This window comes from Trachurus japonicus, chromosome 4 (assembly GCF_045865225.1).
Source record: "Trachurus japonicus isolate A0001 chromosome 4, Traja_1.0".
Lineage (NCBI taxonomy): Eukaryota > Metazoa > Chordata > Actinopteri > Carangiformes > Carangidae > Trachurus > Trachurus japonicus.
This window is the reverse complement of record NC_140910.1, coordinates 30,933,674-31,003,946: the sequence shown is the minus strand read 5'-3', so window position 1 is coordinate 31,003,946 and position 70,273 is coordinate 30,933,674. Positions and strand designations below refer to the sequence as shown.

General features: G+C 43.9%; 6 protein-coding genes across 6 annotated transcripts in view; 2 read left to right on the top strand and 4 right to left on the bottom strand.

Moving 5' to 3' along the window:
- Positions 1-4,573, bottom strand: part of LOC146989194 (GTPase IMAP family member 8-like) — a 4,591-nt gene extending 18 nt beyond the window's left edge. Inside the window, exons 1-3 of the mRNA XM_085775176.1 lie at positions 3,958-4,573; positions 928-1,452; positions 1-838 (exon numbers count right to left, since the gene is read on the bottom strand). The exon at positions 1-838 is cut by the window's left edge and continues 18 nt beyond it. Of these exons, the coding sequence (XP_085631302.1) occupies positions 102-838; positions 928-1,452; positions 3,958-4,555 (1,860 nt within the window). The 5' untranslated portion in view covers positions 4,556-4,573 and the 3' untranslated portion in view covers positions 1-101. The remainder of the gene's footprint in view (positions 839-927; positions 1,453-3,957) is intronic.
- Positions 4,574-5,144: 571 nt separating this feature from the next.
- On the top strand, positions 5,145-5,655 carry LOC146989193 (GTPase IMAP family member 7-like). Its single transcript, XM_085775346.1, has 3 exons — positions 5,145-5,186; positions 5,238-5,363; positions 5,419-5,655. The coding sequence occupies exons 1-3, from the start codon at positions 5,145-5,147 to the stop codon at positions 5,653-5,655; spliced, it is 405 nt and encodes a 134-aa protein (XP_085631472.1).
- Positions 5,656-7,823: 2,168 nt separating this feature from the next.
- LOC146989192 (GTPase IMAP family member 8-like) lies at positions 7,824-13,207 on the bottom strand. Its single transcript, XM_085775177.1, has 2 exons — positions 12,612-13,207; positions 7,824-8,784 (listed from the first exon to the last, which is right to left on the bottom strand). Exons 1-2 carry the CDS (start codon positions 13,153-13,155, stop codon positions 7,982-7,984), a joined length of 1,347 nt encoding a protein of 448 aa, XP_085631303.1. The 5' UTR covers positions 13,156-13,207; the 3' UTR covers positions 7,824-7,981.
- Positions 13,208-20,573: 7,366 nt separating this feature from the next.
- LOC146989191 (GTP-binding protein Di-Ras2-like) lies at positions 20,574-31,573 on the bottom strand. Its single transcript, XM_085775458.1, has 4 exons — positions 31,452-31,573; positions 25,642-25,826; positions 23,856-24,026; positions 20,574-20,895 (listed from the first exon to the last, which is right to left on the bottom strand). Exons 2-4 carry the CDS (start codon positions 25,777-25,779, stop codon positions 20,605-20,607), a joined length of 600 nt encoding a protein of 199 aa, XP_085631584.1. The 5' UTR covers positions 25,780-25,826; positions 31,452-31,573; the 3' UTR covers positions 20,574-20,604.
- A 3,339-nt stretch (positions 31,574-34,912) lies between these two features.
- On the top strand, positions 34,913-68,772 carry apc2 (APC regulator of WNT signaling pathway 2). The gene is made up of 14 exons (XM_085775174.1): positions 34,913-34,962; positions 42,967-43,125; positions 44,910-45,000; positions 46,094-46,430; positions 47,604-47,712; positions 47,815-47,928; positions 48,594-48,668; positions 56,707-56,802; positions 58,384-58,801; positions 60,133-60,231; positions 60,330-60,469; positions 61,319-61,513; positions 61,942-62,156; positions 62,468-68,772. Exons 2-14 carry the CDS (start codon positions 42,988-42,990, stop codon positions 68,025-68,027), a joined length of 7,587 nt encoding a protein of 2,528 aa, XP_085631300.1. The 5' UTR covers positions 34,913-34,962; positions 42,967-42,987; the 3' UTR covers positions 68,028-68,772.
- Positions 49,130-53,075, bottom strand: LOC146989190 (uncharacterized). The gene is made up of 4 exons (XM_085775293.1): positions 51,461-53,075; positions 50,608-50,719; positions 50,482-50,519; positions 49,130-49,734 (listed from the first exon to the last, which is right to left on the bottom strand). The coding sequence occupies exons 1-4, from the start codon at positions 53,073-53,075 to the stop codon at positions 49,175-49,177; spliced, it is 2,325 nt and encodes a 774-aa protein (XP_085631419.1). The 3' UTR covers positions 49,130-49,174.
- Positions 68,773-70,273: the final 1,501 nt, after the last annotated feature.

Genomic DNA, 70,273 nt, shown 5'->3' with positions numbered 1-70,273 from the left:
TTTACTGAACAAACAGAAGGAGAACATCCTGACAGGAAACAGGTTTAAATAAAGTTTCAGTGTCTTCAGGTCCTGTTCACATGTCTGACTCTGACCAGAGGTCACTTCTCCAGCTGCTTATAGAGCTCATCAAGACGATGACAAACAGAACGGAGGTGGTGAAAAGATAAAACATATAAGGAGAACATCTTGTTCAACATGATGGAAAAGGGCCTGTCTGCTGCTTCTTCTGCTGCTTCTGCTGCTGCTGTTTCTGCTACTTCTGCTGCTGCGACCATCTGGTCCACTTGATCCAGCAGCTGTCTGACCTGCTGCCTGTTTCCTCTCTGAGTGTTGTCTAACACACAGTATCTACCTCCACACCTGGAGACCAGCTCAGATACCTGTATGTTCGACCTGATCAGCTGTTCGATGGTTTGACCTCTGAGCTGGTCTCCATGAGTGAACAGGACCACAGATCTGTGAAGAAGTATACGGTGCCACCCTCTCGTCAGAGCCCGGAGCAGGATGGACTCTTCTCTGGACATCCGTCCAATTCTGACCACAAACATGAAGATGTGTTTTGGATCACCACCATCTCTAAAACTCTCTAACTCATCAGTCATCTGATCAGGATTTCCTACAGTGAGTCCAGGAGTGTCTCTCACGGTGACCCAGCGACCCTCCACTGCTGCTGATTCACACACAGTCTCTGTACTGAGGGAATCGAACCCACTGTGTGAGGGGAACCGGTATGAGTCCAGGATGGCGTTGGCTGCTGAACTCCTCCCTCCTCCAGGTAGACCCACCAGAGTGATCTTCCTGTTCACCAGCTTCAGAGATTCCTCCAGACCAGCAGCTGCAGAGAGAACACACAGCCACATCAAAGGTCAAAGGTCAAACAGCTGCAACACTGTCAGGCCAAAGGTCATCATCATCAAAGGTTACCTGACTTGTGCAGCAGATCCCAGACCTGCTCCTGTCCTCTCTTTTCATTGTTGAACAGATGATACCGGTCTGAGAACCTCCTGACCACACCAGACAGTGAAGTGTCTTCTCCCTCAGACAGGAAGTACTGCAGAGACACGTCCTTCAAGGTGTCTCCACCTGTGAACAGCAGGTAACAGGTTTTAAACCGTCGAGGTCCGAGGACTTTGATGGCGGCCTCCACGGCCTCCTGGTCCGTGGTGGAGAACCGTCCGACTCGGACCACCACCAGGAACAGACAGGCAGTGGAGAAGCTCAGCTGGTCCAGACACCTTGTTCTGATCTGCTGCTCCGATCCAGGTCCTAGGATTCCTGGAGTGTCCACCACTGAGATCTGTTTCCCAAAAACTCGTCCTCTTTCCTGTTTGATCTTTGTGGTCACACGTCTGAGACACACTCTGGACTCAAATGCTGCTCGTCCCAAAATACTGTTTCCTGTCGCACTTTTACCGACTCCTGTGTTTCCCAGAAGGACGATGGTGAGATCTGGATCACATTGGAAAAAGAAAAGGAAAAAAAAGACTGTAAACCTCTGATTTTATTCAATATGACAAAATAGTTGGTACCCTTCTGTTCCCACAACTATCACTGAAATAACTTGAAACTGACCAAAACAGAATTATTTAAAAGACCAAACTAATGACTACTGACCTAGACAAAAATGATGGTAAATATGGAGGTACAAATGTGTCTTTATTATTCAATCAAACGAAAAGTTGATTGAAACAAAAAAAGACAGTTGTTTTAGAGGTAAATGCAGAGACTGCTTGCTGAAAAACTGTCCCTGAAGGCAACGCGCATCAATTTGCATGAATTTACATGAATTTACCTCTAAAACAACTGTCTGGTAACGTTCTCTTATTATCTCATAGCATGGTGAATGTGCAGGTCACAACTTGTCCACCAGAGCGTTGTGGAGTTGTTGGATTGTGTATTTGATGAATTTGATGAGGGAAACCAAGAAATCCCATGAGCCTCTGTAGCGTAGCCCTGAGCAGCTCACGACTCTGCTCCGCCGTTCTTAAAATAGCTTGCACCGACAATTAAAGGTAACAAACCTACTGCTATTATGACTTTGCTGACAACCTAGCTCTCCTATCAACCAATCACAACAACATGCAGGCCAAAACTGATAGACTCAACCACTTTGCCAAACAGGTTGGACTCAACATTAACATCTCCAAAACTCAAGTTATCTGTGCAAACCCCCCCACCCCCACAAGACCCATCCTTGTGAATGCTGAACCACTTGAGTATGTTGAAGACTTCACCTATCTGGGCAGTCTTATCAGTAAGGACAGTGGGACATCAAAAGACATAAAATCAAGGCTGGGAAAGGCTCAGGGTGCCTTCTCCCAACTCAGTTCCATCTGGAAGTCTAAACAGTACAGCCTGAAAACCAAGATGCTTATAACAGCAATGTCAAATCTGTCCTGCTATATGGTTCAGAGAGCTGGTGAGTGGTCAAAACAGACACTAGGAGACTGGAAGTGTTCCACAACACATGCCTCAGATGAATATGCCAGATATTTTGGCCCAACAAAATCTCCAATAACAAACTATATAAGAAAACAAGGAGCCGGAGCATCACTAAGGAGATTACACAAAGACGTCTGAGATGGCTAGGACTGCTGAGAATGGAGCAGGACCGCATCACAAAGATAGCCCTAAAATGGACCCCACCAGGCAAAAGAAAACCCGAGAGGCCCTAACTACATGGCGCAGAACTGTGACACAAGAGTTGGAACAGATGAGGTTGTCATGGGGAGAGGCCCAACATACTGCCAAAGACCGTAAGCAGTGGAGAGAGCTCAAAAGCCTTAATGTCCCATCGGGGACGAAGAGGAGTAAGTAAGTAAAGGCGGGTACACACATAAAGATTTTATAAATCTCAACCGATTTTTTATCTCTGAGAGACCCCACACATGAAGATAAAAAATCTGTGATTGAACAGTTTTGATCGTATTGTGTGTGGTGTGCTGCGATATTCCAAACACAGCAGACCACACACATTAAGATTTTTCAGAATCTTGACCCTCCGGTCAGAAAACATCACCAGCGATACCAGGGGTGTCGTTGTAGCTACTCTTTCGGGTAAGAAAGAGCGACGTAATTTTTTTTTTAATGAAAGCAGCACACTTCAGCCTTTACAACGATCCCGTCTGTGTGTGTCTGTGTGTCTGTGGCTCTGGACGCTGAGCAGTCAAGCGGCTGTCCAATAGGGAAACGTGTGCTGTCACATGACGGGCTGTGAGCGGCGGTCACATGATCGTTTAAACATGGCTGCTCTATTGCTGGCTGTGGCCGGCTATGAGCGCTACCGTCTTTGCTAACGGCTATCAGGAAATCTCCCGTGTATGTGTGAATGTCTGTGAACCTCATGTAATGCCAGGGCTGCACCGTGGCTCTCTGTGAGGTTGCCGGTGTTGTGTCGAGAAGTGGCTTGCCACGAGCAGCATGCAGAGCTCGGCAAGCAGGCACTTCTTCGCACAACACCGGCTTTCCACACACAAGATGACTTTTGATTGAAACGGCCACGGTTGTCGGCCCCGATAATCGTAAATATTGAACATGTTTAATACTTAGATTATCTGCGCCTAACGTTTTCCGAGCCGATTGTCGGGGGAATTTTGACACACCACACACTACAAGAGAATCTTATAAGATAATCATATGAGCTTAAGATAATCGGGCGATGTCTGTCCGTGGTCAGAAGGGGGAAAATCGGGGCAAAATCAGCCCGATTATCTTAATGTGTGTGGCAGGCTTAAGTAATGTCAATGTTTAATCCCAGCAGTGGTTTTTATAATCTTCCTATAAAATCAGATGTGGTTCAGGTGATCACCTCAGCAGTGCCCCATTAAGTAGAATGTGTTGTGTTTGTATTGGTATTTAAAAGAAAAAAAACTGGAATGGAATGCTTTTTAAGAAACATTTGTGAAAGTGGAAAGTGGTATCTATACTGTATGTGCGTGTCTGTGTGTGTGGTACCCTTTGGTCCTGGCAGCACCCAGCTCCTGAGCTTCTCTCCCTGCTGCAGCAGCTGTTGGACCTGCTCCTGTCTACTCTTGTCTTCTGTCTTGTTGTTGAACAGGAGACATCGGCCCTCAAACTTCTTAACCACGTCTCTCAGGGAGCTTCTATCGGATTTGATGTAGTCCTGCAGAGACTCGTTTAGGTCGTCTCCACCTGTGAAGAGCAGGAAGCTGTTCTTCAGTCCGATGTCTCCGAGAAGGCTGATGGACAAATTCACGGCCTTCTCCTCCTCCTCAGTGAACTGTCTGACCCGGACCACAACCAGGAACATACAGGGAGTGGAGGAGCTCAGCTGGTTCTGACACCTTGTTCTGATCTTCTGCTCTGATCCAGATCCTAAGATTCCTGGAGTGTCCACCACTGAGATCTGTTTCCTGCACACTTGTCCTCTTTTCTCTCTGATCTCTGTGGTCACAGGTTTTAAGGACTGTCTGGACTCAAAGGCCACTCGTCCTAAAATACTGTTTCCTGTTGCACTTTTACCGACTCCTGTGTTTCCCAGAAGGATGATGGAGAGATCTGGATCTGGACCTGGACTTGGAACTGGATCCATATCTGAGGATCATGAGACCTGCTGGACACAACAATGAGAGAGACAAGCATCTGATGCAAACACATATAACAGCCATACAAACATGTGTGAGTGTGTGTGTTACATATTGATACCAGAGTCTGTTTACAGTTATTTGACACGTGTTAAATTCATTATAAAAACTCAATTTATAAATGCTATGGAGACCTCGGCAGGAGTTGTTCATATTGTTGTTTATGTCCATTTGTGCAGAGCTCAGTGTTTTATTACCTGTCATTACTAATGCCTTGTTTAGCCCACCAGTAATCTACGTCACACAGAGAGCTCCCTTCCATCCACTTAAGTGTGGAGTTGGAGGGTAGAACTGTTTTTGAGGACAAGGATTTCTCTGTTATTTTGGGCAGGACTAAATAGGGAACCGAATGATGTAGTTTCACTTTACACAGACATTACCAGTTGAACAGTGTGAAAGTGTCAATGCTGTTGAATGGGAGGCACTTGGAGCAGGTACACAACTTTCTCTCACTGAGTTCACCTGTACACAGGTATCCTGCTTTTATACCTGAGCCTGGTTCAGAATCAGGTGTGAGAAACCTCCAAGTGCATCAACATGTCGGCCCCGGGGCCCCGCGCCATCCTGCTGGTCGTCAGGGTGGGGTGCTTTACAGCAGAAGACTGAAAAGCTGTTCAGAAGGTGGAGCAGGTGTTTGGGAAAGACGTCTGGAGATACACCATCGTCCTCTTCACTCATGGAGACGAAGTCCAGGGAGACTTTGATGAGATGCTGAAGAAGGAATCTGGAGCTGAGCTGAAGGAGATCCTGAAGAAGGTCGACAACAGGTATCCACCTCTTCAACAACCACAAAGCCAATGACCGAAAGCAGGTCCTGGATGTGCTCAAGAAGGTGGAGAAGATGATAGATGCCAACAAAGGAAAGTTTTACTCCAACCCCACCTACTTGGAGGTGGTGGAGATGCTGAACCAGAGGGAGGAGAAGCTCAGAAAGTTCTACCAGAAGAAACTGGACGAGGAGGTGAAAGCGGTGGAGTCAGAGTACCAGGCTGCGTTCCAAAAACAGGTTGAGTTTCCCTCGCTCACTTGCCCTCAACCCTTGCTATGACGTCACACGGAGGCCACTTGGAGAGCGGAGGGAAAGTGGGCGGGGGAGGAGTAGAAGAGGTAAACGGAACGCACCTGCCCTCGTTCACTAACAGCTGGGACAATCACTAGTTGGCCACATGTCTTAGGTGTAGCGCTGTACTGGGGGGGGGGGATTGGCCGGTTTACGGTGAAAATTCAATAGGCTACTCTATACAGTAATATCAATATATACTACTCTTTCTCTCTGTCTGTCACTGATGATGAGCTCTGCTTCATCAGACCAACCCTGATTAAAATGCCTTATTAAACTACACATCAACTCAGGCACAGCAACTATGTGAATATGAAACGTCAGATTAAGGCTCTTTAGACACGTTTTTTTTTGTGACAAATAAGTTTGCCTATTATATATCTCTACTAGCCTACCACTTGTAAATTGTTTGTTCTGACATGTCACTGCTAAACTAGTTTATTGAATTGAATATTTACTGACCCCTTTCATTTATTTTCTTCTTTGGTGGTAAACACACAACTGGTGCTTGAGGTTCATTATCGCCACCGCATGGATGTATTTTTCGTGCACCACTGCAATGCATTGTGGGTGATATACAGCTCTGGAGTGACCATCAATGTTGACTTGATCACTCAAGGGTCGATCTCACCAAGTTCTCTTAAGCTGTTTAGAGAAATGGAACAGCCCTTATGATGGCGGAGGGCCCGGGCGGGGATTGAACCCACACCTCCCGGGTAAGAGTCACGTGCGCTTGCCAGTCACCCAAAGGGACATCCCCTTGGCCAAGTAGCCAGGGCACATGATCAATTGGAGGCATAGTGACAGGAACCTCAACTGTCACATCTCTCCCCCTCTTTTCACAAGCACGTCCTCGTGCTTCCGCACAGGCTGCCACACATTAGGAATCCATGGACCCACCCCTAGTGCTACATGGATCCTGCCAACAACGCCAGAATGTGGCAAGGTGAAGAGGGCCCGGGCGGGGATTGAACCCACACCTCCCGGGTAAGAGTCACGTGCGCTTGCCAGTCACCCAAAGGGACATCCCCTTGGCCAAGTAGCCAGGGCACATGATCAATTGGAGGCATAGTGACAGGAACCTCAACTGTCACACATACAAATAACCAAATCCAGTTGCTTTTGATTTAAATTTCCATTTCCGTCATAGTTATGTCAAGGAAATTTTAAATCGAAAGCAACTGGACTTGGTTATTTGTATAACCAAGTACAGTTGCTTGGATTTAAATTTCCTTGACATAACTATGACCTGGAAAAATGAGAATATTCACAGGCTTACTGACATCATGTATCATATCTTTATCTCCTGTAGCATGAGCACTTCAAACTGATCCAGCTGTAAATATAGAGGCACCAGGCTTCATTGTTTGCAGGAAATGTCCTGATGTTATGGAGTGTTGTTTGCGCAGGTGTTATTACAGCAACAGGTCAGCAGGTGTCAGTAAACCCACTCAGCTTGTCTTTCCTGATGCTGGCTTGGAGCCATGAATTTCACAGATCAGGAACCAAACTTACTTACTACAGTACATGAACTCACTGCCATTGCTTATACAGTATAATGAAGCAATGGCTAATGGGGATCCTAATAAACAGTAAATTACATTGTCACAACCTTCTTTAAATAAGGCAAGGCAAAATTGGAGAAACCTCAGGGTGAGCAACAGAGGAGGGATCCCTCACCCAGGACGGGCAGACGTGCAATAGATGTTGTTACATGTACAGGTTATAGGCTAGTTCATGACACAGAATGTGGGAAACATGGCAATGTTAACAAGAGTTGATGAACAGGAACAGGAACAGTTCTGTAATATTATTTGTTTATTGTGTAAAGAGATTTTACAAAAAAACCCAACTTTTCCAAAGCACAACAAAATAAACTTCATTTAACATGAAACCTTTTGATAAATGAGTCATTCAAGTAAATCAGGTGCAGTGTGTCCAGAGTGTAACAGATAAGATCAAGGTTATACACAGTCGTCATGATAACTTTGCAACGTTAATATGTGTAGTGGCCTTTCTGTCCTCCAAACATACAGCCATAAAGAAAGTCACTACTACGGTAGCTTATACACAATGTTGACGCGTGCATATGCTCGCACAGCATGTTACGGTAAAAGAAACGTGTGCTTCATCAGCCACACTTTGTGGCTTGTTCACCCTTATCAAATAATCCTTCGTGACCTGGAGTGCCTTGCGTCACTTCCTTTTCCCCAGGAAGTGACCAAACATAAACCACCAAAATAAAACACAAACTAAACATCAAATTAAAGGGCAAAATGGCTCTTATGGTATGATTTCTAATTAATATTAAATATCATAGGACACATGCCTTCTGTTTGACCACCTGAGCTACAGCCATCACTGTGACTCCCAGCGCAACTCCTGCTACAACTCCTTTGAGACAAACAGCACACAGTTTCCATGGACACCAGCAGTTTTCTTCTGCCTTTCTCTGAAGACGTCCTCCTGTCTCTTCCTTCATGGTTCTTTCAGCTTCTTGCAACCTTTCATTGGTGTAGTAGCTTCGTCCATTTCTCTGAACCATTGCATTGATCTTCTCCAGCAGCTCACGGACCTGAGACAGACCATCATCTCTGTTGTTGAAGACGTGGTGTCCTCCATGGCACTGCCTGAGGAAGTCCCTGAGGGTCTCGTTTTGACCAATGAACTCTTCTATGGAGACCCCATCCGCCTGTAGATCATCTCCATGGGTGAACAGGACCATAGTGAAACCTTCTGCTGCTTTTCCAAACACATTCTGGATGATTTTCACTGCCTGTCGTTCGTCTTCTGTGAATCTGTTCGGCTGGATCACGACCAGGAACACATGAGGACCTGGAGCAGCCAATGAGATGGATGTCACAAAGTCTTTCTTCAGCTCCTCTTGAGGTCTACCAGTGTCACACAGACCTGGAGTATCAACAACCGTCAGTGTCTGACCATCAAACTTAGACGTTTCCTTCTGACACTGTGATGTCAGTAAGGAAGACAATGTTTTAAACTGAAAAACTTTCTTCCTTAAGATGGTGTTTCCTGACAAACTTTTTCCAGCTCCAGTTTTCCCAACAAGCACGATCCTGAGCTCTGGTTCCTCCGGTTCCTCGAGTTCCTCTGGTTCTGTTGGTCAATTCCACAAACGCTTTATAGATTAACATACTATAAAGAAAAAACACACAAAAATCAGATTTAACACTCTCTACTAGGGGTGTAACGGTATGTATTCGTCCCGTGCCGTCACAGGACGGGGGTCACGTTTCGGTGCACACAGTCACACGATTAATACGTCTGAATGAATATTAAAAAAAAAAAAAAAAAAAAAAAGTTGAGTCCTCACTCCAATCTAGGTGGCGGTAATGAGCCTTGAAGCTGCAACTGACTGTCATAACAGACGAATAAGAGAAGTGATGCGAGTGAAGTTAGAGGAGCTGCTGCTTCATTTATGTCCCCGTGTGGCTTCTCAATGAAACACAACCGTGACGGCGGTGGCGAAAGCTCGCGACCATAGAAAGCAGCTCGCGACTTGTCCGCCGGACAAAGTCCGTCGGCGATGTTTCACGGATGTGCGCTGCGTCGCTAGAAACGCATCAAACACGTAGCACATGTTCACCCGCCTCCCCTCTCTCCCTCCCTCCCACATGTCAATCACTGGTGCAAGGAAAAAGACAACTTGTGTGCAACAACTTATCCAGCTGCTTCTAAGCCTCCTGACATGAACACAGACAGGACCAGAAACATCACCAAAGCAACTGGCATCTAGTCTAAATTAACTGTGTAAACCAACATTGATGTTAGTTTCTTGTTTTGTTTTGTTTGTAATAGTTGTCAGTTGTCAAGTGCAAGTTTCTTTCCCTCTGGAATTAATGAATGGCATGATAACACTCCTAATGCACTTGTTTACTTTTATATTCTTTTTTTTTTTTACTTTTATAACACAAGACAGATTTTAGTTATACATTCAATAGTGTCTGTTGTACCGAAACGGTACCGAACCGTGACCCCTAAAACGAGGTATGTACCGAACCATGACTTTTGTGTACCGTTACACCCCTACTCTCTACACACTCTAACTCTAAATTCAGTTCTGTTACACCTGTGGCCTCTGGTTGACTTTAAACCTCCTGCTGAGGAAGCTCAACTTTGACTGAACTTGAGTTCCTGAGAGAAACTGACGCTGTGTCTCAGCAATTTGAATACTTCCATACTTACACTAACTACTCGTTCGTCGTTCACACTGACAAGTATGTCAAAATGCAGAGTACTGTAAATACCTCGATCAGTGTTTCCCCCAGAAAAATTGTTAGTTAAGGTGGTGTCTGGGGGGGGGGGGGGTGCGTGCGGATCTGTCGAGGGGGGGGGGGGCGGGTGGGTGGCGGAGCGGATCGATCGACGGGGGTGGGGGGGACGCGCCGTGCCGTGCCGTAGGCTATTAAGTTTCGCTTCCAACACGCGCTGCTGTTATGCATGCGCGCTTCTCTGTGGTGTGTGTGTGAGAGGATGCGGCCATCGTCCGACGGGGGGGGGGGGGGTAGGGGCGAATATCGCTTTTGAAACGTTAGTTTAGCCGGCAGCTCTTTGTTGTTAAGGCGGCCGCCTTAACAGGAAAGCGCTGCGGGAAACCCTGCTCGATGGTGCACTCATAACAGTCAAAAAGTTGCATGTTGACCGATGGACATTTCCCTCCGTCAGTCATCACCGTCTTGGCTACATAGAAGAATATAATATGTAAAATCAAATACTGGTAGGCCGATGTTTTCTGGCAGTAAGATACGTCGACGCAATGGCCACCTATTATTGTTGTTTATTAGATGGATCCCCATTAGCTGCCGCCTTGGCGACCACTAATCTTCCTGGGGTCCATAGGGTACATAAACACAAAGTACAAGTAAGGGTGTTCATTATTGCTAATTGAGATTACAAACAAAACAAGCCGGTAGATGTGTTGATGGGCGACACTAGCGCCCAAAAAAGAAGACGTTGGCAACCGTTGTGACTGATGTTGGCAACCGTTGTGACTGATGTTGGCAACCGTTGTGACTGTTGAAATTCATTCACTACAGAAGTAAGTAGTATAGGTGACATTGTACTCATGGAAGTATTCGAATTGAGACACAGCTTGAGAATCAAACACTGAGTATTAGTCCAGATCCTGGTTAACACAGGAAATTGGACAGAGACAGAAACACAAATAAGAAGACTGCAATGTTTCAGCTAGTTTGAAACAACTTAAATAAATATCAATTGATCTAACTTTCCTTTTGATAGTGACACTTGTCCCTATTGATTAAACTCAGTCTGATTAGATCTGATTCAAGATCAAATTGACCCTTGTTGGTTCAGTTCGGCCTCAGAACCAGAGGTTTGGTCCAGTGGTGAATAGACATGAATAAACCTCTGTAACGACTCAGGGCCCTAGTTTCGTCGACCAGGTGAAGTCTATCATCAGCGCAGCTTCGCCACGCCAACGGGGTGGGGCCCAGGTCCATTTCGCAAGTTTGCTGGACAGTGCAGTCAGACTTAGACCAGCGCAATCCCTCCCCTCGTCCCTCCCACCGGCGCAAACGGCAAAGAGGGAGGAGAGAGGGCGGGAGGGAGACAGGAGGAGGAGAGAAAGGCGTGGAGTGGGTTTGACACAGCCGAGTCAGATCTTCACCAATCAAAGGAGCTCCTCTCCTCACCTTTAACTGCGCGGCGGGTGATGCGCGCTGCAAGTTTGTCATTTTATACTTGGACATGGACGGAGGAAACAGCGACGCCAGAGGCCGAACCTCTCCCAGGAGGAAACAGCTGTTTTGGTCCGGAGGTCCGAGCTCAGAGTGACCAATAATGAGTTTACAAATACACTTAACCAGGATTGATCTGATACACTGAGAACCCCTGCCCAATCTAAGAAACAACAACTAATAAACTAATAAAGAAACTCACATTTATTCAAACTCTGTGTATAAGATGAGAGGTGTAGGCTACACTAATCACAACATAAACAAACACCATGTGGATGAGATTAAATCAGCGTAAAGGACTAGCGCTCTCTCTCTCCCTCTCTCTCTCTCTCTCTCTCTGTCCGTCTCTTTTTTTCTCTTTTTTTTTCTGTGATAGAGATGCTGAGTATACTGTAGGCTTTATACTGACTATCTGACACCGTGGCTGTTGTGGTGGACTAAGAGAGATGAAGATTTGTGTTTTGTTTTTCATTACGGCTGCCTGATGCGGTCGCTCGCGCTCTAATGAATTAATAAGTAAATAAATAAATAAATAAAGCGATCATCACAACGGCAGTGCGTAGTCTCAACACGGCAGCGACATGCAGTCATCCACCCTCAGTCCTGCTTTTGGGACATCCACAGCTCCTTTTCAGTGCCAGTTCGTCCCTGCTGTGTTAATTCAGGTGGAGTTTCCTTTACGCGCCGACAGCCTTTGATCTCTGCTTTGATCTGACGTCAGATGTGACGGGACAATCTATATAGATATAAATTCACGTGTTGATTCCATTAGTTGCATTAAATAGTGGTTATTGTGGATATTTATTGCATTGAAATGTGTCTGGAACTGTGGAGATCTGCCTGTGAGGTCTTGGTGACGTGTGTGCACTGCAGGTCAGTCAGCCAAACTTCCACTGCACCTGCTGCGCTTCGCCCTGCGCTGAGAATAGACCTGGTTGGAGGTGGCGAGCTTTCAGCGCAACCTCGGCGGGACATTTTCCCAGGAAACTTCCACTGCACCAAGCTGAATCTGTGACGCCTCCCCCTGCTGCGCGGCCACGCCTATCTCAGCGCAGCGCGATCTACGAATCTTCCAATCTGACTTTGCGCTAGGCTGCGCTGGTCGAAACTTGCATTAGACCGGCTGCGCTACCTTGCGCCACCTGCGCTGCGCCACCAAACTAGGGCCCTCAGTCTTCATTTAAACAACATTCTTAGGGGAGCTGAACACAACGCCTGACTCACCTGCTCTGAGGAGTCCCGACTTCAGCAGCAGCTTTCTGACCTGTTGCTGGTCTTTGTGTTCATTGTTGAAGAGGTGATACGGCTTCTTAAACTTCAAAACAACGCCTGGGAGTGGACTACGTTCCTGTCCAAAGATGAACTCCTTCAGTGTCATGTCCTTCAAGGCGTCTCCACCGGTGAACAGCAGGTAGCTCTTCTCGATCCCCTGATGACCGAGGATGTTGATCGCTGCCTCCACGGCGTCCTGCTCCTCGGTGGTGAAGCGTCCGATCCTGATGACCACCAGGAACAGAACGGGTCTGCAGGACTTGAGGAGGTTCTGACAGAGGGTTCTGATCTGCTGCTCCGAGGCTAATATTCCTGGAGTGTCCGTCACGCTGATCTGTCTCTCGAACACTCGTCCTGTCGCCTCGCAGATCTCTGTGGTGACGGGTCTGAAGGACACTTTGGACACAAACGCTGCTCGTCCTAATATGGTGTTTCCTGAGGAACTTTTACCAGCTCCTGAGTTACCAAGGAGGACGATGCTGAGATCTGGATCCATGTTTTTGGGTCCATGCAAAAGTCAAACGGTCTTTTCAACCAGGTCAGAGTATAAATTCTCTCTTCATGGACGATGCTCCAAAACCAGGGTTGCATAAATCAAGGGAGAAATGGAAGTCCAACTTGGAAGTCCAATGGGTACCAAGCTCCGGTCTGAACTGTGTAAAAAAATGTCTAACTGCCACTATAACGGGGACGTATTATGGAAATATCACTTTTTGAAGGCTCTTTAACATATGTTTGGGTGTTTGTCTTGCCTTCTGGCCCCCAAAATGTGAGAATTGACACAAAAAAAGGAAATTTGCAGGCTTCCTAAGTTGAAATCCATGTGGTTTTACAAGCTGTTCCCTTGGTTGACATGTCTTTAAGACACCTGGGAACAATATTAATTTGTGGAAAAGGGGTATAATAAGTCTCCTTTAACTCCACATAAGGGCTGACCTATTATAACTTTCCTCACCAAACCTAAATTACAATAAACTAAACTAAAACTAAACTAAACTAAACTAAACTAAACTCAATACCTTCTGGATTTTCTGACATCATGACAAAACGTTTAGGACTGCATCTCCCACTAGATCCTCAAATCTGTTTGTCAGAATACACTACAAATATTGATACACAATTACGTCTTGATCTCAGTGGATCTTTTATCTGGTTAAATAAAGGTTAATTAAAAATAAAATTACAAAGTGCATAGCCATCACGTGGAAGTCTGACTCCCAACTCCCTATAGGACGATGGGTTTAGGAAATGAAAAGCTGTGTTCCACTTGAAAAAATTACATTAACTTACACTCAGAAATGAGTGACTATAACACTTTTACCGAGATGTGACAGCCTTATTTGGCACCTTACAAACTTCTATAGTGGACAGGTTATAGAAAAGTTATTGAATTTACAACCCATTTGTCATCAGTACTAAGAACTGTCTGTCTCACCTTTTTTTTCTGTCTTTTCCTCGCTCTCTGTTTGTTGTCGGGTGGATTAGGGAAGGGGTTTGCAGCTTTGTCTCTGTATATAGCGTGTTCAATTGAAAACTGAAAGTAAAATGTTCTAAAAGAAAAAAGAACAGGCCAGAGTCCAAATCAGCCACGGACTGAACTGGGGACAGAAGACCACCTCAACATCAGCAGCACTTTGTCTTCATGACGTCTTGTTTCTGGGTGGACCCTCCAACACTAGGAACCAGCGGCAGAACAACGTCCTCCTGATGATCTGATAATCCTGGTATCGATCACTCTTTTCACTTTTATTGACTCCCTTGTTTGGACCTCAAAACCCTGCTGGACATGAGAGACAAGAGGAGACACATTAGTTTCTCCACAGATGTGTAGGTGCGGAGGAGCTGTTTTCCAGCTGTTTTCTGTCAGAAGGACAAGGAGACATTTGGCTGAGACAGACGTTCCAGATGTTACTGTACATCACAGCTAACATAATATACATTTTTATCAGTATGTGTAACCCTCTTGTTCGGTACGGGTCCACAGAGTAGACAGCACACAGATACAGTCAGGTTCACGGTGTTTATTTCTGACAAACAGATTTTAAAAAGTTGATGGTCACTTGATGGAGACGCAAAGCACAGCTCTTGCCCCTATACACACTGCAAAAAATCAAAATATTACCAAGAATATTTGCCTTATTTCTAGTCAAAATGTCATTTCTAGTCAAAACAAATCTAATTCTACTTAAGATAAGACTCATCACATAAAAAGTAGCTTGTTTTTAGACACTTTTTACTTTAGATTTTGAGTTTTTGCAGTGCATGACATAAAACATTTTTTCTTCTTCTTTCTTTCTTTACACGCCGGAAGTCCAATAGGGATCAAAGGTGGACATCTTTTGCTTCCACTGACATTGTAAACACAAACAGGAACCTGTGCAGGTACAAATGTGGATGAGTTTGGTATTGTTGAGTCTGTATTGTTGTATTGTTGTGGATGAGTTTTTTATTGTTCTTGGTGGACTGCCGAACAGAATTGCCCTCCGGGATTAATAAAGTTGATCAAATAAAATAAAATACAATAAATAAACCTAATAAGACTATATAGGACAGTAACGGCTAAAATGATAAACACAGCTTAAACACACGAAATTAAAGATGACAACATTACAAAACATGACAAAATCACACACGAAACGCTATATATTTAAGTCCTTTCTAAAATTTAGGTTAAAAAATGATCATTCATGAAAAACACACGGAGCTGTTTACAGCACACACACTGCTATGCGAACAAGCACAGAAATCTATGGAAGGGGACGAGCTGAGGCTTTACCGTTGCTAAGTAACCACCAGCGGTCAAAAATAAACAACATAAAAACAAAAAGCCTCGCATGGAAATAAAATAAAAGCCAGCAGCACAATAACTTGCTGAATTAATTAATTTTGACGAACTTCATATTCTATTTACAACCCTGTTAGCCTATATCCTACACACAACCACCCACACACCTGTCTGTCTGTCTGTCTGTCTGTCTGTCTGTCTGTCTGTCTCTCTGATTATTCCATACAGTCTATGGATTATTCATGTGCCCATTGACAGGAAAGTTGTGCGATGAACAAAATGTCTTGTCACACACACACATAGCTACACACAGTCTTGGAGGTAAACTCGTAACGTGGTAAAGTTCACCGAGCAGAGACTCACCTGTCCAGGTGAAGCGTTCAGGACAACACGGAGACGTCGACGCCAGAAAACGGCGCAAGTTTCTCCGTCTTTTCTCTCGACTCGGACTTTGTGGAGCTCTGTTTACTTTCGGTTTGAAGCATGGATGTGTTGTGGTTTGAAGGCGCTTCTTCTTCCTTGTCTCCTCCTTCTCCTTCCTCCAGAGGACATAGGCCGAATGGAGACGCCGCCCCCTGCTGGACGTGTGAAGAGTCGCCGTGTGCTGGTCCTGTCAGTTCGGTTTCATCTGTTCCTGCTTCTCTCCATCAAAGATATTCATTATAAACCGTCTTTGTCTCCATCACAGCTCTCTGAACTTTCTGATGTGACAGCTCGGGTAAATAAATTACAACAGAAGCAAACTCAACTGATTTTTTTGTATCATCAACATGTCCTGAGTGATTGAAAAAAAAAGCCCTGAAGAAAGTTTAGAAAAAGACCCAAATATATCCCATTTATACGGCTATTAGCCTAATTATTTTTCTCATGTGAAAAGGGGGGATTTTTTTTTACCTTTAGATATCTCCATGAAAATTACTGAGTTGATTACATTAAGACAAACAAAAAATGTATTACAAATTTTTTGAATTTTTTTGTTGTGCTGTGGTGGTACCAGCATGAAAACTGGAATGAGTTGACTCCATCGGTCAACCGACAAGAAATCACTTTAAATTTCAAGACGACTGCATTTTTTTCAAGATAGCCACATCCTTAGTAGAGCAGGTATGACATGAGCAAACAGTGCACAATCCAAGTATGTATGGCTAATTTGCATACATACCAACACCTGATCTAAACATTGGGTATAGCAGGTGAAAATGTCTTGTTCAGTCTTGTTAACATATTACAGTTAAAAACTTAATATTTGTTAAGGTCTGAATGGAACCCATTTAGGCTATCAGGTGTTCACAAACTGATAACTATGGCTGTTCATTGAACCTTACACTTTACCCTAATGGGATTCTTTGGGGCTTTTTTTCCCTCACTCGGGACATGTTGAGGATACAAAATCTGTTTGCTTCTGTTGCAATTTGTTCAACGTTGACCCCTTTATTGGCCTAAAATTACTGGACTAACATGGTTTGTGTTGAAGAAGAGGAGAACAGAATGTGCTGGGTTCACAATCCAGAAGACATAGAACAGAAATCAAAGTCCAGGCACCCAGGTTGGTTTAGAAAAATTAAAAAGCCTTTATTTTAATGGGCAAGGAGATTCATTCCTCGTTGTGTTTGTCTTGTCCGTCTGTGTTGTTTCTTGTTCTTTTTCTGCTTTTACTTCATGCTGCTACAGACACAGACTAGTGTTGACACCTCAGATCAGTCGGTAGGGGGCAGCAGTGCTGTTTGTGGCATTTTGCCCCTAAAGACACTGCAAGTAAAAATGTAATTTACTTGCTAATGTGCAACCAGTACATTTGGAAGATAGATAGATAGATAGATAGATAGATAGATAGATAGATAGATAGATAGATAGATAGATAGATAGATAGATAGATAGATAGATAGATAGATAGATAGATAGATAGATAGATAGATAGATGGTGAAAACACTGGTGAAATGTGGATCTATTGTGTACAGTAGCCTATTTAAGCAATATATCACGACAGGCCGAACAACGCCCCTTAGCCGTGGTATAATGAGCATATACCACGGACTGGAGTGATATATTGCTTTTATAAAACGGTTACCAATAAAGGCAATATGAAAGAGGGATACGCAATCAATTTCATGTAGTTTTATTCAACCAGAAATACATATTATCCAATAAAATAGCCTCACTGTGAAAAAAATAGTCCCACCTCTCCAGACGTTAGCTCCTAGTTAGCTCTGCATCTCGTCTTTTCCTCCGCTTTTTTTCAGATGAAAGTCACTGCTCAATCCCCTCTACCATTGTTAACCCTCCCCGGAGGTGAAAGTTAACCTTAAACATGTGGATTCAACTACTTTTGTCCGTTTTTTAACATCGTAAAAACATCAGCTGTCTTGGGCTACGGACTGCAACAGTCCGTTGTCATGGATACATGACAACAACTTCCATTCATACCAGTCATACGTGCCTGACGCGGAGTGATAGCTTACGCTGTGATAAGGCTTTAGAATAGTAGCCGTGGTATATGCTCAATATACCACGGTTAACAGCCAATCAGATTGCGGGATTTCACCTTTCCGTTTTATAAACAGTAGTATACAGTATAGTATGAGAAAGGTTGAGTATGTTTCAATCACTACAAAGTTTCACTGTGAAGTATTTCATTGTTCAATCACAAGAACGAGTCTCTTCACTGTTTGTGTCTCAAACTTAGAGTATGTGTTCATGCTCACACTCTGGTTTCCAGCTCTCCCATTGGTTCCTACCTGTGTTGATGACCTCATGCGTCTCACCTGTTTCTCCGTCTCAGTTCTGTTCACTGACACGTTCAGTTTGACTCTGATGTTTTTACAGATTTTTCATTTGATTGAGATAAAAACTTTAAAGGGATAGTTCACCCAAAATTCAAATTTCACTCATTATCTACTCACCCTCATGTCGACTAAGGGCTGGGAGAAGTTTCAGAGTCCTCCGTGCCTTCTCTGTGTTACGGGGGGCTCCATGCAGCAGTATTTGTCCATAATGGAGCTCACTTTTCTTCGTCCAAAAAGACACACCAAAAAACATCCAAATACCTCCATAGTGCTCGTCTGTATGTCCCTCTTGTATTGAAGCCCCGACATGAGAAATTGTTCCGCCGGTTGGAAGAGCAGTGAACTGAAACACTGGGAGCTTCCGCTACAAACAAGCTTAAAATATAGACTTATTTAATTTTTTTCGGAACAATTTCTGATGTCGAGGCTTCAATACAAGAGGGACATTACAGAGAGTCGACATGAGGGTGAGTAGATAATGAGTGAAATTTGAATTTTGGGTGAACTATCCCTTTAAATCAGAGACATGATGAAGCTATAAGCTCCAGTCTCAGTCTCTGCATGGCCAGATGTGTGTGTGTCAGCTGGTCCAGATGTTTCAGGTGGATGGTAGACATCAGTGGAGACAGTGCTGCAGTCTGCCAGCAGGGGGCAGCTGCTCTCAGATCCAGATGTTGCTGCAGGATCTTCATTAAACAAACACACTGTTACAGACAGAGACGTTATTTAATTGTTGTTTATTGGTTGTTGTTTGTCACATGATGAACGTTCACTGACACTGCGTCACTGTTATTTATTTACTTTTTAAACATAATTTTTTGGGGCATTTTTGCCTTTAATTGACAGGAAAGTGGAGAGAGACTGGGGGGGAATGACACTCAGCACAGATTGTTGGTGCAGTCGGGAACCGATCCGGCGATCACTGCATCGGGCCCTGCCAACATGGGACGTGTTTTTTAAGACTTTATTAAAGAACTGTTTCTTATCAACAGATTTTATTATTAACGTTTCTGACCACATGTTGCTGTAGTCGTGGAAACCAAAGATCACTATAGCAACAACTTGAGGAGACGTCACTGCTGTAACAATAATAATAATAATAATAATAATATTAATAATAATATTAAACCAGTGTGACCTCAGAAGCTCCTCCTTCAACATTTCCAATGATTCAAAGTCATACGTAGTTCAACTGTCGGTGTTTGTCACGGTTGCTATAGGTAACGGTGGGGGCGGGAACAGCTGCAGACCTTCAGAGCGGAGCTTTGACCTTTGACCTGAGGACTCAACCTTTGACTTCAGAGACGATTATAGTTTGACGTCAGAGTTTTCAACAACTGTAACGTAAAGTACAATTATCCAACGACTCTTGAACGCATCATCGCGGCCTGTTGTTAAAGGTACATTGTGTAAGAATTACTCCCATCTAGTGGTGCGGTTGTAGATCGCAAGCAACTCAGTCGTATTTTTCATGCTGCATTCACGTGAAATCGGGCTTAAGGCAGACGGACGACAGCCGCTGCACGTAACGGCATAAACAAGCCTCTATGTAAACAAGTGGTCCGTCAGCACGAGGCAAAACAATACACGTGACGTGACAATACGTTGTCATGGCGATGTTGTATTGTTTACCTGACCCACGTTTTACCGGCTTTCTCTGGACTTCTGTGACTAAAATGACATCTGGTTTGTTACCGACGGCCGTCTGCCCGACTGCAGGTGAATGCAGCATCAGTGTAACGCTCCGTTCCTCCTCACTGCGTTACCACGGTGACTTTTCACAGACGCCACCTCGACCTGAGCCGACAGCTCCGGTGTCTCCGCTGAGTTTCCGTGGTTTCCTACCGTCACGCTGCCACTGAACGTAAAAACATGGCGACACCTCATGGCAGCCAGCACCGAGCTTACCCGCTCCATGGAGATATGAATGATATGAACGGATAATTCAGAGCTGAAAGGAACACTTCAGTTTGTTGATGGGGGGGATTACTGGTTAATGAAAAACATACTTTTGAACCAAATAATTGATTTTCGTGAATAGATAACAGAAGAAGTTACACAATGTCCCTTTAAAGACTTTGTTGGCAGGAAGTGTCGTCGTCACTGTCGCTGAAAGATCAGTCGCTGCTTCTGATTGGTCAGGATACAAGACATTAACAAACCAGAGCCACGTTCACCACAGTCAGTGTTGTTACAGGTGAGGGGGGCGGAGCCAGAGCGTCCGGGTGAGGCCCCGCCCCCCTCTGTGTAAATGTTTCTGTCATCAGTCACATGTCGTTTGTTCCTCAGGCTCCAGAACAAGAAGAACAAGAAGAACAACAAGAAAAGGCGGGGGGAGGAGGCGGAGCCAGCGAGATGCCCCGCCCCCCCTCTCCCTTACATGACGCTGCACTTCCCCTTCAGTTTGTCGGCTCGCCGCTGTTTGCCCGAGCGCTTGCCGTCGATGCTCAGGCTCATGTCTCGCCTCTTCTCCAGCGACAGCAGCTCCTGGAACAGCTCCTTCACGTTGGAGTTGGTCTTGGCCGACGTCTCCATGAAGGCGCACTTCCACACCGCCGCCTGCGCCTCACCCTCCTTCGCCTCCAGCTCGCGCTGAGACGTCTCGTCGCTCTTGTTGCCCACGAGCATGATGGGAATGGACTCCACGCTGCCTTTGATGGCCAGAACCTGTGGAGACACGATCAAACGACAGCATTGATCCAAAATGAAAAACAATCAGACAGTGACACACATACAGACAGGCAGATACGTTGGCACAGCAGAAGACGATAGAATTTGTGATTAATGTGACATCCAAGAGGTGGCGAATGAAATTCATTTTGTGTTCTACTGTCCTTTTTATGACTCTATAAGACAAAAATTGTTTAGTAAAGTAGATCCAAATAACGAATTTGTGTGGTTAGACGATGCTGAGAAGCTAAAATTTATAATTTTCTTTATTTCTTGAAAAGGCATGGGCAATGAGACGAAGAGCAATATATAGTTGAGTACTGAAAGTAATCTTAAATTGTTTATTTATGTCACACCTGTGTGGCAGACTGTGTGGCAGTCCTTCCTGCCAAAACAGGAAGGACTGTTTAGTCTTTTTTTTGTATTTGTTATTAAATGTGTCTTGTAATCTCATGTGGGATGGACCATTCATACAGTATCATCATTTGTAAGGCGCGCTTTTATTTTGAAATTCCTCTGGCACCTCTGAGTGTTTAGTCATATTTCAAGATAATTACTAAGATCTGAGATCATAGAAAACTGTAAAGATCAATAAATGAGAATGTACTTGTACAGTTTTATAGTGATCAGGAATGTTTTTTATTTATTGAGCTCAGAAATAAAAATGTCTGTTTTTATTTCTCTTCTGTTCAGATGTTACAAACGTTAGTAGGGCCCTATGATTTCCACGATAATGGAATTGGCTAATTAAAGGGACAACGAGGAGTTTCTATTTGGTTATAAAAAAGTCTCACGTTAATGTGGATGAATCTACGTTACCCACACTTGTTAATGGGCCCATTTTCGATAAATATATCGTTTTGTCTCTATCGTTATTTTGTTATTATTAGTGGTGGCAGAAATGCTGGTTGAGCCGACCAGCGTTTCTTTACTTTCGGTTTCGCGGTGAGTCATGAGAATAACGCAGCTGAATCGCTGTTTATGGTCGGAACTACGACGGTATGTGATCGTCTTCGAACCTCTGACTTTAATTCTTGATGAATGAAAACATGAGTCTGTCTTGCGCCGGTCAAAGAATTTTACGGTGCGCGCGGAGGTTCATAAATGTAGTGTGAAAACACTTCGCTTTTCCAAAACTCCTCGTTGTCCCTTTAAACTAAGAAACTCAACACTTTTACGTTTAAAATGTTTTTTGGGTTTTTGTTTCATGACAAAGTCGACATAAATTTCATAACTCAGAAAGAACTTGCTGCATTTTGCCTTGTTTTTGATGCACTTTAATGTACTGTATATGGAAAAGATGATTCTTATAAGTGCATTGTTATGTATAACAAAGTTATGATTTTTATTTTTTAAATTAACATAATTTATTTAGCTGAAACAGTGTAAAGCTTAAAAGCATTAATATTTTGTTGGTACTTTAAGTATTATATTATAGTATTTATAGTGCAGTGTTATGTTCATAGGCGGCGCTATCAATAGGCTAAGGGAAGCTTAGCTTCCCCTAGATTGTCACAGAAAATGAATCATCACAAATAATAAAATGAAAAAATAAAATAATGTTTTTTTTTTCGTTGTTGTTTTTAAATTATATTTTAGAAAGAGGTGGGAAATACATTAAAACACACATTTTTAAAGTATTATCTATGTCGATGGTTTATTTATTTTTTATTTCAGTGGTATATGACTGGTTACCTGCGTCATTAAGTACACACGGCGTAGCTACAACGCGCAGCGTAGAAGCTTACCCCTTTGCCTCGCTATGCTACTGTAGTCACTGACAGTCCAGCGAAATTAAAAGAAAAAAGCCCGGTAAAACGGACATTAGAAGGTTTTTGAATATCAAAATTGACGAGTCCGAGAGTCCCATGAAGCAGCAGCAATGAAGCCGACCACGATGCTTCCACGACCGGCTGCCGCCTTCTCTCCTGCCACTGGCCTCCATGATGACACCGGCTGTCCCCCCCCGGATACCGGCCACTGCCCGCGAGTCACCGGTCTACCTCCGGACAGCCGCGCCCCCCCGAACACCTGCGCACACCCTCCTCCAGTCACTGGCCTAAGTTACGTCCAGACAGCAGCCCCGACCGCCCGGACACCTGCTGCCTCCCTCCTCCAGTCACCGGCCTACCTCTGGACACCTGTGTGAGCGCACATTCTCACAGGAGTTGCGCAACTGGATGAGGACAATGGCACAGCAGATACTGTCAACTCTGTTGCTTCTGTACATCGAGAGCGACAACTAAGAGGATTTAAACCTGAAGAAATAGTTGAAAAATATGACACAAACGCCCCGTGGCGTGCTGCTTAGGGTAAGAACATTGATTAGGTTAATTATGGGCCACTACAAAAGCAAAAAAAAAACAACAAAAAAAAAACAAGTAGAGAATGAAAGGAATCATTCTGCTGCATCTCAGTTTGATGAACATCAAAACTATATAGGCTACAGTATATCTGCCTGGGTAAAGACTTTTTTTTCTTTTTCTTTTTTTTTTTTGTCCCGTAGCTTCCCCATTCCTTCTGCCCTAGCGCCGCCTATGGTTATGTTGCATCATGCAGAATTGAAGAAAAGTGTTTGTTTGTTACCTCAATACATTTAAGGTATTTTCCATTTAATTTGTACATTTTAGTCATTAACATTAAAAACCCAATCTTTTTGGAAGTAAAATAAGAGTAAAAGGTAAAAAATGGAATTCCCAAAAAATAAAATGGAAAAAAGCGTAATTTGGGAAAAATATAAAACAGATTCCATCATTGGTGGTGACGCTGCGTTCATGGTCCCTCAGCCCCGTGGGAGAGGACAGAGTTTGTCTTATATAAACCTCTCAGACTGAACCGACTCAACGGTTCAGAACAAAGAAGCTTCACTTTGCCTCAAACTGTTTCCTGCTCTACAAACTCTCTCTCTGGTTCCCATTGGTCGGCTGTCGGGACGAGGTCGCCCGTCTGCCTCTCACCTGTTGGTAGATGGGTTTGAGCTCCTCCAGCGACTGGCGGCTGGTGATGGAGTAGACCAGGATGAAGGCGTGGCCTTTGGAGATGGACAGACGCTGCATGGCGGGAAACTGGTGACTTCCTGTCGTGTCGGTGATCTGCAGCGTGCACACGCTCTTATCACAGCTGATCACCTGCAGAGAGACAACAGGTGCTCATCAATAAGCCAACACCTACCAGCCGACCTAAGGCACGGACAACGCTTAGGAGTATGTGTACATCAGTTAAAGCAGAAGTAAGCAGAATATGTGTGTTAATATAAGTCTTAAATAGTTATGTCTTCCGACAGCAATCACTTATATAGAGTGTTTGGTCTGAAACACGGGTCTGTCAGTCACTCTGCTCTGCTGTAAGCCGAGGAGAAAACTTTCCTTGTATCCTACAACCTTTATCCAATGAGGAGAGAGAACGGCATAAAGGGGCGGTCCTCTCTGTGTGTGCAGCCAAGGGATGCGCGTGAATGTGGTGACGTAGGGACGAGGGCGGGGACTGCTAACTCCATCGGCTGACAGGAAGTTAGCCAAAACCACCGGATCGCTTACTTCTGCTTTAAGGGAGTGAAACTATGGAATGGATTACCAGATGAGATTAAAATAAGTAAGAATATTCATCATTTCAAAAAAATGTTCATAAAATCTAAACTCGAAGGGTATGGACAAATCTTGGATGCATAGGGGCAGGCTAAGGGTCTGAATGACCTATGAAGGTTTTTGTATTTCTGAGTATGAAGGTTTTGATGTAATCACGTGGCTTTAAGGCTTTGTGTGTTTTTATTTGAACATGCTCGCGTGAAGGCGAATGTTTTCATGTAAACTTACTGTATTCTCAGTTATTATAGTCATTGGTGAAATTAAGTTATTAATAATTTCTCGCTCTTCATTGTTTTCTTTGTTTCTGAAATTGCTTTAATAAGCTATAGTAAGATATTCCTCATTTCTCATGAATTGCGAGGTATGAATGATGTATGAATTCTGCAAGAGCATCCAATTTTCACCGTCTGATTTGCTTACTTAATCATGTTTGCTTACTTAATCATGTTTGCTTACTTAATCATGTTACTTAATCATGTTTCAAATTTGTCTCTGTATTATATGCAAGTAGCCTAATGATCTTGTCTCTACACCAGGGTTGATTGTAAATAGGGATGTCACGATTACAAATTTTCTTGGTACGATTATTGTCAAAGAAATAACCACGGTATTACGATTATCACGATTAGTATGCATTAATTAATTTCACAACACTATGAATGTGTAAAATCAAGTATAGTCAAAATATAACTACATTACACATTGTTTACACAAAATATTTCAAGTATCTATTAATATATGGCCAATTATTAATCCCCCAGGGGAAGTGTTTGAAATATTCAGGTCATAAATTGTCATCTATACCAAATGTTTACGTTTATTTTAATCATTTTTTGTTTTGTTTTGCTTTTTTTTTTTAAATTAAAAATGACACGCTAACATTTAAATTCCTACCAATTCAATGTTACAGTACGTTAGTTAAATGGACCAGTATCTGTGCATTTACCTTTATTTTTGCGCACATCTGCCAATAAGGTTCCAACATTGGGAAAGTAACGGTATTTAGGAATCTTTACGATTAAATAATTGTGGCGTTTAATACCACGATTAATTGTGAAAACAAGTAATCGTTCATACGAAAAATAAAACAATCAATGAACCAACACCTAACACCCCCCACCCCCACCTGTCTGTAGCCTGTAGCTCCTCCCCCTCTTACCTGTCTGTAGGTGTCCTCCACCGTCGGGATGTACGTGTCCCTGAACGTCCCTTTAACGAAGCGAAGCACCAACGAGCTCTTCCCGACCCCCCCAGCTCCAAACACCACCACCCGGTAGTCGTTGCTCTGCTCGGGCATTCTGGGAGTTGGAGTTCACCTGCTGCTCTGGATCAATCACCTGTAACCTGAAGGAGAAGAAGAAGAGGCAGGAAGTCAGACGACAGGAAGTTCAGGTCGTTACCACAAGAAACACATGAGGAGAAGAGGAGTTAACGATCTGAGACTCTGGTTTTGGTTCTGGAGTCTCCGTGGTGCTTCCTGGTGAACCAAAGTGCTTTTTAAGTGCTTTTTTGCTGTTGCAGTAATGCTTCGTCTGTTTTTTTATGTTTATTAATTATCTGGTCTGGCGTTGGAGCCCAGCCTCTGTCGTCTCTTCCCAGAATTCAAATATAAGAATTATTTTACTTAAAGGGACAACGAGGAGTTTCTATTTGGTTATTTAAAAGTCTCACGTTAATGTGGATGAATCTCCGCTACCCACACTTGTTAATGGGCCTATTTTCGATAAATATATCGTTTTGTCTCTATCGTTATTTTGTTATTATTAGTGGTGGTGGAAATGCTGGTCGAGCCAACCAGCGTTTCTTTACTTTCGGTTTTGCAGCGAGTCACGAGAATAACGCCACCGTATCGCCGTTTATGGTCGGAACTACGACGGTATGTGATCGTCTTCGAACCTCTGACTTTAATTCTTGATGAATGAAAACATGAGTCTGTCTTGCGCCGGTCAAAGAAGTTCACGGTGAGCGGAGGCTCATAAATGTAGCGTGAAAACACTTCGCTTTTCCAAAACTCCTCGTTGTCCCTTTAACTAAGCCCCAAAGACAAATTCATACAACTTGTTCTGCTTTCTAGCTTTTCTTGAAATTCTGTATTCGCCCAAATCAGCAACAAACATTTTGTTTCGTTAGCGGACCACGACTAGTTATTTTTCTCCAGGTTGTCTGAATATAACACGCCCACCGATGACATCATGGTTTGCTGGGAAAAACAAAGTATTTCAGAGGTTAGCATTACTGCACAATTGTTCATCCTGCACTAACTAAATTACTGTAAATATGCCTCATGTCTCTTTATAATTTTATATCTTCATAACCCTTAATATTATTGCTATACAGTAGCCAAAGTTATTTTATTCCCCTATTTTTTTTAATTCTATGCTATTGGAGCTGCTGTGACACAATAATTTCCTGCAAAGGGTTAATAAAGTTCTATTCGCTGGTCTCTAGCTAGTCTAGTTCAGTCCAAACGAGTTGGTTTAACCAAACCATTGGTTGACAGTTGAGGTTAAATCTGCTTAGTCAGGCTAAGCTAACGGTTTAGCGTTGTTTAACTGCTGTGACATATTGTTGACGGTGAGAAAACTAATGATGATCAACAATAATAATTAATCTGAGGTTTAATCATGTAAATTAGTTAATGAGTGGTTATATCATATGTGATGTGTTGTGTGTGTTTTGTACTCGTCCTCTCTGAACTGGGTGTTTTCATGACGCGTGGGAATGGATTAAAAACAGAGCGAGGAAGACCTCAGGGAGTTTCCCAGCATGCACTGCTGTATTCCCCTTTGATTAGAGCTGTGCACCTCGTTGCTGAGGAAACCTGCTCCTCTCTCTTCGTCTCCCGTTTGACAGGACTTCAGCCTGAAACACTGGAGGACGTGTCAGTGAACGCACCACCTGTCTATGTCTATAGTAGAGAACATCTGTAGAACATCTGTAGAACATCTGGTTCCTCATAACACCTGGACTTCACCTGACTCCAGATCAGCTGCTGAACACACACACACCTGAATGTACTCATGCATGTGTGTGAGAGAGAGAGAGTTGTCTGGTTGCCGTGGCGATGGTGACAGATTACAGACAGCAGTGCAAACATGTCATCAGCAGCAGCAGCAACAGGGCCGTTGTCATAGTAACCCTCCTGCCCACATCGTCTGACATCACTTCCTGTGCGGAGGCAGCGAGGATGGGAATCACCAGAGAGACAGAAATACATTTAAAGCTCCAGTAAAGAGAAAAAAGGTAGGCTAGATGTTTGTATTAAAGCTCCTTCAAAATAAAGGCAAGGCAGGCAAGGCAAGGCAAGGCAATTTTATTTGTACAGCCCGTTTTTATAAACAGTTTGTCTCAAAGGGCTTTACATGGCATCGTAACAACATCCTCTGCCCTTAGACCCTCACATCGACTGAGGGAAAACTCCATGGAAAACCCTTTTACCAGGGAAAAATCGGAGAAACCTCAGGGTGAGCAACAGAGGAGGGATCCCTCACCCAGGACGGACAGACGTGCAATAGATGTTGTTACAAGAAAACAGTTTACAGGTAAAGGTAGATGTTTGTATTAAAGCTCCTTCAGAATAAAAGTAGATGAATAAAGGTAGATGTTTGTATTAAAGCTCCTTCAGAATAAAGGTAGATGTTTGTATTAAAGCTCCATACAGTATAAAGGTAGATGTTTGTGTTAAAGCTCCTTCAGAATAAATGTAGATGTTTGTATTAAAGCTCCTTCAAAATAAAGGTAGATGTTTGTGTTAAAGCTCCTTCAGAATAAATGTAGATGTTTGTATTAAAGATCCTTCAAAATAAAGGTAGATGTTTGTATTAAAGCTCCTTCAGAATAAAAGTAGATGAATAAAGGTAGATGTTTGTATTAAAGCTCCTTCAGAATAAAGGTAGATGTTTGTGTTAAAGCTCCATACAGTATAAAGGTAGATGTTTGTGTTAAAGCTCCTTCAGAATAAAAGTAGATGTTTGTGTTAAAGCAGATATCAGTGGAATGTTTTTGTTAATATAAGTCCTAAATAGTCCTATTTTCCGTCAGCAATCACTTACATGAAGTATTTCAGCCTAAACACGAGTCTCTCCGTCACTCTGCTCTGCTGTAACCCGAGGAGAAAATTTTCCTTGTGGGATACAAGTGTTATCCAATGAGGGGAGAGAACGGCATGAAGGGCTGTGTGTGCAGCCAAGGGATGCGCGTGAATGTGGTGACGTAGCACGAGGACCAATTGATGCCTGACAAGGGCGGGGGCTGCTAACTCATGGTGCGTTCAAGGAAACTCGTACTTTGTGTTTTTCCTTCCTGTGAAGTCATACCAGTTCAATCTGGTACGAGTTCACGGGTCGGAAGTTACGAGTGGCCGTTATAGGGAACTTTCACAGACAACAGGACGGTAAAAACACGAGCTACGGGTTACCTGGAACGCTACCAAGTCGTAGTTGTGACTTGAAGCTGTAACTTACGGTTTCAAAAGCCTGCCTTGAACACAGCATTAGCCGAAACGGCCGTGCCGATGATATCTGCTTTAAAGCTCCATACAGTATAAAGGTAGATGTTTGTGTTAAAGCTCCTTCAGAATAAAAGTAGATGTTTGTGTTAAAGCTCCATACAGTATAAAGGTAGATGTTTGTGTTAAAGCTCCATACAGTATAAAGGTAGATGTTTGTGTTAAAGCTCCATACAGTATAAAGGTAGATGTTTGTGTTAAAGCTCCATACAGTATAAAGGTAGATGTCCATGTGTAGTGTGATTATAAAGCAGCTCTAGGTTCTATATTAATACTGTGAAAGTATCAAAGCCTCAGTCCACAGAGAAATGCTCACAGCCTGTATTCAGAAACTACATGGAGTGAGAGCAGCATTACTGTAGCTCAAAGCCGTGCGTGCGTGTCTGTGTGTGTAGAAACCGGTTGGTTTGAATGAATGAAACCAGTGACACAGAGCAGCTGAGACACTTCAACAAAAGACTGAGACAAATAAATAAAAGCCCTGAAGAGAGAGGCGACCCCGACTCAACTCCACGGCTCTTATAAGGACTTGCAGCCTCCCAGCAGAGTGTGTGTCAGTGTGTGTGTGTGTGTCAGTGTGTGTCAGTGTGTGTGTGTGTCAGTGTGTGTGTGTGTGTGTGTGTAAAGTGGCTGCACAGGTTCAACACTGTTCAACCGAGAGCTAAGAATAATTTCCCATCAGCCATTGCACCGGTTCTCTCCTGTATATTCAAAACATTTCAGTTCAGCTTTTTTTTTTTTTTTTTTTTTAAAGTATATTTTTTGGGCTTTTATGCCTTTATAGATAGTACAGTTGAGACAGACAGGAAATGGGGAGGCAGAGAGAGGGCCGATGACATGCAGCAAATGGCACCCGACGCGGGACTTGAACCGGGGCCGACCGCAGCGAGGACAGTGCCTCTATACATGGGGCGCCCGCTCTAACCACTACGCCACGCGACGCCCCCAGTTCAGCTTTTTAAGTTTCGTCAGTTTTTTTGGTTTGTTTTTTGTTTGTTTCCAAGGTGTTCACGGTTGCCGTCGTAAAATCACCGTGGCAACAACAGATGCTGAGATGAGCTCCAGCCTCGACTCACACTGACCAATCAGTGATGATCAATAGATAGGTATTGATCAGTGGCAGTGTTTTTTTCAAATAAATCACTTCGCCTCAGCTGGTTGAACTCTTTGATCAGGGTCACCACGTGTTGACCTTTGACCTCTCCTCTGTGGGGTGGCGTTCAGTGACGTCTTGGTTAAAGGGATAGTTCAACATTTTGGCAAATTGGCCCATTGCCATAATCCCTATAGTCATAGCAGTAGGTTCATTACCTTTAATTGTCGGTGCAAGCTATTTTTAGAACGGCGGAGCAGAGCCGTGAGCTGCTCAGAGCTATGCTACGGAGGCTCATGGGATTTCTTGGTTTCCCTCATCAAACTCATCAAATACACAATCCAACAACTCCAAAACGCTCTGGTGGACAAGTTGTGACCTGCACATTCACCACGCTATGAGATAATAACAGAACGTTACCACACAGAGTTGTTTTAGAGGCAAATTCATGCAAAACCGCTGATGCGCGTTGCCTTCAGGGACAGTTTTTCATCAAGCAGTCTCTGTATTTCCCTCTAAAACAACTCTGTCTGGTAACGTTCTGTTCTGTTCTGAGCAGCTCTGCTCCGCCGTTCTAAAAACAGCCTGCACCGACAATTAAAGGTAACGAACCTACTGTTATGACTATAGGGATTATGGCAATGGGCCAATTTGCCAAAATGTTGAACTATCCCTTTAAGTTTAGGATCACATGTTTGTTTTTTTCATCTTCACCATTGGTCCGGATCTCTGTCACGGTAACGAACGGATATCGCGCTCCACCGTCATCATCATCACTCCCACCACTAGATGTCGCATAGCAACAGACCCCGACAACAGACCATAGTAACGACCTGTCAACGGGATGCGCCCATTGTTTGGACACTTGGCTGATAAGACAACAGTTATTATTGATTATTGATCACTGATCAGAGGGAATTTTTTTTTTTTTTTTTAATATTATAGATCGTCACAGCCCATAATATTCAGATGATTCACCATCGGTTTTCACCTGTGACGTGACGTCACTGGGACGCTCGGGTTTCACTAACTAACTAGTAACAAGAGTTCAAACGAAACGTCATCAGATCTCCCACAGTGACGTGTTGCTATAGAAACGCAACATCATCACCACGTACTATGTCACTGAAGAGTTCACTCATCCTCATCATCATCATCATCGACACACACACACACACACACACACTTGTCTCACTGACCTGCTGCTTTGTTCTCCTCACGTCATGTCAACTAGTCTGACCACAGCACGAGACACACACAACACACACATACACACACGCAATTACTGTAAAGCAGACCGGCTGTGTGTGTGTGTGTGTGTGTGTGTGTGTGTGTGTGTGTGTGTGTGTGTGTGTGTCCTCGGACTCACCACCGGCGTCTCCGCGGCTTGTCTCGGTCTGTCTGCGGGGTTTGTGTCACTCCGGAGCGGCTGTGAACATCCTGAAGCTCCGCTCTCTGACTACAGCATCATCATCATCATCATCATCATCATCATCAGACCTGCTGCTGATCGGTTCACATCAGCCCTCCTCCTCCTCCTCCTCCTCTTCCTCCTCCTCCTCTCTCCATCACCTCCTCTCTCTGCTTCTCCGGCAAAAACAAGACACGGCACTTCCACTCACATTTTTTACCGTGATTTTCAGAATAAAAGCGTCACGCAAAACTTAGATATCATAGTGGAGGGTGGGAGAGAGGGGGGTCTGGATATAACTGTGAGTAAAAAAAAATAAAAAATAAAATAATAATAATAATAATAATAATAATAATAATAACTTTTGAGTTTGTATCATTATATTTAGGAGTTTTACCATCAGAAAATGTCCCCTCTAATGACAAATACTCATTTCAGATTCTAAGTGCCGCTTCTAGAAAAGCTATAACAAGGAAGGAAGTGGCTAAAACTAAAAAAAACCTACAGTGGACGAGTGGTTTGACAAAATTTATAACATTTTTATGATGGAAAGAATTACTTTTGCTATAAGGCTAAAAGGGTCTGTTTTTGAAAAAGATGGGGAAGATGGATTATGTCACTCTGGTTCATCCATCATTTGTCTAGTACCAGGTCTTATAGCCTATCCATTTCCTTTTTTCATCTATGTTTTTCCGTTTCAACCCTTATGCATCAGTATTTGTTTTTGTTTTTTTGTCTAGTATAACAGATGTGCACCCCAGCATTCTTGTTCTAAGCCTAAGGAGTTAAGTTCTCAATCGTTGTACTTTATTAATTTCATCTTTAGTGTGATTGAGGGAGGACCAATCATCCCTATCAGTGGAATCATGGATGTATTAGCTACAATGTGCAATTCATGAAGTGCAATTCAGTTGTAATTTACAGATTAATGGATGAGATTGGTGAATTGATATGTGAATGAACATGTGAACCATGAAAATCACAATAAAAACAGAATTGAAAAAAAAATCATCATCATCATCATAAAAGTCACAAAAAATGCGTGCTTTCACTTTTATTTTGAAGGATGTGCTTGCCAACAGGAAGTGTTTTTTTTTTCAGCTTCACCCCCTCCTCTAAAGTAAAAATAAAAATACATTTTCCCTCCACGCCTTCACCTCCACCTACGTCACTCTGATACGTCATCAACAGAAAAACAGAATTAAACCTGCAACAAATATCTCATTACTGACTGAACACACACACAAACACACACACACACACACGGTGTGACCACGACACACAGTCTGTTATTATCACTGTTATTTATAATTTATTGCTATTTATAATTTCACACATGTCATCATGGAGTCATAATCATTTCATCTTCTCAGAACAGACGAGACAAATATTTTTAATATTTCTTTCAGCTGTGATTTGTCCCTCTAGGCTATATGATTATTAATATCATTATTGTTATTATTATTATTCACAATAATAAAATAAATAGTAAATCAATTAAAAATAATGTTTTTAATAATTTTCTTTACTGTAATGTGCGGTAAGGTTAAGCAGTGAACGTCTCTGTTGGACGTCTGGTTTGACTTCCTCAGGCCTGTGGCGCCTCCTGGTGGACAGGAAATCTGTCTGTAGGTGGTTAGTAAAAAAAAAAAAAGGTTCAGTCTGAGCTCAGGTCAGAAATGTTTTATAAGAAGAATCAATGTGAACATTAAATATTTTATATGATCAATCAGCAGCTGGGACAGAGACCAGGTGAGACCAGGAGGGGAAGGAGACTCAGTCAGTCATGGATCATCTGGTAATTGATGATGATTATTGATTTGGCCTCAATAACATAGAATCTATAGATAGATAGATAGATAGATAGATAGATAGATAGATAGATAGATAGATAGATAGATAGATAGATAGATAGATAGATAGATAGATAGATCGATCAGAAACTGCAACAATTACTCACTCTTTACTGTAAAAAAAAATCTCAAACATTGGTTAAAAACAAATCAGAAATGTACCCATACAGCTTAAATACTTAAGTTTAGCAGTTGTGCGAAGTCCAGCACATTCACTGATGCTTAATGCGTCAGTGTTGATGAATGTGCACTGTCCCAATTCAATAAATAAAGAAATGAAATAGATAGATAGATAGATAGATAGATAGATAGATAGATAGATAGATAGATAGATAGATAGATAGATAGATAGATAGATAGATAGATAGATAGATAGATAGATTAGATTGGCTCTGTGACATCATCATCGTTTAGCTGATGACGTGTGGTTGGTTCAGATATTCAGCCCTGTATTGATAGATCGATTTTTATTTAGCTACGTTTTATCTATAATGTATATAATAATATATAATCTATAATGTATCTATATCAGATATCTATAATCTATCTATAATGTCTCTGACTGACCCAACTCAAAGTGACACAAAATACACTTCCATGTTTTGGAAATAGGCTACTGGTCTGAACAACTGTACCGTTTTTAGCTTGTGTGTGGACAGACTGTGTGCTGTCTATATTGTTTGTTTATGTTTCTTTGTTTATCTGTTTATTTGTCTGTCTGCCTGTTAATTATTGGACTTGGAGTCTGTAAAATAAAAAAACGGTCTGAAAACATAACTTCCTGGCCCTTTTTCATCTGGAAAAAAATATATTTACACTAATAGATTAGTAAAGTTTAATTTTTAATAGTTCCATGCAATTTATTTACTTATTAAATAATGGAAACTTGTTAAAATGCACCTGTTGCCCGAAAGCAACAACATACCATTATAGAAAACTGCAGTGTTGGTGGACCATTATGGAATCAATATTGCATTATGAGACTATGGTAGTGTGTGTTTAGGTGTAAATATAATGTTCAAAAACATATAATTCATCATAATCTTGTTTTTATCCTTAATAAATTTGATTTTGGATGCAGTAAAGTAAACATCGGGCTATTATGATGATGATGAGGAAGATGAGAATGGGAATTGGGATGAGGATGAGGCCAGTGAAGGTGAAAGTCTACAGAGACTGGTGTTTCTAATACTGTATATGACCTACCCTAATGGTACAATGTTGCCTACAGGCAAAAAATCCCCAAAACTTCCAAAAATAAATAATTTTTAAAAATGTCTTTAGATTATTAGTTTATTTAGTCTATTTTGAGACATAAAAACACTCCAAACATTTTTTCCCCCACTGGCATCATAATGCGTAGGCTACCAGAGGGATACACACACACACACACACACCGCCTGCCCTGCCTCATTTAAGCTAATTAAATGACGGAGAGAAGGAGAAAACAGAGACCTGAAGCACAAACTGAACCCCCATCTTCACTCCCCCTCTCCGTCTCTCCCTCCCTCCCTTCCTGCCCCCCCTCCCTCTCTCTATTGCTCTCTCTCCCCCCTCCCATCTCCCATCTCTCTCTCTCTCCCTCACTGATCTTCTGCTTCGCTCGGAGTCATGAGGTAAGAACAGACCGCTCCTTCTCTTTTCTTCTTTAACCTTCATTTATTCCGTTTTTTCTTTTTTCTTTCTGTGACCCGGTTTAACACAGTATACACTTTGACTCGGCCTGGCTCGGTTCGGCTCGGCTCGGTTCGGTCCGGTCTAGCTCCGCTCGCCTCTCTGCTGCTGCTGCTCACACGCAGTGCGGGAGGAGAGGACACAATACCGCTCCTCCTGGTTGATGCGATGATGAGACGAGCGGAGGCTGCAGGACTGGGACCAGGACTAGGTTCGAGTCCAGGTCTGGGTCTGGACTCGATTCTGGATTATAATAAGGCCAGTGTTTGTGTTTTTTCTTTCATCCATCGCGTTTTTATTTTAATTTTTCAATTCATTTTAATTTTTTGGGTGGTGGTGGTGGAGGAGGAGGAGGAAGGGAGGGCGTCCTAGTTTTTCTCCTTGATGCGGGCAGAGGATGGAGGGCGAGGAGGAAGAGGAGGAGGAGGATGAGGAGCTGATGAATCATAGATGTCGTCAGGGGGGGAAAAAAACAAAAAACAAACAAAAAAAAAAAAGCATTAGAGGTCAAATATTAGAAGATGTTTTATTCTCAACGCTGCAGATCCAACGCAAACCTGTTTCTATTGGCTTCCACTGGTTTCTGTTTGTGCTCCTGCTCCTTTGTATCTGCGTGTTCATGTAGCTGAGTTAGCTCGAGGCTAATTTTGCATGTGCATTTGAACGTCTCATTGGGCTCCTCTGGTTGTTGTTTTTTTTTGATGGTTTGGGGCCTTGAACGTCTCATCCACTGGTCCATGATGCACTGGGACAAAGATTCACTGTCTGTTGTGTTGTTGTGTAGTTTAATTGATCAGGTTTTATCTGATTAGCCTCTTCTGATTATTTTAATATCTTATTTGAATATGCATGTTTTGTTTTAATTAACATTATGTAACATGTACAGTCAGAGGTTAATCAATATCTAATCAATCAGACTAACAGACGCTGAGTGACGACCTGTAAATAACTGCAGCTGACAGAGCAGACTGTGTGTGTGTGTTTGTGTTACTTCCACATCATTAGATTTGTTGTTGAGCTGCAAAAAACTGCAGTAAAAATATGAACAGTGCTGCCTTCACTGTCCTGCCAGTGTGCAGGATTTCTGACACCTCAGTGTGTTTCCTCAGTAGTGTCGAATGTAGGCTAACTAAGTACTTTTACTCAGATACTCTGTCTACGTAGCAGAGCTGAAACTAAAAACATTGATTGTTTGTAATTGACTGATGAAATTTTCCAAAACAAACGAATCGATCAGTTCTGTTGAGACGCGACAGGAGGCTTTTACTTTGAAAAGTCCAGTTTCCTGTTTTTACTTTTGGTCTGTCGTGTTCTGCAGTAAAAAACGAGGTCACAGGTCGTTGCTATAAAAGCGTCGCCAGGTGCTGTTGCCAGGCAATATCTAGCGGTGGTAGTGATGACGTCACCAGGAGCAGGAGGAGGAGCATTTGCATTTGTGACGTTTGTGCCGCGTTCGATTCCCGGCTGTCACCACTAACTCACTCTAGTGGCCGTTAGAGGAACTGCAGCTTTGTTTGGTGTTGATCTGTTTGTTTACTTCCTGTTTGTTTCATTTCTCTTCGTAAGAAACGAAAACAACTCTCTTCTTTCTTTCTTTCTTTCTTTCTTTCTTACTCCCTCTCTCTGTCTTTCTTTCTTTCTCTCTCCCTTTCTTTCCGAGGCACAGTGGGTCTGTGCTGCAGTGTGTTTGAGTCCGACTGTGTCTGAGGGGCGGGGTCTCTTTGACTGACAGGTATCAGGCTCCTCCTCTTTGACCATATTTGGATTTGCTGGAACGATCAGAAATCAGAATAACTTTATTGTCCCCTGAGGGAAATTTGTCTCGGGCCAGAAAAGTGCTAGCCTGGCTAACACCAGGTCTGGGAACCACCCGCTCATTGTTTCGTATTTGAGGCGTGGTTTACAAAAGCCCAGAGCTGTTTATTGGGCGCTACGGATGCCTATCAAATGCATCTGAACGTAGCTTATAGCCAATCGTATCAATCATATCCGATGACGTATGTATAGCAAAAGAATTCCGCTCGCTAAACGTTTCTCTTTTTTCAAAATAAACTTGCGGTCTAAACTACTTAAAACACTTTTGTAACGCTCCATGGAAAGATAAATCGTCTGCCGCCATGTTGGATTGATAACAAATCAACAAAGTAGCTTTGATGTGTCGTCATCGTCTTGCTGCCCCCTCCCCTGTTCTGTGATTGGCTCCATCGTTGAGGGAAAAACTGGGTCCATGGTTTCCAGGCCGACTTGCAGAGCGGATAAAATCGCGCGCAGGCAGCATGGGTAAACCCAGGCTATAGAAAAGTGCTGCAGCCGACATGAGGCACAATTACACAAAACACCTGCACATAATTAATTGCATTACAACACAAAATAAAATGAGATAAAATAAGACGGGAGCGTCCTAGACGGCAAAGCCAAACAGAATAAAAGCAGCGAATAACAGGATACTGCACAGCTCCAGCTGCAAATTGAAATTCATTCATTCATTCATTCATTCATTTTCTATACCGCTTATCCTGCACTAGGGTCACGAGTGAGCTGGAGCCTCTCTCAGCTGACTTCGAGCGAGACGCGGGTTACACCCTGGACAGGTCGCCAGCCTATCTCAGGGCCGACATATTTATAGACAGACAACCATTCACACTCTCATTCACACCTATGGGCATTTTAGAGTCACCAATTAACCTAACATGCAAACTCCACACAGATTTGACACAAATTGAAATTGAAATTGCAAAAATAATTTAGCATATTACATATTGCACGTGAAGGAAGGAAAACAATCCACTATATCTATCTGCAAAGTGCTACACAAAGAAATGATTTAAAAAAAAAAGATAAAAGCACTAAAAAACTGATAAATAGTAGCAGATGGTGATAATGCACCAAACTGTGTTTTTTCCTTTGCGTCTGCTTGATCTATATCGGAAGCATCTTGTACTCTGAGAGCAGAATATGGGTTGGGGTCAGGACCAGGAGTCTGGATCTGGTTCTGGTTCTGATCTGTCGTCTCATTGGCTGATTGACATGACACGGGATCACAGAGGGGAGGGGCTCTGACCTCTGACCTCTGACGGAGCTGCGGGGGCCGTGACTCACCGCGGCCTCGGGAACAGGAAGAGCTTACGTAACAGGAGAGACTGAGAGACGTCACGTCTGACCTTTGACCTTCGTCTGTGAACTCACAGGTTACATGACGCTCACCTGCATCAAGCATCGACAGCAGCAGATTTCATCGACCCATCGTCTTCATCTTCCTGAGCAGCAGCAACAACATGGACGCCGTGTGTCAGATGACAGGAAGGGAAGTCAGAGCTCTGTGTGTGTGAGGTCTCAGGCTTTACTGTAAAACAAAGACGGATGGGAAAGGATTATCGAATATTCCAATAGTAGTTCCATTAAAAAACTATAGTCTTGTCTGAAAAATAGTAGATAGATAGATAGATAGATAGATAGATAGATAGATAGATAGATAGATAGATAGATAGATAGATAGATAGATAGATCGATATCTTTTTTGACGATTTTTAAATCGATTTTTTTTTTTTGAATTTTTTTAAATTTTTTAAAATATTGTGCAATGTACATTTGTTAGCCTTTTTTACATACAGAGAGTACAGGTTTTGGAAAGGGTTATAAGGGTTTAGAACACGGCTCTCTTGAATACTCGATTCTGATTGGTCAATCACCAATATTCTGCGGTGTTTATTTCTCGATAGACCACCGCTGAGCGGACCGTTGCTAGGGACTCCATAGCAACGGCCGACTCTGTATGTCCGGTCACGGCCGCTGTTTTGCCGAGCCTCCTCCCGTTCGTGCATTTGAAGCCTTTGATAATCAAACAGTGGATCGATGGATTACCATACACGTTACGATGTATTTTGTGTAGTCGTATCTGTCATAAACAAGAGATTATGGGGTGCGTTTGTGTCGCGGAGCTACAGAGAGGAGAGGAGCTGTGACACGGTCAGAGGTTCTGATGCAAGTTTACTTTTCAGCCACGATGTGGAAATAATTTAGGAGCCTCCACTCTCCCTGTAACAGGTTACAAGTCGTTTATCTAACATCACTAATAGTCCGAAGCTATTTAATGACGGTAAAAATGAAACATAAAGTAAATATCCTGCATACTTTCTCTTTTCTGTGCTGCGCTGGTCAGAGCGGCGTCCCGAGCAACGGTCTAATTTTACATGAATAAAATCTCTTTTTATCATTATTTTGTGTTACATTATTGAATGATTTAGTTGTAGGCCGTGTTCTAAGCGGGATAATGTATAGTTGGTCGGTTGTTATGGAGAAATAATATTAATATTTCTCCATAACAACCTCCGAACTATACATTATCCCTTACATAAAGTTCACTTTATAATGGACTATGTTAATTTATAGGCTCCTACAGTGTTTGAGTGCAGATAAATGTTAAAAATGCAGACTAAAAATCGAGAGAATTGGCAATATCGTAGAATCGCAATTTAAATCGAATCACCATCCAAAAAATCGTAGAAGAATCGAATCGGGAGAAAAGCATATCATCCCAGCCCTAATAGATAGATAGATAGATAGATAGATAGATAGATAGATAGATAGATAGATAGATAGATAGATAGATAGATAGATAGATAGATAGATAGATAGTATGCGAATTGTGCTTTTGCTTGAAATGTCCATCCCTAAAAAAACAAAGATGGCTGTCGTCCTGGAATCAGTCTGCTGAGGAAGACGCTCTGAGACGTTTCACCTTTTTGTCCCTCCTGGGCTCCTGTACAGTTCAGACCAGCTCTGACCTGTGACCTCTGACCTCAGCATCCAGACAGACTGAAGCTATGTGAGTGAAAACACTCCGCCGCCATTTTCTCCTCCTCCTCCCTCTCCATCCTCTGCCTGGAGGTTACCGCGGTAACCAGACAGTCTCAGGGGGGCAGAGAGAGATGAAAGATGGAGGAGGAGGAAGAGGAGGAGGGGGAAGGTGTGTGTGTGTGTGTGTGTGTGTGTCGGGGGAGGGGGAGCTGGTGGTCGGTCGACTCTTTGTTCAGACAGAAAAAAACACAGAGTGAGATGACATCATCATGTTCATATGATGATGATGATGATGAAGAAGATGAGTGTACGACCGGTCACCTGTCAGTCCTGTCAGTTGCTCTCGTGGCCGTCAGTTGAACCACGGCTGTTGATGTTAGTGATGATGTCAGAGGTGGGCGGAGTTGTTGGTGTGATGTCATCACCTCAGGGTGTGGAGTGTTTGTTTACTTCCTGTTTGTTGCATTTCTCTTCATAAGAAACAAAAGATATCGCCTTCTTTCTTTCTTTCTTTCTCTCTTTCTTTCCTTTTCTCTCTCTCTCTTTCTTTCTTTCTTTCTTTCTTTCTCTCGCTTTCCTTTTTCTTTCTTTCTTTCTTTCTTTCTCTCTGTCTCTCTTTCTATCTCTCTCTCTCTGTCTTTCTTTCTTTCTTTCTCCCTTTTTCCTTTCTTTCTCTCTCTCTCTCTATCTTTCTCACTTTCTGTTTTTCTTTCTTTCTCTCTCTCTCTTGCTTTCTTCTTTCTTTCTCTCTTTTTTCTTTCCTTCTTTTCTTTTCTTGTGTTGTGTTGGATTGCACAGTTTGTGGTGTGAATGAACGATTGGTTAAAACTCAAACTCTCTTTGATCTCCTCTTCCTGATTCATCTCTCCACTTCGTCTCATATCGGGGTCACGCTGTCTGCCGGATCAGGCGTTTCCATAGCAACCCCGTGGTTAATAGGTTCCGTTAAGGCTCGTTAAGTTCCTCCGTTTGATTCTCTCGTTTTATTTTTCTCTCTTGGGAGCTGCTTCACATCTTCTTCTTACCCAGCATGCTTTGCAGCGACTGCAGCATGCAGTGTGTGTGTGTGTGTGGATCAGATGACAGAGGAGGAGGCACAAAGAGCCATCACTACATGTAAATGTGTCACCATGACGATGGGGGAAGGGGGACCTGTTACCGCGGTAACGCAGAACATCAATACACCTAGAGATGTTTGATGGGAAACACACACACACACACACTCACACTGGTGCAGCAGCTGTACTCGTGAGGTCCGGTTCTGATCCGGCAGCTGATGATGATTGGCGCTCCGGTGCTGTTGCCATGGCTACAGCCTGAGAGCCGAGAGATGAGGCGGCGCCCGGTCTGAGTGAAGGTCAAACTGCTGAGTCACTCTGAAGTCTGTGGAGGTGGAGGTGAGGGGGCGGGGCCATCGTCTGATCACATGACGCCTCTGTGTGTCCATCAGTGTGTGTGTGTGTTTACAAACTATAAATGTTCTTTTTCCATTAATCGATTAATTGATCGATCCTGTGCTGTCAGAGCAGTGACTCCGCCCCCTCTGACCTAAGACCACGTCCAATAAAATCCACTTCAGACCAGATTCTGGATCATGTTTTCCCCCCTCAACGCCCCCCCCCCCCTCCTTTTACCCACAATCCCCTGGGGCACCTGCTCCTCATAATGAATGCTGCAGTGACATTTGCTGCACTGACTCCAGATCAGCAGAGTTGAAGAACGGTGAGGACAGAGAGGCATGAGAGCAACACAAACAAATATAAAGAAATATCTGTATCTGTTAAATATATAATCTATAATCTATAATCTATAAACATCATCAGAATTAAATTAAAACAGAAGAATCAATCACTATAATCTGAAGCTCCTCCTGCTGTTTCCGTCCGTCAGACCAGGAGCAGATCCAGGATCAGATGGTGGAAACAGCCCCGAGGACAAACTTAGATAACGTGTTATCTAACAGACTGTCAGTGAACGCACCGCCGCCATCGGTCCAGTGAACACACAACAACAAACTAACAGACTATCAGGGATGAAGCGAATCCTCATTTTTGGGATTCTGCCGAACACGGAATCCACTGATTTACGAACCGAATCCCAATTACTCCGGTCAGCACGTTATAAACACAGTGGACAACATCACACAGTGTGTTTCCTTTTTTATTCTAGCTGTAGAGAAAACAATGGACAATAACTTTTGCTGCTTTTTTGCATTTGAACAGAATTGATTCTGACACTCAGATAGAAAGTTGAGAGTTGTTTTAGAGGTAAATGCAGAGACTGCTTGCGGTTTTGCATGAATTTTCCTCTAAAACAACTCTGTCTGGTAACGTTCTGTTATTATCTCATAGCGTGGTGAATGTGCAGGTCACAACTTGTCCACCAGAGCGTTTTGGAGTTGTTGGATTGTGTATTTGATGAGTTTGATGAGGGAAACCAAGAAATCCCATGAGCCTCCGTGGCTTATAGGGCAGCTATAGGGATTATGGCATTGGGCCAATTTGCCAAAAGGTTGAACTATCCCTTTAAGTGATTCAGGATTCAGGCTTTAACATTTTCTCTCATTCAAAACAGGAAAAAAACACACAAAAAACTGAAATTATTTCCACAGAGCAGAGGAAATATCTGCCTTTAAGTATTATTGGATTGTAGCTCTGTTTGTTGGTTTGGTTTTGTTGGCTAATTTTCGTTAGCCTGTCTATGATGTTTTCCATTATATGTTAGCATCAAGCTAGCCAGGGGACTTCATGTTTATTTATGCTGGCTGTGCTGAGAGTGCTTTGTACATTGTCGTTCAGAGACGGCAGGATATCGTGATTGTTGGCGGCGTCATGACATCGGCGTGCGTATTGTTCGGTTATATTGATGTTCTAAGGTTCAGCAGAAACTGTACGCAAAATTCAACCGGATGCGAAACCGAATCCTGGTTTCTGTAGCTACATCCCTAAACTTGCTTTGTTGTTATTTACTTCGTATAATAGTGGTATGATGTTTGTATTTTTTATGTATCTGTGAAGCACTTTGTGAGTCTTCTCTGTGAGAAGTGCTATATAAATAAAATTCTACTTTACTAAACTCGACCAGACCGAACACAACAACAGACTCCAGACTTCACTCTGACTCCTCCCCCTCCCCCTCTGCTCCTCCAGGTGGCGCTGCGGAGCGTGAACATGGCCAACGTGGCGTCGTACGACCAGCTCGCCCACCAGGTGGAGGCGCTCCGCAAGGAGAACTCCCACCTGAGGAGGGAGCTGGAGGACAACTCCAACCACCTGTCCAAACTGGAGACGGAGACGACCGGCATGAAGGTGAGGACGCAGCAGGAGGTTAGGGCGGGCTCAAATCTAAAATATTTTCTTTGTGACAAAAGAAAATATTTTTTTGCACTTAGGCCTGTAAAAGTATGGAATGAGCTTCCTGAGGATGTAGTGCAGCTCCGTCAGTGAACTCTTTTAAAAATCGGCTTGATCATTGCTGGTCAAATAAGGATTTTTTATATAATTATTTCTATTATTAAGCGGGGTTATGAAATTGTAGTATTCTGATATACAGTATATGTATCAGCAAGACTACTTCATACCCAAATACATTTGTTTTCAGCAGAAAAAAGTGGTTTGGGGGTTTAGTTACTCTTTAAGTGATATTATGTATGCGTTATTGAAGTTTCTAATGGTATATTTGTGTTTATTTTCTGTATGTTGTCATTATTTTGAGTCTGATGTAGAGGATCTAGATCCTGTATCAAATGTATTTTCATTAAATTTCATTAAAATCAAAGGTCATGATCGGTCTGATCGATGATATTGATCTGAAAACCTTCAACGTTGTGTTTAGATAGAAACTATGGAATAAAGATGTTTCTGATCAGATTAAAAACATTTCAGTTAAACGGTTAAAAATAAAAAAACGAGAAACGATCAATTAAAAAAAAAGATAGAAGGAAAGGGGGGGGGTTGGGAAAGAGAGGGAGAGAGAGATGAGAAAGAGAGGGAGGGAGGGAGAGAGGGAGAGAAACCAGGCTAAGACCCAGAGGTTGAATATAAATCCTCTCAGCCACACACACACACTCACACTCACGTGTCCAGATGCTGACAGCAGCTGGATTATCAGATTCAGGACGACGGTCGGACTCTGACACACAAACACAACACGACGACGGTGAGAGAGGAGCAGGAGGACGATGTTGCATTGATTGATTGATTTATTTATTGATTTATTGGAGGACGATCAGACTATGACGTCATCATTCAGATCAGCGGATCAGGTCAGTGGAGAGTTGGACCTATCTATGACATCATCATCCGTCCACCTTTAGGGTTTTTTTGATTCATTGTGAAGCTGCAGATCGACCAATCACAGAGCTCAGATGGTTCGTTACCCAGGTGATCGATTGATGATGTCGGACTCTTTTAATTGGTTATTAATCAGCTACAGACTCTGTCAATCAAGGATGTTGATGTTCTCCTCATGTTCTTTTTATGTTCTCCTCATGTTTTCCTCATATTCTCCTTACACTGCAAAAATATGTGTCTTATTTCTTGTCAAAATGTCTAATTTCTAGTCAAAACTAATCTCTTTCCACTTAAAATAAGACTCATCGCCTAAAAATTAACTTTTTTTAAAAACGTTTTTAGATCATTTTCACTCATTTCAAACAAATTTTCACTTGAAATAAGTAGAAAAATCTGCCAGTGAAAGCAAGTTTGTAAGCAAGTGCTTGTAGGACAAACTTGCTCCACTATCAGATTTTTCTACTTATTTTAAGTGGAAATATGCTTGAAAGATGTAAAAAGTGTCTGAAAACAAGCTACTTTTTATGTGATGAGTCTTATTTTAGGTAGAATGAGATTTGTTTTGACTAGAAATAAGACAAATATTCTTGGTAAGATTTTGCAGTTCTTGTTCTCCTCCTTTTCTCTTTATGTTCTCCTCATGTCCTCCTTATGTTCTCCTCTCATTCTTCTTATGGTCTCCTCATCTTCTCCTCATCTTCTGTTCATGTTCTCCTCCTATTCTCTTCATGTCCTCCTCTTGTCCTCCTTATGTTCTTCTCTTTATGTTCTCTTCATCTTCTCCTCTTGTTCTCCTGCAGGAGGTGCTGAAGCAGCTGCAGAGTAAACTGGAGCAGGAGGCGGGGACTCTGGCGTCGTCGGGGCGAAGCGACGTGCTGCACCAGCTCAAAGGTCTGATGATGATGATGATGACGATGATGATGTCACCGCCTCCTCAGGGACCAATCGCAGCTCACAGACATAATTGATACACTCACTCAACTAAACCTGATTGGCTGCAGCTCATTATGACTCATTAACCACCAGCCGCTGGTAGTGTGTCTGGACTGGAACTCAATTACACACACGGTCCAGATCAACTATTAATCAATTACCAATCAACAGAAAATTTGATCATTGAACAGCAGATTCATTGTTATATATCGTTAATATGTAATAGCCGGTGTGATATTTCAGATCATTTTTTGTCACTATGGCGCACAGGAGAGTGATTTTCGATTTATGTCATTATTATTATAAATATAGGCTAAATATAATAAAAATTACACTTTATTAATAAACAAAGCACCATACACATGAATCACTGTAGAAATTAAAGATATATCATTTTTAATTACTATAAAAAGGCTTTCAAAACACTGCCTGTCCCCACAGCCAAACGCTAGCCTATTACAACAATGCATAATAAATAAAATCCTTCTAAAATCTATTTTTTTTGCATATTAGTGTGACTTCATATTCTATCTACACTTAAAGTAGCCTGAGATTAACCAGTAGTCATTTTGAATGAGTAAATGTGTATATTAATAAATTCTATCCACCTTTTTCCGAACGTCAAAAACGTAAGCCGGTTTTGCTCTTCCGGTGGAATTTTATGTTTACGTTTCCATGGTTTCGGTAGTCGCGGTAAATGCATGGATTTTTTTTTTTTTTCCAATGAAAATCTGTAAAACGCATGGATCATCACACCAGCTTTTAACAATGGATATCACACAAATTGAAATCTGTGTTAAAAGCCAGTGTTAATAGATCCATGCGTTTACCGCAACTATGACAACGACTGAAAACCATGGAAACGGAACATAATTCCACCAAAACCGGCTTCTGGTTTTGACCATAGATCACGTTCGGAAACTTGTGGATACTGAAATAGAATGAAAAATGAAGTTTAATTTTTAAGAGTTACAACGAGCAAATGGCACAGTCTTTTGGCGGAATGACCCAATTACTGTAACCATGACAACAAAGCTTTCTTTTTCTCCAGAGCTCCACATGGACCTCACCAACTACTACGAGCTCAAGCACCAACCTCACAACCTGAGGCTGCTGACGAACACGCTGGGAGGCGCCGGCGGCGTCGCGGCGGCGGAGCTGGACGACCACCTGGCTCTGCCGCCGTCGTCCTGCTCCTCCTCGTCCTCGGCGGCGGCGAGCCGGGCGAGGAGCCCGCTGAGGTCCTCGTCCCGTCAGAGCAGCGCCGCGGGGGACGCCGTCATGCTGCCTCACCACTTCCTGGACGGAGCGCCGCCCAAAACGGCGGTGATCAGCGGAGCGGACGGACGAGTGAGCGACCATCACCTGGAGAAGCTGTGCAAGGAGAGGTGAGGTCACTGAGACACGCCCACATCCAGCAGAGGTTTATTATAGGCCTACCTAACTAGAATAAAACTAGCAGTGAAAAAATAATCGAGTAAACTGAAATAAAAACTAAACTAAATAAAAACTACAATGAACAATTCAAAACTAAAGTAGAGTCAGATAACATCAGCTTAGTTGTAGTTTTCTTGTCGATGTCTAAAGCTGCAGGAAGAAAAGGCCACAGCTCAATATGGGACGACTTGGAGTACGACCCACAGCTAGATAAGAGTGAATGGGCCTGATGAGGACTGATGGGAACATTATGGGATGGATGCAACTAAAAGGGAACAAGTTCATCTTCAGAGGACGGACAGAGGCTTTCTCCTAAAACCTGAACAACTACAACTAAGACTAAGACTAAATAAAAACTACAACTAAGACTAAGACTAAATAAAAACTAAATAAAAACTAGTCTATTCCTCAAAAATAAACTAAAAACTAAAACTTTAGGATCGATGCTCATAAGAAAGTATCGATCCTATCACCAGTCTGCACTAATCTGGCGTTAACAATTATTTTTTATGACAGTAGACCGTTATTTTGTCGTTTACAGGACCTATCCCCCGCCCGTGAACTATGGTTGTGTAGATTAAATTAATCCACGCGTCTCAACTCATAGACCTAATGAGAGCAGGAGGATTAAAGTTGGGATGTTATTCTTGAAAAAAAAGTGTTTCTAATGAAAGAATAAGATAAGCTGTGAAACCTGTGAAATTTCAGATTGTTCCTTAAAATGTGAATTTAAAATGGTCAATGTAGTCCTCAAAACTACACTCTAAATTATCAAATGTTCCTATATTAATGCCATAGAAATGCACTTTCCCACATACCATGGATACACCCTGGTATTTAATGTCTATTTTTCAGTGTTTTATTGCCACTGACAATTACAACTAAACTCTGTGTTTTAGTGTCATTGCAAAATTATTTATTATTTGAAACTGTCTGTTTTTTTGTTTCCCCCTTCTTCACACATGAAGCTTTTGTAAAATGTATCGGTATCGGCAACACCACCTTTGGTTTTATTTGGTATCGGATCGCAATGAAAATCAGTGGTACTAAAGCAAATTTAAAAACTAATGAAAATGTAAAAACTATAATAACCTTGGTGTGTGTGTGTGTGTGTGTGTGTGCAGGGACCTCCTGCTGGGCGAGATGGACCAGGAGGAGAGGGAGCGCTGCTGGTACTTCAGTCAGCTGGAGGAACTCTCTCAGAGACTCAACCACCTGCCACGCATCGACACGGTGAGGACGCTGTGACATCACCACCACCACCAGCCAATCACATTCCTCCATTTTGTGTCTGTGGTGTGACGTGTGAACGCTGACCTGTGGCCTTTGCTGCAGTTCTCTCTGCAGATGGACCTGATCCGGCAGCAGCTGGAGTTCGAGGCTCAGCGCGTTCGCTCGGCGATGAAGGAACGATTCGGCTCCAGTGACGAGGTCGTGCAGAGGACGCAGGTGAGACGGAGGCTCCTGATTGGACACTTAGACGAGGAGATGATTCAGATTAAGGGGTTAAAAGGGATAGTTCAACATTTTGGCAAATTGGCCCATTGCCATAATCCCTATAGTCATAGCAGTAGGTTCGTTACCTTTAATTGTCGGTGCAAGCTATTTTTAGAACGGCGGAGCAGAGCCGCGAGCTGCTCAGAGCTACGCTACGGAGGCTCATGGGATTTCTTGGTTTCCCCTCATCAAACTCATCAAATACACAATCCAACAACTCCACAACGCTCTGGTGGACAAGTTGTGACCTGCACATTCACCACGCTATGAGATAATAACAGAACGTTACCAGACAGAGTTGTTTTAGAGGGAAATTCATGCAAAACTCTCTGCATTTACCTCTAAAACAACTGTCTGGTAACGTTTCATTATCTGAATCTGAATTAAAGGTAACAAACCTACTCCTAAAACTGTAGGGATTATGGCAATGGGCCAATTTGCCAAAATTTTGAACTATCCTTTTAAAGAGTGTTTCTTATGGGATGATCTGCAGAGTCTCTGTCGTGTGTGTATGTTTATTTGCATTGTTGATGAGCTGTAACGCAGACAGCTGCTGGAGAGACAGCACATCTGGACCTGTCTTAACTGTGTGTGTGTGTGTGTGTGTGTGTTTGCAGATGCGTGTGGCTCGTCTGGAGCAGCTGGAGAAGGAGCTGCAGGATGCCCGAGGGAGTCAGGAGAGCCAGCTACAGGTCAGACACAACAACACAACAACACACAATCACACACACTGGAGGAAACATACGATGAACAGAGTAGAAAACGTTATTTTATTGTGATGATGTCACAGTTCAACCTGTTTGTGAGGCCAGTGTTGAGCACGTATAGTTACCAGTTAATATGTAATAGAAGTAGTTGGACTCGCCGCCCTAACCTCCCATTTATCTGGAACTAACCAACTCACTCAGTATTCCTCCGCACAGAGGAGGGATACCGAGTGAGTTGGTTAGTTCTAGATTAATGTGTATGTAACATACAGTTTAATGGGTGCATTATTTTGTGACGGGACTTCTTGAGTCAAGTAACGCCGGATTTTATTGTCAATAACGGTAACGGCGTTATAACGGGGGAAACAGTAACTTTTTTGTTTACTCGTTACTGAAAAAATAGAGCCGTTATTCCCATCGCAGTTCCAGAGTCTTGTTCGCGACTCCGCCTCCAGACTAGAGTCCAGACCGACCAATCAGCCGTGTTCAGGTCACTGCAGCAGCCGCTCCCAGTCGAGCTGCACCTGGGGCAGCGACACGGAGCCGCCGTAGGCCCAGACCCAGAAGCTGGGGTAGAGCGGCTCCGAGAAGGCGGAGCTGAAGGTGTGGATGTGGACCATGGCGTCCTGGGAGACGCAGTAGAAGGACAGCGACCCGGCGGCCCAGTCCAAGTACACCCCGACTCTGCGGGCGAAGGGTTCCGGAGAGCAGGACTTGAACCTGCGGTTGTTGTGGCACGGCGTGTAGCTTCCCTCCGAGCACTCCACGCTCCACGACCACTGGTTGAGTCCCATCAGGCAGCTCGCCACCGGCCCGTCCCTGCAGAGCCGGTTGGAGGCCACGCCCACGTCGGCGCCGCCGCTCCACTCCACCTCCCAGTACACCGAGTCCAGCAGCCCCTCCCTGCACAGCAGCTGGGGGCAGCGCTCGAACCGGTCCGGGTGGTCCGAGGACCAATCGGGTGACCACACGCGGGTCACCATCCGGTTGCCGTCGGTCAGACGCAGCTCGGAGTTCGCAGTGCTGGGGTCAAAGGTCAGATAACAGGCATCTGGGGAGAGGGACAGAGATCAGCTGATCTGGAGACAAAGTCGCTTCAAACGGTTTCTTAGGAGTCAAAGATCAGCTCAAGAAGCCAAGGTGGTTCATGACTGCTGGTCCCTGGTTTCTGACCCTGAGTTCTGGCCCTGAATTCTGGTCCCTGACTGCTGGTCCCTGGTCACGGTCCCTGGACTTGGTTTCTGGCCCTGAATTCTGGTCCCTGATCTTTAGTTTCTGGTTTCTGGTCCCTGGTTTCTGACCTTGGTTCCTGACCACTGGACTCTGGCCCTGGTCCTTGGTCCCGGTCCCTGGACTTGGTCTCTGGCTCTGGTTCCTGGTCACCTAACCCTGGTTTCTGACCCTGGTTCCCCAACCACAGGTCCCTGATCCTGATCCCTGACCCTGATCCACCTGCTGGACTTCATGTTCTGCCTCATTTCCTATGAATTTTCTACGACTGTTCAACTTGAAAACCCATAAGTACATACTTTGATGTTTATTAGAGTGGATCAATAAGTTCAAGATCAGGATCATCACTGATGACTCATGAGCATCAGTGTGTTTCTAACCCTGAGGATGAGATGTTGCGTTCAAGTTGAGGCATTATCTCATTGATTCTCATTGATAAGTGATCAGGTCACTGATCAGGAATCAGTACAGATGCAGTGAAGGTGCGACTCTATGCAGACGATGCTGTCACTTCATTCAACAGGAGAAAATGTTTCTTGTGAAAAACCAAACGAAGACGTGATCTTACAGTTCTTCACCCACCACGCGTCTCCACCCGTCTGGCTCCTGCAGACACAGAATCAAACGTTCATGTTGAACCTCATATATCACTCAGTCCAGTCTCTGAAGTTACTCGTCCTCTGGTCTGTCTCACCTCGTCTCGCGTTGTCTTTCGTCGCTCAGACTGAAGCCAATGATCCCGGAGAGGAGGTTCTCCAAGGGAAGGTCATCTCCTTCCTCCTCTTCCTCCTCCGAACAGGAAGCAGCTGGACAGAAACCGACATTAGTTGCGTTTCCATCAGCTGTTTAGATGCGCATCGAGATGTATCGCATCAGAAAATGATGATGGAAACGCCGTGATTCGAATTAAAATCCCCTGATTCGCACAAACTGAAATACGCTCGCTTGGGCCGGGTTTTGGTTGATGATTCGAATTAAGTGTGACGTAGCTTACTTTCACCCCATCTACTCCTGTGTTTGCAGTTCACTCACAAGACAACATCAGGGTTTCACTACATATAATTAATTGTGGCGCACCGCCACGGCAAAATAAAAGCCCCCACACACCTTCATAATGATGTTACTGCACAGTTCTTCATAGTTCCTCCTCAGTAAAAACCAATCAACCTAAAAACGTATCAACCAGCGCATCCAGCATTTATCATTAATAAAGTCTGTGGCGGCCGTGTCTCTCTCTCTCTCTCTCTCTCTCTCTCTCTCTTTCCACACACACGGACAGGTCGCGTTATGACGGTAATAAACATATGCGCTAAATCGCGCTAATGTGTTCAAATCATACCGTCCGTCCGGGGGGGGGGGGGGTGCAAAGTCCGTAGATGGAAACACACATGATTCGAATTTCTTTTAATGCGTATTTCCCAGTGATTCGAATCACTTTAGATGGAAACATGGCTTGTGAGACGTTGGTTTAACTTTTCACCTGAAGTTGTAAACGTTTTCACATGGTCACAGATTTGATCTCGGTGTGTTAAAACCTCTGGTCCTACCTGTGTGAGACGTCCATGTCGTCTCCTCTCCTGGTCGTGTGTCAGAGACGCTGATGTCCACTTCACTGTCCTCTGCTTCCTTCATGGAGTCCATGTTCCCACCGTCCTCCATCGCGGAGAGTTTTCCCCTGAATCCTTCATCTGTTTGCTCTGAGAGCGACGTCCTTACGTCCTGTCTGTCCTCTACATCCTTTCTGTCTTCTACATCTCCTTTGGCCTTTCTGTCTTCTACATCTCCTTTGGCCTTTCTGTCTTCTACATCTTCTTTGTCCTTTCTGTCCTCTACATCTTCTCTGTCCTTTCTGTCCTCTACATCTTCTCTGTCCTCTACATCTTCTTTGTCATTTCTGTCCTCTACATCCTCTCTGTCCTCTACATCTTCTTTGTTCTCTACATCTCCTTTGTCCTTTCTGTCCTCTACATCTCTTTTGTCCTTTCTGTCCTCTACATCATTTCTGTCTTCTACATCTTCTTTGTCCTCTACATCTTCTTTGTCCTCTTCATCTTCTCTGTCGTCTTCATCTTCTCTGTCCTCTACTATTATCTGGTCTCTCCTAAACAGCCTCCTAAAACTGTTGCTTGTTCTCTGAGACATCTGGACTCTGGCAGCAGGACCCTTGTTGTCCCTCAGACTGATCCTGAAGACACTGGAGATGTCTTCCTTGAGGAGGCTCAGGGGGTTGGTGGTCTTCTCTGGCGTCTGTCTGGTCCTCGGGTCTCTGGACACGACATTGAAGATGCTGCTCAGATCTTCTCTGAGGAGGCTGAAGGTGCTGCTGCCTCTGTCCTCTACATCTTCTTTGTCCTTTCTGTCTTCTACGTCTTCTTTGTCCTCTACATCTCCTTTGTCCTTTCTGTCCTCTACATCTTCTCTGTCCTCTACATCTTCTTTGTCCTTTCTGTCCTCTACATCTTCTCTGTCCTCTACATCTTCTTTGTTATTTCTGTCCTCTACATCTTCTCTGTCCTCTACATCTTCTTTGACCTTTCTGTCCTCTACATCCTCTCTGTCCTTTCTGTCTTCTACATCTTCTCTGTCCTCTACATCTTCTTTGTTATTTCTGTCTCCTACATCTTCTCTGTCCTCTACATCTTCTTTGTCCTCTTCATCTTCTCTGTCCTCTACTATTGTCTGGTCTCTCCTAAACAGCCTCCTAAAACTGTTGCTTGTTCTCTGAGACCTCTGGACTCTTATTTTGGAGGCGTCTTCCTTTGGGGCAGCAGGACCCTTGTTGTCCCTCAGACTGATCCTGAAGACACTGGAGATGTCCTCCTTGAGGAGGCTCAGGGGGTTGGTGGTCTTCTCTGGCGTCTGTCTGGTCCTCAGGTCTCTGGACACGTTGAAGATGCTGCTCAGATCTTCTCTGAGGAGGCTGAAGGTGCCGCTGCCTCTGTCTTCCGCCTGGTTGGACGGACGCTCATCCAGCTGCGTCTTCGTCTCTTTGAACACCTTCAGCACGTCGTCTTTGAACTGGTTGAAGTCTTCTCTGAACAGTGTCAGAGCGCCGATCGTCCTCCTGGTCCCCTGACCTCTGACCTTCACGTCTTCATCAGGGTGGTCACGGTCGTCCTCATGGACACGTTCGTCCTCAGGAGGTTCCTCTGAGGGATTCATCCTCACTTTTAAAGTTCCTCAGTTGTTTTTATCTACGACGTAGACAGAGTTTTTCCTGTGATGAGATGAAACGTCTTCAGGAGTTTCCTGAACCTGGAAACACAAACACTGTTGTTAATCTCCATGAAGAGAGAGGGGGAGGGGCCATGAAGAGGGTGTCTCTCTACACTTCTGTCTCTACTATCTCTTCTGTCTCTACTCTGTCTTTACACTTCTGTCTCTACACCTTTGTCTCTTCTCCATTGTCTCTATTATCTCTTCTGTCTCTACTCTATTGTCTCTACTGTCTCTACACTTCTGTCTCTACTCTAACACTTTACAATAAGGGTCCCTTAATTAACGTTAGTACAACATTATTAAGCATTAATATATAAACTAATGTGTTAATTAATGCTGAGTGATGCATACATAATGATAACTAATAACATTATTCAACTTTTAAATGTATTAACTAACTTTGAGTAGTAAACATTAATTAACTGCTTACTAATAGGCTACATCAATTAATGTGTTTCCTAATCCTAAATAATACATAATAATGATTGTTAATAGTAAACAGTTAATTAATGCTTAATAATGTACTAACTAATGTTAATTAAGGGACCCTTATTGTAAAGTGTTACCCTCTACTCTGTCTCTACATTTCTGTCTCTACTGTCTCAACTCTATTGCCTCTACTCACTGTCTCTATTGCTTCAACTCTATTGTCTCTACTGTCTCTACACTTCTATCTCCACTGTCTCTACTGTCTTGTACCCGTAGCTACGCAGTTAAATCCAAACGCCATCGGTTAAGGTTGTCTTTTGCTGACCTCTGACCTCTGACGACCAGATGTTTAAAGGTCAATGGTCAAGATCCATGTGACAACACGTGGATCACGTCAGAGAGACTCCGCCCACTGAGTGACGACCTGGTTGACTGGTTCAAGTCTAATGATGAATCACAGCAGAGACTCTGTTCATGTTCATACCTGTTCACTGTGAATCTGCTCACAACACAACAACACTCAACACGCTCAGATACTCACGGCTGCTTCAGGCGCCGTCCGTCTGTCTCCGTCCGTCCCGGTCTGTCTCCGTTTGACAGTCGGTCCGACGACTCCACGTCTCGGTCCAGGTGTGTGTGTGTCCAGGTGTGAGTGTGTGTGTGTGTGTGTCCGGGTGTTACAAGGATTAGATCTGAGCTGCCAGAATCTCTGCCTCTCTCTCTGTCTCTCTACATTCCTTGCTCGCCGCTGGTTGAACTGGTTTGTCTCCATGTCTGAGAACCGGCTGCTGATTGGCCGATCCTCTCCAGGTGTTCAGTGTCTTGTGACGAGTTCAAGGTCTGAGGTTAAACACTGTAACTTCTAAGATTCAGCTGCAGAAACAGAACCAGCCTCAGGTTCACTGCAAAAATTCTAAATCTTACCAAGAATATTTGTCTTATTTCTAGTCAAAATAAATCTAATTATACTTAAAATAAGACTCATCACATAAAAAGCAGCTTGTTTTTCAAGCAAATTTTCCATTTTAAATAAGTACAAAAATCTGACAGTGGAGCAAGTTTTTCTTCCTTATTACAAGCACAGAAAACCGGCTTTCACTGGCAGATTTCAATTGAAAATTAGTTTGAAACAAGTGAAATGATCTAAAAACAAGTTAATTTTTAGGTGATGAGTCTTATTTTAAGTGGAAAGAGATTAGTTTTGACTAGAAATTAGACATTTTGACAAGAAATAAGACAAATATTCTTGGAAAGATTTTGAGTTTTTGCAGTGTTCTGAGTCCTGGTTCTGGTTCTCTCAGTTCCTGTGTGAAACTCATTAAATATTCACGAGCCTTTTCCTGCCCCGCCCTCCTTTAAAAACAGCTCCACCTGGTGGGTGGGGGAGGGGTTGTGACCTCATTAATAATCAATCATGTTCAATAAATCATTGATTACGTCAGAGCTCATTAATTATTCAGCAGGTTTAGTGTGACCTTTGACCCACAAACCCAAATTATAAAAATATGAGATAAAACATTTTGTTTATTTATTTTAATTAATTTTAATATTTTACTTTTAAATCACAGTCACTTATTTTAACAGTGAAACATCTGTGTGTCTGTGTAATATTACACCTATAGAATAATAAATGTAAATGTATGTACTTTATTTATACAGCCCTTTTTACAACAATCCTTTCGGTGTACCAAAGTGCTTTACAGCAGGCAATAAATAAAAAGAAGAATAAGTAAAAACAATAAAATACAGCTAAATCAAATAAGATAAATCACACTACTGGGTATTAAAAGCCATCCTAAATAAAAAGGTTTTTAGCCTAGATTTGAAGAGGCCCAGGTCAGAAATAAGATGCATCTCAGCGGGGAGCTTATCCCAGAGCCTGGGAGCAGCAATATAATAATTAAAAAAACCTTTAAACATTTTTTTAAAACAATGCACGTGTCAGAAAAAATTGATTATTGATTATAGACAAAATATTTTAACTGGCCTTTGACATTTAAATGTTTTAAATCAGGTTCCGTTTGGATCAGAGGTGAAAATCTGATCAGACAGGAAGTTAAACATATATGAATAAATAATGTGCATGATCAATAAACATCCGTCGTCAACTAGAATCAAATCAAATGTGAGAAGGAAACAAAAACAAATGTTTTTATCGCTACTTATATAAACGACAACGACAACAATAACGATAATGATAATAAACCAAACGTCTTAACAGGTTTCTACTGTCTGTCTGTGTTCCTCAGTCTCTCTCTCGTTGCTATGCAGAGAAGCAGGTCTATGTGGTCGTCTCTGAGCTGAGCTGTGATTGGCTGTTGCCAGGCAGCAGGCTCGACCCAGAGATGAAGAGACAGAGAGAGAGAGAGAGATTCGACTTTTCTCTGCTTCACCCTGAGAATTACGAGCAGCATAGACTCTCTCTGGTTCTGGCTCTGTAGTAAAGAGTTGATCCAATCAAAGAGCAACATATTTGAGCTAAAGACACATACGCACACATACACATTGATGTATAAACGTGTGCGTGTGTGTTTGCTGGCGTCCATTTTGTGGTCATGTTGCAGCTGCCGTTTTTAATGGAGGAGGTTTGGATCAGAGCCACTGACTCAGTCTGTGCAACACACACACACACGCACACTGGCTTCCCTTTCTCTTTGTCTGCCTGCACACACACACACACACACACACACACACACACACACACACATTCAATCACACCCGGAGGCGTTGCCATGGTGACGGGATGGAGACGGTGGCGATGAAAGCTGGGATAGAACTCTCAGAGGATTCAGAGCGAATCTAAATGAGTGTGTGTGTCTCTGTGTGTGTGTGTGGGGAGGATTATCAGGCTGTGAAATGAACGTTTTAAGAGTTTGCTCTATAAATCCGATGAAGCCTGTTTGATTCCAACGAAAAATAGAAATAGAAGTCGTCAATGAACACTGATCAATAAAATCAACACATAATAAAAACAAAAAAAATATATAGGGTTTTTTTCTTTTTAATAATTTTATTGTTTCATGAAAGAAAACGTCTTCACTAAACAAAGACATTATCTTCCTCCTCCTCCTCCTCCTCCTCTTTCATTCCCCCCCATCCCCCCCCTCCTCCTCCTCCTCCTCCTCCTCCTCCTCCTCCTCCTCAGTTGTCTGGAGCTGAGAAGCCTCCTGCTGGAGAACCGGAGAACAACACGTCGGCGGCGGCTGCAGCAGGAACAGAAGCTGCAGACGGAGGCAGCAAGGTGACACACCACCTTCATCATCATCCTCATCTTCATCATCATAAATATAACATGTAACACACACACACACACACACACACACACACACACACACACACACACACACACACACACTGATCTTAATACAGAGCCTGCAGATGAAAGAGCAACCGGCTTAAGCAGTGTTTTATCCTCAGCTCCTTTATACTTATCAACGAAATAAGCACATGATGATGATCTTCTTCTTCATTTTGGAACACATAATAAGCCGGGCAGGGGGAGGCTCATTGCTGCAGACACCCAAACCCTCATTAATGATCTCTCTTCCGATTATCTTATTTGCACCGTCTGCTGGCTCTGTGTTACTTCCCGGCTGAACTATGCTGTTAATTGGAAACATGTCACTTTGCACTTCGGTTCTTATTTTTATTTTTTAATCAGATTCAAATTATTACTCCTTCGGGACAAGTGCCATTTCTATGTAACTTTTATTGTATTTAATTTTATTTTAGCCTATTATGATTCCTATGTGAAGCAACTTGCACCAACTGAACGACGACCCTGTCTCACATGCCAACGCTTTATTCTGTCCGGTTTTTAACGCTGTTTGTTATGACGGAGTATTAGGGCCACATTGAGAAATACAAAACAAAACACAGACTTCGAGAATAAAGTCATAAATTTACGAGAATAAAGTCGTAAATTTACAAGAATAAAGTCGTAAATTTACAACTGTGGCCCTAATACTCTTAATACTTGTCGTAGTTTGTCCATCGTGTCTAATATTGTTTGTCTACATAAGTTTTTCACATGCTTTTCATTTTATGTGCCCAGGAAAAATGTCTCTGTCGGGACAATAAAGTTGATCTGATTTGATTTGTTTGATTTGATAAGCCGTCATGTGAAGCTGCATTAACAAATTAACAACTCAAATAATTGTAATTAATAAAACTTTTTTCTCTCTTTTGTTTTTTTTAAAGGCACAATAATGAATTTAGGCCCTCGTGGTTTGTTAAAAACATGATTTGCATAAATCAGCTGTTTATAGTTTTGTATTTCACTTATTTTCCTTTTTTTTCAGTTTTATTTTATTTTATTTTTTTGCTTTTGCATCAATGCTCATTTCTATATTATGTTAGACAAGAATTTGTTCAGTAGCAAATCGGGAAGCCTTTTATTATCTTCATATTCGAAATAAACAGTACAAACAGTATTTAAAGCAGAAGTAAGCGATCCGGTCGTTTTGGCTAACTTCCTGTCAGCCGATGGAGTTAGCAGTCCCCGCGCTCGTCCCTACGTCACCACATTCACGCGCATCCCTTGGCTGCACACACAGAGAGGACCGCCCCTTTATGCCGTTCTCTCTCCTCATTGGATAAAGGTTGTAGGATACAAGGAAAGTTTTCTCCTCGGCTTACAGCAGAGCAGAGTGACTGACAGACCCGTGTTTCAGACCAAACACTCTAGATAAGTGATTGCTGTCGGAAGATATAACTATTTAAGACTTATATTAAGACAAACATTCTGCTTACTTCTGCTTTAATATTTATTTTTTGATGAAAATGATATTGACATGTCACCTGGGCCCCCCCCCTCCTCCAGGTGGAGATGGTCTTCTGGCTGCTGTCCATGTTGGCCAACAGGGACAAGGAGGAGATGTCCCGGACTCTTCTGGCCCTGTCAAGTTCTCAGGACAGCTGCATCGCCATGAGGAAGTCCGGCTGCGTCCCCCTGCTGGTCCAGATCCTGCACGAGGCCCCCAGTGGCGCCGCCGGACCCGGAGAGACGGCAGCGGGCGGCGGCGGGAGTGGGACGGTGAGCGGCTGCAGCCGAGAGGCCAAATCCAGAGCCAGCGCGGCGCTCCACAACATCATCTACTCGCAGCAGGACGAGGGCCAGGCCCGGCGGGAGATGAGGGTCCTGCACATGCTGGAGCAGATCCGGACCTACTGCGACAGCGGCTGGGACTGGATCGAGAGCCACGCCCAGACCCCCTCGCCCGGAGGAACCAGAACCGCAGGCGAGTCCAGTCCCACAAAGGCTGATCAATATTTTTTTTAATTTTTTTATTAGTTTATGTCATAGGGACAGTGCACCACTAATCAACAGAGTTAAAAGAAAAACTGTAAGTGGGCCGGAGTTAGCCAACAAGGCTAGTTTTCGTCCATTGTCCCTGGCCAGATGTTAAAGGCAACCTAAAAAAAACCAAAAACAAATATGATAGTAATCAATAATCAAAAGCTGCAGAAGGTCAGAGGACAAACCAGGTCATTATAGTTCACTAAAACTAAGACCAAAACTAAAACAAGCAGTGAAAAAATAATTTAGTAAACTGAAATAAAAATAAAAATGAAATTTTTCCCAAAAATGAGAACTAAATAAAAACTACAATGAACAATTCAGAACAAACTAAGGGTGTTTTCACACATGTTTAGTGCGCACCAAATGTTAAAATGATACATTATTTCATTGTTCAGTTAGTGCGGTTGCTTTCACACCTGCTTTTTGTCACTCGGGACCAAACTTGGAGAGCGTCATGTCTCCATGACTACCGGTTGAAATCTGGAACCGCTGATTGATAAAACTTTCATGATGGAGAGGGAGACTATAGGGCTGGTTGTTAGTAGCTCTGGCAATTTATTTCTATATTGTTTGCATGTCAACTCTGTTTGGTACTTCCGGCTGGTTTCCGGTTTGCGTTCACCCAGCTCGGTCCCGTTAGTTCCCGGTTAAACGTTAAACACGGGCGGACCTCTGTTGCTCGGTAATCAGCTGCTCCGCGGACCCGAGGGACGGACCGCCGACCTGTCCGGTGTCTGAGCGGACTCAGCGGACACGCACCGACCGGCCGCCCCGCTGCTGCTGCTTCGTTTGTGGGGACAGAGCTGCAGAGCTGACAGAGCTAAAACTAAAGTAGAGTCAGATGACAGCAGCTTAGCTGTAGTTTTCTTGTCGATGTCTAAAGCTGCAGGAAGAAAACGCCACAGCTCAATATGGGACGACTTGGAGTACGACCCACAGGTAGATAAGAGTGAATGAAACCTGATGAGGACTGATGGGTACATTATGGGATGGATGCAACTAAAAGGGAACAAGTTCATCTTCAGAGGTCTGACAGAGGCTTTCTCCTAAAACCTGAAAAACTACAACTAAGACTACGACTAAATAAAAACTAGTCAATTCCTCAAAAATAAAAACTAAACTAAAACTGATTCATCACTTACTGAAACTAAAATAAAATAAAAAAGCAAACTGAAAAACTAAATAAAGATAAAAACTATTGAAAATGTTTAAACTTTGTGACAATCTGAACCAGAACCAAAGATGAACTTGTGTTTTTTTTCTCCTCAGACATCCCGGAGCCCGTCGACCCTCAGATCTGTCAGGCCATGTGCGCCATCATGAAGCTGTCGTTTGAGGAGGAGTACCGACGGGCCATGAATGAATTAGGTTTGTAGACACCCCCCCCCCCCCCACCACCCTCTCATTTACACACACACACACACACACACACACTGCACTGTGCTGACTGTGCTGTGGCTCTGCAGGCGGTCTGCAGGTGGTGGCCGACATGATCCACCTGGACCAGGACATGTACGGTTTGCAGAACGACCCCATCAACATGGCGCTGCGGCGCTATTCAGGGATGGCGATGACCAACCTCACATTTGGAGACGTCGTCAACAAGGTAGAGATTAATAATTGTTTAAGTGTAATCTTTGATTATCTGTAATGATTCTGAGCCGACCTGATTAACGTCCTGGAAACAGCTGAACTCAAACTTCTTAGTTTTAGAGTTTTAGGCCCAGTTCCAATCCGCCCCCTGAAGACTCAAGCCCTGAACCCTCACTGACTTACTGAGTGACGTCAGCTGTAAGTGACGGAGTGTGAGAGTCTGTGAGGGTCCAGATGCAGTAAACATGAATGGAACAGCACTTACCCACTCTCACGACACGTTACCTTGACAACAAAATGTTTTTAACACCCCGCCCTTGGACCGATTATTTACCGTACTTTCAATACGCACAAGGTGTGTGAGGGAGACGGACTCAAAACAAAATATTACTGGATCAGATCTGATCAAATCATCATCAATAATCACAAACTGCACGTTAATACTGACAGTAAACTTCTTCTTTTCTTTTTCTTTTTTCCTTTTTTTTTGGCTCCTGTCCATTAACAATAAAGAGACAGCGGAGCTCTCTCTGTCTATGTGTGTTAATTTACTTTCTTTCTTTTTTTTTAACACTCGCGTTCCAACGGCATCCCATGTGTTTGACTTCACAACGCTATGAACTGTGGGTAATTTGCTTACCCAAAGTCAGCATCGGTGCTGACTTACGGTAAGGAGGCAGTAAGGGCTCATTCACTGACTCACTGACTTGATGATCTGACAATGGAACAGCCCTCACACACTCACGGACTTCCCGTGAACGCGCCTCTAAGTCAGTGAGTCCGTGAGGGGTCGGATTGGAATTGGGCCTTAGAAAATGCAGCTGGTTGTACTGAAGCCTTGTTGTTGTAACTCCTCCTCCAGGCGACCCTCTGCTCCAGGAAGAGCTGCCTCCAGGCCCTGGTGGCCCAGCTGGCCTCCGACAGCGAGGAGCTCCACCAGGTGGTGTCCAGCATCCTGAGGAATCTGTCCTGGAGAGCCGACATCAGCAGCAAGAGAGTCCTCCGAGACATCGGCTGTGTGTCTGCGCTGATGACCTGCGCCCTGCAGGCCACCAAGGTGACTAAAACAAACCAACACACTACAGACAGTGGACAGGAAGGAAGGAGGGAAACTGGTTTATGTCAGGAGATGGAGTGCAGATGATGCTGCTAGAGATAAAGTCCGGCAGTGATGTTTGTCTGAGTGGTTTCTCCAGAGTCTGGAGATCAGAGGTTCACTGCTCCTCCTCCTCCTCCTCCTCCTCCTCCTTTCTTAAAATGTGAAACTGTTCCTTTAAACGAGGAGTTTCTATTTGGTTATAAAAAAGTCTCACGTTAATGTGGATGAATCTACGATACCCACACGTGTTAATGGGCCCATTTTCGATAAATATATTGTTTTGAAGTGATGTGATTCAGTAGACTAAACGTATAAAACGATCTTTGCCTCGTGACGATCTTTGCCTCGTGACTAAACCTTCTTGTGTTCTGGTTCTGGTTCTGTAGGAGTCCACCTTGAAGAGTCTGCTGAGCGCCCTCTGGAACCTGTCGGCTCACAGCATCGACAACAAGGTGGCGATCTGCTCGGTGGACGGCGCTCTGGGCTTCCTGGTCAGCACGCTGACGTACCGATGTCAGACCAACTCGCTCGCCATCATCGAAAGCGGCGGGGGCATCCTGAGAAACGTGTCGAGCCTGGTCGCCACGCGAGAGGACTACAGGTCGGTCTCCTGTTGATTAAAGTCTGAAGAGTGATAAAATCTTCACTAAAGTTATTCAAATTAAATAAATTTACTTCACTGATACCGTTAATATCCAAAGTTAAAAGATGTTTTACTTTCAAGTGGTCATCATATCTGAATCTATTTGAAAAAAACATAAAAATAAGCTTTTCCATGTTTTAGCTCTTTATCATTCTATCATCTATTTCCTTTAATCATTTACAAAGGGGTTCGTTCATTTGCTCTTAGTATTGACTGTAGCAGAAGTGAAGCTGGATGTGTTTTAATGTCTGCTGCTTCTTTCTTCTCAGGCAAATCCTCAGGGACCATAACTGTCTCCAGACTCTGCTGCAGCACCTGCGCTCCCACAGCCTGACTATCGTCAGCAACGCCTGTGGGACTCTCTGGAACCTCTCAGCCCGAAGTCCGAAAGACCAGGAGCTGCTGTGGGACCTGGGAGCTGTTAGCATGCTGCGCAACCTGATCCACTCCAAGCACAAGATGATAGCCATGGGCAGCGCTGCAGCTTTAAGAAACCTACTCACCAACCGACCCCTAAAATACAAGGATGCTGCCGTCGTATCCCCTGGCTCCTGCATGCCGTCGCTCTACATGAGGAAGCAAAAGGCCCTGGAGGCCGAGCTGGATGCCAAACATCTAGCAGAGACCTTTGACACACTTGAAAAACAAAGCCCGAAGCACTTAACCCTCAACAAGCCGCTACGGCACATTGAGAGTCTGGCAAAGGATTATGCATCCGACTCTGGTTGTTTTGACGACGACGAGGCCCCTAACGTCTCCAGCAGCCTGGACACCGGGAGCTTCTCTATGCTGTCCATGTTTCTTACCAACTCCAACTTCCTGCAGAATCAGCCACGTAAGAGGGATAATGAACCTGAGAGAGACCTCGAACCACATCAGATGGTGGAGAAGAGACATGCACCTCCTGACGACATGGTGTCTGCTGCAGCTGAGAAATTAGCCAAAAAGATCACCAACACGGTGGCCAAGATTGACAGGTTGGTGGAGGACATCACCATGCACACGTCTTCGGAGGACAGTCTGAGCCTCAGCTCTGAGGATCACTTGGCCGACTGGCCTTACGGACTCGATGAACTCAATGAAGCCCGGGCAAACTCCTGCTCCCCCTGCCGCCTCTCTGACACGAGCAGCCTGGCCCACCGGGACCGCCTCAGCAGAGCCCATGCCCTCCTGCGCCTCAAAACCGCCCACACCAGTGTCTCCACTGACAGCCTCAACAGTGGCAGCACCAGTGATGGCTACTGTGGCAGCAAAGATCAGATGCGACCTGCTCCCAGAGCCATAATGATGCAACAACAACGACCCAACCAGCTTGATCTCAAGGTTGCTCATCAAGACTACCTGGGACCTTCCGTCCTGAATGACACAATGCAGCAAGATATTCCAGAGAGGGACTCTGTGGACAACAAAGACCTAAAGACTTTAGGGATCATCAACACAGACTCAGAAAAGAACCAGGATCAACCTGTTCAAACACCTGTCAGTGTTTCCACCAAAGTCTCCTCTGATGTCAGCATGACTTCAATCAAACTGTCTCCATCTTATCAGCAGGTCCCACTTATTCAAAGCGTGGCCAAATTTGGTGTGGCAAAGACAGGGATTAATGTCCAGGCTGCTCAAGCAATGAGAAGACAAGCATGGGTACCTACCGTGATGACTGGAGGCAGTATAACAAAGTTTTCACCAATGACATCCACCAAAAGCCCAACCATTGGGACAATGGAGACGGTCCAGAAGTACTCTGTGGAGAATACCCCGATCTGCTTCTCCCGCTGCAGTTCGCTGTCTTCCCTTTCCTCTGGCGACGGAGCACTGGATGGACAAAGTGAGAATGAGCTGGAGAGTGACTCATCATTAGAAATAATTGAAGTGGAGGATGGAGAAGTGGTGAAGAGAACTGAAGAAGATGAAACTCTGGAGGACCTGAGTGACAGTCAGCTGCTGATGACTGACTCAAAAACCTTCCCAAGCAAAGAGACGGATCCCATTGAAATCCCCTGTCCTGCCAAAAGAGAAAAGGTGTTCCTCAGAGGAGCTTCACCGGCTGTACTTGAAGACAGATCTCCATCTAGTTCATCAGAGAATTACATCCACGAGACACCCCTGGTAATGAGCCGCTGTAGCTCGGTCAGCTCCCTGGGCAGCTTTGATTCTCCGTCTATTGCCAGTTCAATCCAAAGTGATCCATGCAGTGAGATGATTGATGGGACAATAAGCCCCAGTGATCTGCCCGACAGCCCGGGGCAAACCATGCCCCCAAGCCGAAGCAAGACTCCATGTTGCGGTGAGTCTAATGGACCAGAAACACAGACCACAGGGATAGCAGGCCAGTGGGAAAATAGCCTACGGAAGTTCATGGAGATTGCAGACTCCAAGGAGAGGTTCAACCTCCCCCCTGACCTGGACACAATGATCTACTTCACTGTAGAAAAGCCCACTGAGAACTTCTCTTGTGCTTCGAGCTTAAGCGCTCTGCCTCTTCACGAACACTACATACAGAAAGATGTGGAGCTGAAATTGACGCCTCTCCTCCAGCAAAATGATAAAAATCTCCCATTTCCTGATGAGGATGACCAAGGACTCGACCATGGGGAAAGATACAGCGAGGGAAACTCAGACGATGACATTGAAATCCTAAAGGAATGCATCAACTCAGCTATGCCCTCCAAGTTCAGAAAGGTACGACCGTCCCTGATGACCACGATTCCTTCCCATATCCTCAGCTCCCAAATGCGAAAACCACTATCTCTTCCTGTGTACATGATGCTGCCGAATGGAAAGACCCAGATGTGTCCTGGAAGGAGAATTGTCATCCCACAAAAGGACCTCAAATTTGATGATTCATCCTTCACTGATTCTGCAGAGGGTACACCTGTTAACTTCTCCAGCACAACATCACTGAGCGACGAAACGCTTCAGTACCCAGTGAAAGATAGAGGAGCTAAAGAGTGCACGGCTAAAGGGATGAACAAACAAGAGCTGCTCGATGATGAAGCAAAGAGGATTGAAGACCTAAGGATATTCTCACACTTCCACAAACCCAACAACAGGGTGAACTGCCCACCTGAGATACAAATGAACCGAATAACCAAACATGTTGTTCCCACTCAGCGGGTGCTGATGCAGAGCAAAGAAGTGGCCGACCGAGTGGCCAGCCAAAGAAACCGTGATCACTCTCCTAACCAACAAAAGAAGAGGCAAGGCCAAGGCCCCATCAGGAAACTGGAACTTCCTGTCATAAAGCAAAGCACGGAGGGGAACCTTAATGTGGGCTCACAAAAAGGACACACCATATATCGAAAGACGACACGTTCATCAGAGGACAGCTTCTATGATGACGAAAATGAAAATGATGAAGTGGTGAAGCAAACAAGTAGAAAACAGATCAGAGAAGCAAGTAGAAATACTCTCTCCCGGAGCATGACAAACATTGGCAGGATTGATAATTCCCAAACAAAGCACAGAGGGTTTCACAGGATTAAACAGAATCTGATAAAGGATGAATCTCTGGCATGTTACTCACTCAGCTCCTCTCTTAGTTCACTGAGCGACGCTGAGTTTGAAGATAGTAAAACAAAAGCCCAACAGATATGGTACAAAAATAGACACAACAAAACACTTAATATGATGCAACAAGCAAAGTCTATGACAATTCACAGCCAATACGAAGAGCAAAGCTCGCCAAGTTCCGTCAGCATGGACTCAGAGGATGACCTCCTTCAGAAATGTATAACTTCTGCCATGCCAAAGCAGCGAAGAAAGCTCGCTGCCAGGAAAAAGAAAGCAGAAAACACCCAGAAACAAAAACAAAAGGCCTGTGATGACTGGAACATGGACGAAGAAATGGACAGTGATGATATGGCATGGGATAATGACTCAGACCTCAACAGCGTTGAATGGAGAGCCATACAGGAGGGGGCCAATTGTGTTGTAACTGGGCTGCAGGCATCAAAGTCTCAAGAACCATCCTCTGAAGAGACTGAATCAGTCCTGTCATTCATGTCAACGTCCAGCTTCACCCCCAAAGAAAGGAAGTTTGCAAAAGACAAAAAGGCAAATAAGCCTCTTGACTTTGCACAACGCAAGCCAGTCCCTAACTTACCAGTGGTATTCAGAGGCCGGACAGTGATCTACACCCCGAAAAAAGAGCCAGCTCCATCTCAAAGACCTCCTCCCAGAAAGGTACCAACCAAGACAGATGCTCCAAAGAACCCAGATCTTGCTCAGCACAGATCAAAGAGCCTCCACAGATTAGGCCGCCCCCAGGATACAGAACTGTCTTTGCCAAAGAGGAGCTCTACTCCCCCTCCCAGGATACCAAAAAGTTCGTCCTCTGGATCGTCACAAAGCTCCACACCATCCAAACAGTCACAGAAGAAGATCACATCACCAAGTCAGACAAATAAACCCATCCAGAAGAAGAATGCAACACCAGTTGGTAGCCCGCCAGCCACCAGTCCACCTGAGAGGAAGGGACGGTCTCCTGTTGTGAATCAAAATGAAAAATCACCACCTCCAAAGACCCAGAAGTCACCTGTTCGGATCCCTTTCATGCAAAGTTCGGGCAGGCAAGCCAGGCCTCTGTCACCACTCGTAACCAACCAAACAACCGGCAGACAAACCAGTCAGGTCAATGGGAAACGGGTTCCACCGGGCAATCGATTTGATCTGGTCAGGATGACGTCTGTCCACTCGAGCGGGGGAGAGTCCGATCGCAACGGATTCTTGAGGCAGCTGACTTTCATTAAGGAGTCAAAGACTGTGCTGAGACGTGATGGGTCTGCATGCAACATACATGGATGTCAGAATGGATCCCCCCGCAGATCAGCTCCTGGAGCTTCAGCTGTCTTCCTCTGCTCATCGCGTTGTCAGGAACTTAAGGCAGCTGTGCAACCCCCAAGACGGGTGCAAGTAAAGGGTCCAGGACAGGCACAGCAAGTCCAGAAGCCGGAGAGAGGCCTTCAGAGGCAGACTAATGCCCTCTCCAGAGCAACCTCCAGTGAAAGAGATCTATCTACACGACGTCCAGCCAGGAGAACCAGCTCTGAGAGCCCCTGCAGGGTGGCTCAGAGAAATGGGCCTGGCAGAGTGTCTGGAGCCAGGCAGCAACAAGACAAAGACACCTTCAAACGTCACGCCTCGTCACCGAGCATAAACATACTGAGCAGAGTGACCAGCCGCTCCTCTCTCCGCTCTTCATCATCTGATTCGAGTGGAAGGGCAAAGAGTGAGGATGAAACGAAGAAGAGAGGGCAGAGATCTGCATCTCGGCTGAATGACAGAGTCACCTGGAGGAGGATCAGAGATGAAGACGTACCTCAGATCTTGAAGAGCACTCTGCCAGCCAATGCATTGCCTCTCGTGCCTTCTCCTGACGGGGAAAAGCCAAAGCCACCAGCTCTTCCAGGAAAACTGCCAACCATTCTCCTTGCTTCTCGCAAGACGAGTGACGCGACAGTCCAGACAGAGGATTTTACGAACAACAAGACCAACTCCAGCACCTCTCCAACAGTCGAAACAGCTCCGGTGATCTCAGAGGAAGTAGCCCGACTGGCTCTGTTCAGGAAGATCAGCGCCACCTCCGGAAGTAACCTCCAGGATGGAGATTCAGACGGTTCCCTGAGGAGCCACAGCACCGTCTCAACAGGAACGGGAACATCAGACAGCCACGTGGGAGGAGCTGTCCACTTCCGCCACGGATCGCCCAGCAAGGCTGTCCGAGTCACCCCATTCAACTACATCCCCAGCCCCATGGCCTGCTGCCTGCAGGACGCACAGAGCCAATCAGCCACGGTCACAGAGAAGTCGGAGGGAAAGAGCGAGTCGTAGACCATAAGGAGGAGAACTGGACGACTACTGCGTTCCTGGATGAACCACAGTGCTCAGGTGGACTAAGAGAAGTGTTGTTCTGGTCCCTTTACCTCGGGTGTTGGCCCTTTACTTTCCCCATTCACTGCATCCCAAGTTTTTCTCTCTGATCAGTCGATCACAGCTTCCATCTACCACTCAACACGGGGGTTGGACGTTTGCATCAAGACGGGTTGGACATGAACAGACCACCTTTAACTTCTAGATGCACCTCGAGAGAGAAATCTCGCCTGAACAGGAAGTGCATCTTTTTGTACTTTTTTTGTATTTGTAGAGTAATCATTGCCCGGTTGAAATGTAGTGGGAAACACAGCTAAAGACAATGAACTTGGTTTCAGCACATGAATCACTGTCAGTCTCCTGGACAGAAGCGATGAAAAGAATGATATTATGCAAACATAAAAGACTGAAAACTCAGCTGGACTTTTACCTGGAAAAGGTTCAATCTGTGGTGACTGTTGACTTTCACTTAGGACACAAACACTCCAACGTGTAAGCTTTTTTTTTTTTTTTACATATATAATCCATCGATGCTTTGGGCCTTTGCCTCACCACCACCACCCAAATGAACATGATTCTCTGTAAGCCTTTCCTGTAACGTACAGTACGGAGCCCAGCGAGGACAGAGTTCATGTTTTGATAAAACATTCCTTCCAAGAGAAATCAACACCATCACATTTGGCTCATCTGTCCTCGTCTCATCAAGCACTTTTATCGCAAACCGTTAGAACCTGGATACAACTGTTGGTCGTAGACTTTTAACACAACATTGGGTTGTAGCTGAAACCCTGATAACAACTTTTGTCACAACTTAGGTGGGAAGGAAAATGAAACAATGATTAATTAAGATTCACAGTCTAAATTAATTGACAGGAATGTTTGTTTTTGGCTAATTAATTAATTATATCTTAACACGAGGTGTTATTATACCATGTAGCCTAGTATAAAGCAGAAAGTTAATGGAGTCTATTAAAACTATAGTAGAATTAGAAAACAAGGGGATGATTTTTATCAAACACTTTCACTCTGTCACCGGCTGGACTCTGTTGTCATCACTGCTGCAGAAAAACTACGAGGCAAAGACGCCATTTTCCAGCCTATCATCTGATCGTGGGGTCACGTGACTCTCACCTGTAAATAATCTGCAGATAAACTGAACCTTCGAAGCTTCCTGGAGGAGGAGGGTGGGGTGGGGTGGGGAGGGGGGTGTTGGGGCAGCGACGGCGACGACGACACTGCCGCTCCCTGACAGCATGCTAATACTGTATATCCACTTGACTGTACAACACACACAACTGTTAGCGTAGTGGGACAAGACGAGAGCGTCGCCCGCTCGCCTTCTGTATTATCGTGCCGCCGAGAACCTGTAACGCAAAAGACGTGTCAGCGTAGAAGACCAACAAAGCAACGCCATGTTAATCCAATGCAATTACATTATATTTGTGTTTGCTACTTCGTAGATTCAGGTGCTGTTTGCCGAAGCGATGATCTGATTGGATGACAGTCAGTCAGGTGTGTGTGTGCGAGTGTGTGTATGTATGTATGTATGTGTGTGTGTGTGTGTGTGTGCGCGTTACCCCTCTGGAAGTCTTTATACCTGTGTTAATATCTGCTTTACTGTGTTGCTGTAACAGTAGTGATAGGTGGAGGAGAAGCCCAACATACGGCGAGGAATCTTCTCTGTAGTTCAACCATCGACACCACAACAAGGGAGGGAGGGAGGGAGGGGCTGCTCACTCTCTGAAACAAAGACCCCCCAATCCCAACCCTAACCCCCAACCCCCACCTCACCTTGTTTCCAAAGCATGTTTTGACTATGAATAATACCTGAGTATCTTTTGAATGCAAAACTACTCCTTCCTGTCCCACATTTAAGCCACTTGAGGTGAAGCTCTGACACTGAACCGAACCTGTAGACGAGCTCAGGTCAGAGTCTGAGTCTGCGAAACGATGCGACGACTGCGTTTGTTCAACTGTTTCATCATAACAAACCAAAAAAAACTCAAAACTGAAATTATTTGAGCAGAAAATGCAGCATAAACAGAAAGGAAACAGAATTTCTTTTATCAGACCTGACTGAAAAAAGATGAAAAAACTGTTTCCTGCATTTCAACACATTTTGGATTAATCCAAAACAAAATTATTAAACACTTCTCTTCTTCGTAGTCAGATCAGCTGATGAGCAAATGTATTTTCTGAACATCGTT

Coding starts and splice junctions, on each gene's coding strand:
- LOC146989191 (XM_085775458.1), bottom strand. CDS start 25,779: ATGCCCGAGCAGAGCAACGACTACCGGGTGGTGGTGTTTGGAGCTGGG. Junction 24,027..25,641: donor TGGAGGACACCTACAGACAG/GTAAGAGGGGGA, acceptor GTCTCTCTGCAG/GTGATCAGCTGTGATAAGAG. Junction 20,896..23,855: donor TCAAACCCATCTACCAACAG/GTGAGAGGCAGA, acceptor GTGTCTCCACAG/GTTCTGGCCATCAAAGGCAG.
- LOC146989193 (XM_085775346.1), top strand. CDS start 5,145: ATGTCGGCCCCGGGGCCCCGCGCCATCCTGCTGGTCGTCAGG. Junction 5,187..5,237: donor CCATCCTGCTGGTCGTCAGG/GTGGGGTGCTTT, acceptor AAGGTGGAGCAG/GTGTTTGGGAAAGACGTCTG. Junction 5,364..5,418: donor TGAAGGAGATCCTGAAGAAG/GTCGACAACAGG, acceptor GACCGAAAGCAG/GTCCTGGATGTGCTCAAGAA.
- LOC146989192 (XM_085775177.1), bottom strand. CDS start 13,155: ATGGATCCAGATCTCAGCATCGTCCTCCTTGGTAACTCAGGAGCTGGT. Junction 8,785..12,611: donor GTCGGGACTCCTCAGAGCAG/GTGAGTCAGGCG, acceptor ATTGACCAACAG/AACCAGAGGAACTCGAGGAA.
- LOC146989190 (XM_085775293.1), bottom strand. CDS start 53,075: ATGAATCCCTCAGAGGAACCTCCTGAGGACGAACGTGTCCATGAGGAC. Junction 50,720..51,460: donor GACATGGACGTCTCACACAG/GTAGGACCAGAG, acceptor GTTTCTGTCCAG/CTGCTTCCTGTTCGGAGGAG. Junction 50,520..50,607: donor GAAAGACAACGCGAGACGAG/GTGAGACAGACC, acceptor CTGTGTCTGCAG/GAGCCAGACGGGTGGAGACG.
- apc2 (XM_085775174.1), top strand. CDS start 42,988: ATGGCCAACGTGGCGTCGTACGACCAGCTCGCCCACCAGGTGGAGGCG. Junction 43,126..44,909: donor CGGAGACGACCGGCATGAAG/GTGAGGACGCAG, acceptor GTTCTCCTGCAG/GAGGTGCTGAAGCAGCTGCA. Junction 47,713..47,814: donor ACCTGCCACGCATCGACACG/GTGAGGACGCTG, acceptor CCTTTGCTGCAG/TTCTCTCTGCAGATGGACCT.